This window comes from Salmo salar, chromosome ssa23, assembly GCF_905237065.1.
Source record: "Salmo salar chromosome ssa23, Ssal_v3.1, whole genome shotgun sequence".
In the NCBI taxonomy this organism is placed as follows: Eukaryota; Metazoa; Chordata; class Actinopteri; order Salmoniformes; family Salmonidae; genus Salmo; species Salmo salar.
The window spans coordinates 34317664-34389752 of NC_059464.1; the positions used below are offsets into that span (position 1 = coordinate 34317664).

General features: G+C 41.9%; 2 protein-coding genes and 1 pseudogene across 2 annotated transcripts in view; 1 reads left to right on the top strand and 2 right to left on the bottom strand.

Moving 5' to 3' along the window:
- Nucleotides 1-2237: 2237 nt before the first annotated feature.
- LOC106584473 (protein shisa-like-1a) lies at nt 2238-45612 on the top strand. Its single transcript, XM_014169841.2, has 5 exons — nt 2238-2493; nt 24687-24872; nt 27529-27742; nt 31027-31338; nt 41990-45612. Coding segments are annotated over exons 2-5 (594 nt in total). The 5' UTR covers nt 2238-2493; nt 24687-24805; the 3' UTR covers nt 41991-45612.
- Nucleotides 45613-65387: 19775 nt separating this feature from the next.
- On the bottom strand, nt 65388-66772 carry LOC106584455 (beta-parvin-like; annotated as a pseudogene).
- A 4918-nt stretch (nt 66773-71690) lies between these two features.
- Nucleotides 71691-72089, bottom strand: part of LOC106584454 (polyamine deacetylase HDAC10) — an 8886-nt gene continuing 8487 nt past the window's right edge. Inside the window, exons 5-6 of the mRNA XM_045706186.1 lie at nt 72087-72089; nt 71691-71940 (exon numbers count right to left, since the gene is read on the bottom strand). The exon at nt 72087-72089 is cut by the window's right edge and continues 157 nt beyond it. Of these exons, the coding sequence (XP_045562142.1) occupies nt 71888-71940; nt 72087-72089 (56 nt within the window). The 3' untranslated portion in view covers nt 71691-71887. The remainder of the gene's footprint in view (nt 71941-72086) is intronic.

A 72089-nucleotide genomic window follows, 5' to 3' on the forward strand; every position in this document is an offset into this window, starting at 1 on the left:
ATGTCAGTGAAGACACTTGCTAGTTGGTCAGCGCATGCTCGGAGTACATGTCTGATAATCCGTCTGGCCCTGCGTCGTTGTGAATGTTTACCTGTTTAAAGGTCTTACTTACATCGGCTGCGGAGAGCGTGATCACACAGTCGTCCGGAACATGCATGTTTCAGTGTTACTTGCCTCGAAGCGAGCATAGAAGTTATCTAGCTCGTCTGGTAGGCTCTTGTCACTGGGCAGCTCTCGGCTGTGCTTCCCTTTGTAATCTGTAATAGTTTGCAGGCCCTGCCACATCCGATGAGCGTCGGAGCTGGTGTAGTACGATTCGATCTTAGTCCTGTATTGACGCTTTGCCTGTAGTGTCTCGTCTCTCAGTCAGTGTGCAGGTGCCACCCACACGCCAAACCACTTTTATGCACACATCAAGATGATAGCAGTGCCATATGTTCCCATCTTTCCTCTTTAAAAAGTTCCCCCTTCACTTCATCTTCGGGTGCTGTGTGTGTGGCATAGGGGGAATTATGGCACTTTATCAACACACAGTGTATATGTACAGATGTAGGATCTTAATTTGATCACCCTGTTGCAGGAAAACGATCCTGCAATGCCGGACAATTTAAACTTGTAGTGTATTTGAGGTTTAAAAAGGCTTCTGAAGTTTGTCACTTCCACATTTCTGACCCGATTTTCCCTTACAAAAAATGTATCAACCCCTATAAAAATGTCCATTAATTATAATCCTAATAATAATTCACATTTCCTGAAAACTGCAGGATTATTTTCCTTCTGTAGCAAACTGGCTCAAATGAAGATCCTACATCTGTACAACCATGTCTGTTGGGTGGCATCTAAATCACCTTCCACTTGACGTCTAATATGGATGGCAAGGGGCTTTCTGTGCATTCTGTAGCATGGTGCTGTGCATTACATTAACTATCCTGGGAAGAGAAGCACTTACAGCCTCAATTCTGTTACAGGGCACATGTGTCACATCATAAATCAGAGACCTGTAGAGAGATGACAGAGTGCTATTTACAATGCCCATGCCATTCCCCGCCCAGTTAAACAGACAGCAAGGACCTCTCATGGTGGGGTGGGAACAACATCCACTGCTTCTGAGATTCAATCCAAAGCCATCCATTGCATGTGTGTGCAGGTGTGTGTGCATGTGTGACTGCACGTATGTGTGTTGTGTGTGATTCATTTCCATTTGCAACGGAGATTAGATTATAACTCTCTCTGGGATGCAAATGAACTGTGGGGAATCGAGGAGGAGGAGAAGAGAGAGGGAGAGCGAGGGTGCGGGGAGAGAGAGCCAGAGATAAAGAATGAGAGGGGAAAGAGAGAGAGAGAGACAGCTGTGATAGAGAGTGAAATATAGAAACAGATAACTAATTCACACAGGATTCACAGTATGTTGCCTGAAGAAGAAAAAAAAGAAGCTGGGCAATGTTTATATAATCCCCCATTTATTTGTTTATACTTTTACATACTGACAAGGACGATGTCGGACAACAATAGAATGTTCATGATTTAATGTGTGCCAAAGCCGGTAAGATGATTTACATTTTATACTGAGCCGTTGACAGGACTTTAAAACATAATACCGCATTCATGACTACCTCGTTCGGTGGAAATAAAAGTACAGGCTTTGTTACTGGCAATATCTTTCTGATACAAAGAAAAGGCAGTAAAAAGAAGACGGCATGCTAAAGTTGCCGTTTTTTTGTCTTGGTATGAATGGGATAAGAGACAGAGACAGCGGTGACAGCAGCTGACCCTGTGGCTTCTGTTTCAGACAACATGTGAGAAATGCCATAGCTCGCAAAATGAAACACACACACAAAAACAAGGAAACACACACACACGCAACGCAAGACAGAAGCCCTGTTTATACCTGGTGCTAACATGCGTGCCGTGTCTGGAAAATGTCCACATTCGATTTCAATCACATTTTCAGACACGTGTAGACGATTAAAATACGCATTGTGAACTGATTGTGATCCCAATTTCACAAGTGTAAACAGACTAGATCAAGAAAAGATCAGGACGAAGGACGCATGTAAATGTCAGGTATAAACGGGGCTAAAGAGTCACCCTAGTGTGAACACTGCTTGCTACCCTCCTCTCTCTCTTACTCGCTCGCCGCTCGCTCTCTCACTCACTCACTCACGCAGTATCGCTTCATCTCTCTAGCTCTCTCCCTCTCTCCCTCTCTCTCTCTCTCTCTCTCTCTCTCTCTCTCTCTCTCTCTCTCTCTCTCACACACTATCGCTGAGCTCTAACCAGTTGGATACAGTGCAGAGGACTTGAGGAGAGTGCTCTTTTCTTCTTCTTTGGCATTTCCTTCCTGCCTCTCTCCCTCACGCGCTGTTGATTTAGATCAGGTCCTTAGGGTGAGGATGTATTTGTGTCAAGCTGCAACAAAGGAAGAGTAAACAAAGAGTAAACATTGACTGAACGGAGGAACGGGAAAGACCCTCCTTTACAGGCTCAAAAAAGGTGAGTTGAAAAAGCTGGTCTTATAACTAGTAGTTCTCTCTTTCTCTCTTTCTGCTCTGTGTGGACCTCTTTTTTTCACTTTAAAAGTGTGTATTTATATCCTTACATTGTCCTTTCCATAGTCATGCAGGAAGACACACATGAGCTTGTATGGTTTTGTGTGATAGTTTATTATAATATTAATCATTTATTCAGATTTAATAGCACTATTCATTATATAAAGAAATCTCAAAGAACTGTAAAGTAAACAACAACAAAAAGCAAGCAATTTAAAAACAACATCATCATGTTGAGTAGATCTACAGTCAAGAGACTGAAGGATGAGAAAGTTCACACTTACTACGTCAAACGACACACTGTTTTCATCTTTGAGGGATGCCTGCCTCTTTTGTTGTGAGGACTGAGGAGAGAAGTTACATTCTAGGTTGGGTTGTAAACACGGTGTGCTCTCTTCTTTTCTGATATCCAGGTGGAGTGTTTTCTCTCTACCATGGTAGCTGTTTGAGCTCAGTGTAAGAAAGGCGAGGGCAGCGAGTTCTGTCTCTCAGCTCTCCCTTTACATGTGAGGCAATTAAGGCAGATTGGCAGTGGCTGTCGGTGGGTAACTTGGAATCAGGCGTGTGGAGAGGGAGAATCCCTTTGTACATCACATAAAGCCGTCTTCTCACTGACTAATGATTTAGAATTCACACTCTTGTGTGTAAAGAAATTAGTTTAAAAAAACCTATGGGCTTTGTTTCCCATTGGGCATACACTGGTTGAATAGACGTTGTTTCCACGTCATTTTAATGAAATTGCGTTGAGCCAACGTGGAATAGATGTTGAAATGATGTCTGTGCCCAGTGGGTTTTTGTTTGAGTAAACGTGGCCAGAGGCATCTTGTGTGTGCGTGTGTCTGTGCGTGCACGTGTGCATGTCTGTGATTGTGTCTGCGTACACTATGTGGGTGACACAGTGGCCTTTGGAGTATTTTGAGGTAATGTGTCCATTAGGGCTAATGCTAATGCACACAGTGCTGAGCCTTCACTTTTAATGACTGCAAACTGAGAATTGATTCAGGCATAGCACTGAGAACATGTAGCATATTCCCTCTTGTATTTTAGTTGATGGATGCATTTCAGCATGCCTACAGGGTGGCTTTACACAGTAGCTCGCCCGTGGGTCCTTCTCTGAGAACACTGTTCTCTGACGTAGGGAAAGTGATTTAGTGAATGGAAATGTTTAAATTAAATGCTCTGAGGGGGTCTGTGTTATAAGTGATTATGAATTCACTCGTTTTAATTAAACAAGGGAGAGGATATATAGGAACACACATTCGGTTGGAACATGGGGCAGTTTTTCTCAGTGTAAACCAGTGGCGGTCGTTACCGTTTAAGATGAGGGAGAAAGATTCTTTTTTGTTATGAGCTTCGCCTTATTTCTATTACAGCATATTGGGTAACTGTCATTCATATTCCATTCACCCAGTTCAATGTAACATCGATAGGTTTATACTCCTGCATGTTACTCAAATTTTCCCTGTACCCATCATGAGGTTGCTACAACGTAGCCTATGAATTAAAGTTTACATCGCAGGTGCACAGGTCGAGAATTTTGAGTAATCAAGGTGACAGACAGTGACACATTCAATACCACCTTGCAAACTCTTGCCTGCATCTAGCTGATCTAAGGTGTAATAATTAGTCCAACAGTTGCAAATGAGAGTTTCCATTGGACAAATTCAGGTATGTTTATCCCCGTTTCGTTCCGTTTGCTTCCATTTAAGGACAGTCTTTCAACAGAATCTGCAGAATGAATACACCCCTGATCACACACAAACACAGTTCACTTTCATAGCAGCCACATACAAACAGCATGATCCCTTTGCTCCACTTTGCTCACTTTGCTCCTTGCAACTATCTGTGTACTCTCCTCCTCCCACCTTTTCCCTTCGCTTGTGGAACTTCAGTGCACAACACATCAGCTGTCTGTGACCAGGCGAAAAAACCTTTCCAAGCCAAACCATATCATGACTGCTAACCGCTACGCACAGCCTACATTGTTGTCACCTCATAGTCAACATAGCTACTGGTTCTAACACACTAGTAAACCCGCTACAAACATGCAGTACAATGTACAGTCAGAATTAGCAGTTGCACCGGCGGGCCCTGGCGGCAATACATTTATTAAACCAAAAGCTTACCTTGACTTGGAAGAGTTCCAGTGTTGGATAGCAATAGCCAGCTAGCTAACATAACATCCCTCTCTGTTTGAGCCAGGTGTTTGAGTAGGCTAAACTAGCTAACTGCATTCAGCTAGCTAAGTGAATTTGAAAGTTAAAAAAAGACAACCAAATGTAGCTAGCTCTCTCTCTCTTGCTTCTCCTTAATTTTGGAAGAAATATATTTGTTCAAAACTGTTTAACTATTGTCTTTCTCTCTCTTTGAGTCAACTACTCACCACATTTAATGCACTGCAGTGCTAGCCAGCTGTAGCTTATGCTTTCAGTAATAGATTCATTCTCTGATCCTTTGATTGGGTGTACGAATAAAATGGGTCGGTGTGGGGGTCAGTGTGGGACATCTTTGACTGAGATGGTTTTAAAGCCAACCTGACACATAGAGTAGCCTAAATCAGGGGATGGAAGAGAAGAAGAGATGCTGTGGCCAGTTGCTTAGCAGAATCTTTAATTTTGCACAAAAATAATTATGAGTGTGTTCTAATTCTGGGTCAATGACGATGATTAAACTGATGTAAAACAAAATGCAGAATAGGTGGCAGTAGACAGTGCCAGAAGCAGATCCAGCAGATGTACTTCTCAGGCTGAAACATGAAAGAACTGGAGGAAGTAGGTCTGATAAAGGCTAAAAAAAGCTTGGAGTGTCATGACTCTGTTAGTGTCTCACAGGCTGTCACACGTCTAACACTGTCTGTCTGGGCAGCTGTTGAGCCCTACAAAGGGAGGTGTCAATTAAAAGCACTAAACATAGCCTCAATCCAATAGGGCTATATCAACAAATGTTTTTCATTTGACATTTTTGTCATTTAGCAGACGCTCTTGTACAGAGCAACTTACAGTTAGTACATTCATCTTAAGATAGCTAGGTGAGACAACCACTTATCCCCTATCAGCAAAGAAAAGTGAAAGGTTTATTTCATGGCTTTTTATGGTGGGGGGGATAAAAATGAGATGTCTTATTTAAGATAACACAGACAAGTTATCAGCATGCCAAGTCTACAAACGAACCATTTAGATGGTTAGCTAAGAAAAAAACTGTCAATTACTTTTAATAAACATCTGTAGTTGAAATTCGCAGAATACCATATAGAATATCAGTCTTATCAAGTTATCTCTGCATCAAGTTCATACGGAGTTCCCCATTTCTGGGCTGGGTCTATGAGTCTCTCTCTCTGTCTCTCTCTGTGTGACTGACGGAGCCAGGCAGGCGGCCTCAGTTCATATACAGCAGTCGGTTCCTTGACGTTGCCTTTGATGCTCCCCCGTATCCAATTCCACTCAACAGATGATCATCTCTAGCAGGAACCTAGCAGGAATATATGTATAATAGACTCTCATCTCATCTGATCCACTCATCAGCTGTATTGTGTATCCTCTGTGTCTGTGGGCCCGCTGGGCCTGGTATTTAAAACCATTAGACGCCAGACGCAGTAAGCCAGCAGTCTCCCCTGTTACACTGTCAAGTGTAATATCTGATACTAGGAATAGAGAACTCTATGCATTCAGACCCCGTTTACTGCTGTGTATTACCGTGTCTGCTCAATGGATAAAACAATGCACATTAAAAGCTTGTCGTTGTTGTTTACTCCATATAAAACCACATTCCATTAATCCATTAAATGCATTCATTAAACTGAAATGTCAATAGTGTTGATTTGTTTGTAGTCACCCTTCACTACAATGTCATTCCATCAGTATACACATTAACATTATTTGTGGGTGGTTGCTTTGTCACCCAACACGAGGGTAGAGTTCTCTCTCTCTCTCTCTCTCTCTCATTGTGTATCTAAGCCTTACTGAAATGAGAAGCAGGAATAATAAAATAAAGAACATGATGTTGAAATTCAGAGACATTTTCACCCACTGGCAGTTTTGAATACTAATATGCTGTGTGCTTCTGTGTTAATGCTCTGTGTACAGAAGTGCATCTTTGGGTCAACAGAACATGCATCACATTTTTAAATCCTACACTACCTGGCTATGGAAGTATTGACCTATTGATAAACAAGATTTAGAATTACAATAATGGCTGCACTTTGCTAAATGGCGCATATAAACTGTGCTAATATTGGTACTATTGAAGCCTTCTCTGCATTATAACACAATCAGACCGAGAAAGCAATTAATCTGTGACGCCATGGAATCAGCATGCCACTCATCATGCTCCTCTCCTACCATTGGCAAAATGTCTTGATCCATACTACAAACAATTTTATGGATCCACAGGAACAGGAACTCAATGTTCTGAAAAGCCCGATGTCTGAATCATACTGTAATGAATGGCTCAGCTCCCCGTCGTCAATACTCATTACTTGCTCTACCTGCCTGTGACCAATTGCTGGACTAGTGGATCTGACCTTTGACAGACCAGTGTCACAGTGCACCCTATACATGTATTAGAAAACAGATAATGACAGACCAGTAAGGAGGGGAGAGTGGGGAGGCAGGGGTGTGACTGTCCATATAATAGACTTAAGGTTCACTGACCTATGCTCAGCCAGTAGGTGTATACAGAGGGGAATGCCACCAGATCGAATTAAAAGTGAATGAGGGAGGAATGTCAATGTCTTACACCTGCTGTTCGTGATTACAGGTGAATGTGTTAGCATTACGGCATGAAGTCCCCCTAGCTGCCTCTTTGTCTCAACTTGACCAAGCGTCAGGACAGGATGAACTTTTCACCCCAGATAAAAGGATAATGTGAAAGCTGTGACCCTGATGCCTCTCTAGCGTCTGTCCACATGCAGTGTGGCAGCCAGGTGACCGAAGGGAATATGTGACCTCACCTCACGTCCATTATGAAAGGTGCCAGCTCATTCCCAAGAATATCATTATATATATTGGAGAAAATGGACTGACCTCTAAGTCAACATCACTCAGAACACGAGTAGTAATATCCAAGGTTTGGGTTTAAACAAACCATGAGAGAGTGGATGCAAATATCACCCATAACTCACTGTCCTTGCTCAGAGGGACAACATTTCTCTCATTGTTTGTTCATTGATGTTCAGTGGGTAACATCATCTTTTTACCCAAGCTGTTCATATCTGCAGTTTAGATTCCAATGCATGAGGCATATTCAGGACTTCCTGCTATTCCCTCTAAGTGTCCGTTGACTGGCGGCAGAGTGACACACCGGAGCAGTGGGACTGGAACTATAGATTAGTATATAGTTCTCAGGGTTAGAAGTGGAGCAAGGTGTACTTTCCTTCTTTGACAATGTTCACATCTCTCTAGCTTCACACCAGACCTGGTGTGAACGTACACTGACAGACAGGATGGCACAGGGACAGAGGGAACCACAGATGAAAAAGGTACCTCCATAAGAGAGTCGATTTTTGTCTCTTTCTGATCCAGATCCACTGATGTAGCTGGCAGCTGCTTTTCATAATCAAATGATATTCATGGCAAAATGCATAAAATGACACTGAGATGTCTGTGCATTAAACAGAACATGTGATATTTCTGCTGTAGTAATGTCTGTAGTAATGACTGTAGTTGTGTGTATTGGCCTTGTTGTCTGGGATAATGATCGAGGGAATGTGATTCATTATAAGATCTGTTATTTATGACTCCTGATATCTGGAACAGACAGTATTATAATGAGCCATCTTCCCCACAGTTAATAATAGTAATATGAATAATAATATGAATAATTTTTGGTGGGTGCTTATATTTGTCCTATTTCGCACATTTACAAGTGTGAATTAATATGCATGTGTGAATTGGAAATGTGTTTATTGCATATCCCAACTCCCCCTGATACACCTTCGGAGCGTTATCATCCATAATTGTTGCAGAATCCAGTTAGTTTTACACTGAAGTAAAGAAGAACTTTAATTGTTCTTAAAGAAAGTTGAAGCTCATTTACTGCATTTCTATACAATTTAAAAACTCCAAAATACTGTCGGAGAACAGCAAAAAAAATAAAAAATTGCCACAAACACTTAGCATATTAGCTAAACAGTTAACCGCTACACAGTAAGTCACATTAACGCAGCACTGGGATCACAAACTATAATTGTATACGAACAGATGGATCTGTTAGCAGAAAAAATATTTATAATAACACTTTTTTTTTTTACAGTTTTAAAAGTACATCCTGCAATTCTACACATTTTGCCATGACTTATGCTATTTTAATATGATATCTGAGTGAGAGTAACTAACAACATCAGTGGGGGCCCCTTGGTGGTCAGGGCCCCTGAGCATGTGCCCTGCATGCCCAGGTCAGTAATTCAGCCATGATTACTAGAAGTTTAGATCGCTGTCTAGACTCATTTACCAATCAAAAATAGTTTTACTGACATGGGGCTAATTGAGTGACTGTCAGTGTGTGACATATGACAAGAGGAAAACTGCTGATGCACAACCAAGTTTCGAAATTGCACCTCATGTATTCTACTATTTCAATCAGCCATATTCACAAAATGTTAATGTAATGAGATTTCAGGTTTTACCTCACAACGATGAGATCTCACACCCATTTTGTATGAAATCCTGCAAAAAGTAATCACAATGGAATTCAGCTACTATCTAAGTGCCTTGTGCAGGGCTCTCCAACCATATTCATGGAGAGCTACCATCCTGTAGCTTTTCACTCCAACCCCAGTTGTAACTAACCTGATTCAGCTTATCAACTAGTTAAATATTCAAATCAGGTACGCTAGATTACGGTTGGAGCAAAAACCTAGAGGACAGTAGCTCTCCAGGAACAGGGTTGGAGAGCCAAGTGTATATTTCAAATAATATTTTGAGAAGGGACAGAATTTTAGTTATAATGAGATAGATTTTATTTTTTAGAGAGCATGCCAGAATGGAATGGGTCAGTGTGCTTCATCACTGTAGTATGATGAAATACAGTATCTATAATGCTCTGTAAGTATATCCGGTTTATCTTACTAAATACGTTCATAAAGCTAACACTATGTTGTCCCATCTTCTTATTAATATATGGTGTCAGAAGTTTTTAAAAAATCACAATACGTTCATTTTCTATGAAGTTCCATCAGCTCACCTTGACTGAGAAGGTGAACTACAGTGTCACAGGCGTCGTAGTGAACAGACCAAGGCACGTTGTGAGTGCTCATCTTTTATTTTAGAATGAAAAAGCACTTCACAAAGAAAAAACAAACGACAGCCAAACAGTTCTGTCAGGTATCCTAACATACTAAACAGAAAGCAAAGACCCACAAAACCCAAAGGAAAACAGGCTGCCTAAGTATGGCTTCCAATCAGAGACAACAAAAGACACCTGTCTCTGATTGGAAACCATACTCGGCCACACATGGAAAATGAAACATAGAAATAGAAAACTAGAACAAATTCCCCTAGAAACAAACCAACCCCAAAACACACAAAACAACCCCCCTGCCACGCCCTGACCATACTACTATGGCAAAATGACCCTTTTCACTGGTCAGGATGTGACATACAGTGCCTTCAGAAAGTTATCACATCCCTTGACTTTTTCCACATTTTGTTGTCTTACAGCCTGATTTTGAAATTGATTAAATTTATATTTTTGGTCATTTGCCTATGCACAGTACCCCATGTCAAAGTGGAATTATGTTTTTCAATGTATTTATTTTTTCAAATTAATAAAAAATGGAAAGCTGAAATGTCTTCAGTCAATAAGTATTCAACCCCTTTGTTATGGCAAGCCTAACTAGGTTCAGGAGACAACATTTGTTTAACAAGTCACATAAGTTGCATGGAATCACTGTCTGCAATAATAGAGTTTAACATGATTTTTGAATGACTACCTCATCTCTGTACCCCACACATACAATTATCTGTAAGGTTCCTCAGCTGAGCAGTGAATTTCAAACACAGATTCAACCACAAAGACCAGGGAGGTCTTCCAATGCCTCACAAAGAAGGGCACCTATTGGAAGATGGGTAAAAAACAAACATTGAATATCCCTTTGAGTATGGTGAAGTTATTAATTACACTTGGATGGTGTAATCAGTCACTACAAAGAAACAGGCGTCCTTTCTAACTCAGTTGCCAGAGAGGAAGGAAACTGCCCAGGGATTTCACCATGAGGCCAATGGTGACTAAAACAGTTACAGAATTTAATGGCTGTGATTGGAAAAAACTGGAGATGGATCAACAACATTGTAGTCACTGCACAACACTAACCTAAATGACAGAGTGAAAAGAAGGAAGCCTGTACAGAATAAAAAATATTCCAAAACATCCATCTTGTTTGCAACAATACTGCAAAAAATGTGGCAAAGCAATAAACTTTTTGTCCTGAACACAAAGTGTTATGTTTGGGGCAAATCCAGTACAACACATTACTGAGTACCACTCTCCATATTTTCAAGCATAGTGTTAGCTGCATCATGCTATGGGTATGCTTGTAATCGTTAAGGACTGGGGCGTTTTTCAGGATAAAAAATAAACAGAATGGAGCTAAGAACAGGAAAAATCCTAGAGCAAAACCTGGTTCAGCCTGCTTTCCACCAGACACTGGGAGATGAGATCACCTTTCAGCAGGACAATAACCTAAAACAGAAGGCCAAACCTACAGTACACTGGAGTTGCTTACCGAGAAGACAGTGAATGTTCCTGGGTGGCTGAGTTACAGTTTTGACTTATATCTGCTTGAAAATCTATGGCAAGACTTGAAAATGGTTGTCTAGCAATTATCAACAACCAATTTGACAGAGCTTGAAAAATTTTGAAAAGAATAATGGGAAAATATTGTACAATCCAGGTAAGCAAAGCTCTTAGAGACTTACCCATAAGACTCACAGCTGTAATCGCTGCCAAAGGGTATTCTAACATGTGTTAACTCAGGGGTGTGTAAGTGAGATATTTCTGTATTTCACTTGCAATAAATTTGGAAACATTTAAAAAAACATGTTTTAACTTTGTTATTGTGGGGTATTGTGTTAGATGGGTGAGAAAATATATTCAAAATATATTCAATCCATTTTGAATTCAGTCTGTAACACAACAAAATGTTGAATAAGTCAAAGGGTATGAATACTTTCTGAAGGCACTGTGGCTGTGTCTCTGGTCATTAACCCTCCTGCTGTGTTCCGGTCGAATTGGACCGATTTATAAGTTCTTTCTCTGAAAAAGGTAGTTAATGTAATCTGATTGTTCCATGACTTTGTCCACACAGGGCATCTGAACACAAAATACATTTAGATGATGTTCATTACATTTTGGGGGCTTTATTTAACTTTTGTACACCTGTGGTGTTCCCGGTCAAAAATTACCGGTCATTAGAAATTAATGGGTAAGTCTACAATTAGTGTATAAAATTGAGTTTAGGCACATGCCCATTCATCAGATGGACACACTCCCTCTCCCAGACCCCACATGCATGTGTGTTTGAGCACACAGACACACACACACCTCACTCCCCTTCTTGGCTTCCATGGCAACCCCCACGGGAACCTTTCCCCAATATAATTTTTTCCCCCATGGGAACCACACCTGTTGACATTCTCACAAACAATTGCAACATTGTTTCAATAATATAGAGAACTTTTCTCGCAGTTCTGGTATATAAAGCTTTTTTGAGGCCTTGCTCACTATTCATTCTGTGGCAGCACAATAACCAAACGATATACTGTATGTGAGGCTCTTGATCATATCTTTGATCATGACACTGGTGAGGAGGAGAGTCATTGTTAAACTTTGACACAAAGTAGTCTGTTATAAATAGCACAATATGTTTCATCTGAGTATTTGTTATAGTCAAAATAATCCATACATTATGCATACTTATCCATACTTTTTTTTACTCAAAAACGAGTTGTATGAGCTCAGGTCAATGGCCATGAAATAGCAAATACAAGTTCAAAACGTGTAATGTTCACAAGAACTTAAGTTGATAAAAAGATCTAACACAACATTAGGTGATAAGATATGTATTATTATTGGATTTATAATCAGCTATAATGGGGCGGTCATTTTGGACCAGGAACACAGAATTAATTAACATGAAACGTACGCAACAGGGTTAAGAGGACAGACAGGCTGTCATGTCCTGACCAGTAAAGGGGTTATTTGTTATATTAGTTTGGTCAGGACGTGGCAGGGGGTATTTGTTTAGAGTGTTTTGGGGTTTGTTAGTATATGCGTTTATGTAGAGGGGTGTTTGGTTAGAGTATTCCAGGGTTTTTGGGTTATGTTCTATATTTCGTCTTTCTATGCTCTGTCTATGTTGTGTATTTCTTTGTTGGCCTGGTATGGCTCTCAATCAGGAACAGCTGTACATCGTTGTTGCTGATTGAGAGTGATACTTAGGTAGCCTGTTTTCACCTGTCCCTTTGTGGGAAGTTGTTGTTGCATAGCTGTGTGTTTAGCCTGCAATCCTGTTCGTTCGATTGTTTTCTTGTTTTGTTTGTTCAGTGTTAAATAAAGTCACCATGAGCACTCAACCCGCTGCGCCTTGGTCCACTACGTACGACGACCGTTACACAGGCTCAGTAACGAGGTGGGATTCCTCAGTAAAGGCCCAGCCACCCAACACTTCACATGACAATCTCTGGAAACAAGCTCTAGCTGGAAGAGCTCTCCTCAACTCTCCACTTTTTGGTGTTTAACAGTCCATATAAACCACCTGCCAAAACACCATTGGTGTTTGAAACCCAGAGTAGAGTGATAGAAAGTGGATATTACATTCTCTCAGAGCAAGAGTGATTCCCAGTGTGTGAAGCATGTGTGTGACCTTTGCCCAGTGACCTCTGTGACCTGGTGGAGTCTCAGCTCTCTGGGTGTATATCTTCTGCGGTGTCTCTGTATCTTGGTTTAAGGAGGGTTATCTGCTGTGCCAAACCCAACACTCCTCTACATACACTTCTGATAACAGGATGTAGTACCCTTTTTGGGCTTGTTAGGGACTTGATACTCTTAAGCTTTCTGCCCATATAAGACATGTCTATGTCCTGGTAAGTTTGCTGTTATTTACAACTGTCATGCTAATCACATTAGCGCATGTTAGCTCAACCGTCCCGGGATAGGGACACCGATCCTGTAGATTAAGGGAGATTGATGTCAAGTCATTCATCTCAGTCAATATGTTTATTGTTAAATTCAGTTACAGTATTTATAGTTTGGGAAAGTAGTCTGACAACCACAACAGCAGGACTAAGGCTATGGGTACCCAGAAAAATGTCCTCCAGAGAGATGTCCTATCCCTGTATGTGATCTTTGATATGGGCAGACAAGACAGTATCTCCCAGACACAACCAGACTGTTTGTTTGGATTCTCTGACACTGTGCTTTGGGCTGAACTAATTTCTCTTGGACTGCCACCACATCATCCTCTGACCCTAGCCTCTAAATATACTCCTACCCCAATAACCTCATGGACAAAATAGCCAGATAGGAATTTCAAATATGGAATGCAACATCATAGAGACATTAATGCAACATTAATGAAAATAAGAATCATCCATAACGACTGGATGATCTTAATCATTCCCTAGTGATTTATTACATCAACACTCTCAATGAACACATCAGTAGACAACAATGCTGTTATGAGAATGGCTTAGTGTGAGTACATCTAGTCTACAACACATTTTGGTGCTCAGTGAAATCTTTCATTTTAACGAGACATAATTCTAACAAGATACACACTTTTCATATCTGCCCTTGAGGATTCTGACGAGAGAAGAATGAGCAGTGTGTGGGATGGGGGAGGGGCAGCGTTTTCTCCCCACAGACATATCTCAACAGGCCTCCAGCTGAATTGAGTTTGATTACAGTGCTGCTTCCTCTGATTTTGTCAACTTAAAACTGTAATTCTTAATTGAAACAATAATGGAGCGGACACCCTGCCTGTGTTTTAGTGAATAGCTGAGGGATGGGCCTGGAGAAATGTAAGGTATCCATGATATCAAAATTATAGTTCACTTTGTTTACATATATTGTTTACATATATTTGGGGTTCTGATGTGGTGGGACAGTTAAACTAAGCTCATGAGGCATTTATAAGTTATATTCTTCAAGAGTCAATTAGTATATATAATTAATGTATAAGTCCAAAAAATGTATGTAGCAACTAAGGATTCTAGCTTTAATTAACAAAGTGTTACAAGCCAAAAACAAGTCTCCCATGCAGGCAGGCACATAATACAGCAGCCCATTAAAGTAGCATGGGCCACACTCATCACAAACACAACACGCTCCCTGGCATGGTAACCCTGCCATGTTGTTTTATTTTTTTTACATTTCCTGTTCACTACCACAGATGCTAATTACTCACTAGATAGAGCAATAACCACTCTTCCCCCCGTCTCTTTTGTGAGGTTTCCCAGGCAACCTCAAGCCGCAAGTCCACTTGCATTTGCACCCTACTACCTTATGTTTATTTTGAGGATTTTAATCTTTTTAGAAAAAGGACAGAACTACATGATCTTCAGAGGCGTCACTACGGGAACAGCAGGTATGATGTACACAAGGCACCTCGAATTTTGGGGGGGAATTTAGACTGAACAACAAAATACACTCAAGCTAAAGGAAGGATATACTTAATCAAATAATGCCCCCGCTACAAAGGAAAGAGTCTTATACGTTTCTACACACACACACGAATATATGCATGCACACACACACACAAAGACCAGAGCATGAAAGCACAGCACCGGACGGTCCCCGTTAAGATATTTGATCATGATCTGCTGTCGAGGCTTGTGTGTCAATTACAGTCATTAGATTCCAGCGTTACTACAGCTATCAAATGTTGGCTCATAACGGACCACAGCACAGTCTCTAGCTGAAACTCTAAAGTCATAAAACTGGAATAAAATCCAATTCATTCGGATATAAATTCATAAAGAGCATCAATCAGACCATCAATGAGACCAGGAATGGGACCTGATGCCTGGAGACGATAGCTGACCGGAATGCTCAATCTCCTGTGTGCGGACAGCTAATCTTATTTCCCCACAAACTCGGGGGACAGATTGGCACAGAAGTATTGTACATTAGGATAGATGGACAACCAAAAAGGCTATTTGTATGGCTATAAGAAATGAGGAGACATCAAGGCTAGCGCTCCATGCAGGTATTTCAAAGAGACAAATACAGATGAAAAGTCAGTGATGCCCTACATGCTGCAATTCCTAGGCTGACAATATGGTAAATGGGTCAAAGGGGTTGAAGCCATTGCCTTGAATGTAACAGCTGAACAGCCAATCAACAATAAATCAAATAGAAATCTATATCCAGAAGGGAATATTCTGTCTAGCCCCGCAAAAGATGCAAACTCATTAGATGAACAATACTCAAGAGCAAACAAAACAGCATTTTTAGGAAGCAAAATGTGTTACTGGCTGGAAGCAAATGTTGGATTAAAAACAAGACAGCGTAAGAATGCAATAAGAGTGTGTCTTTCTCTCTATCTCGTCGGAATTTGCAAACAGACCGAAACCTTCAGTAGTTTCTTATCAACCGACTGACAGATCTGGTTCTCCTGTCTGGTAGTAATGCAGACTTCATAGTGCATGTGTGACATGGTGAGGTTGGACCCAGGTGCAGAGAAGAGATCAGATGAGGAATCAGCGGTTAAGGATAAACATAATACTTCACTGAGAAATGGTAACAGAAGGATCACAGTAACACTGGGAAAAACAAACACTAAGTCTCGAAAACTCACTCAGGAGACAAACGCACCCGGCACATAAATCAAGCTACAGCAAAGGACTACAGAAAACACACGTCTTTTAACAGGGAAATCATAATGAGTAAATAGGACACACCTGAGTGTTGTTAATGTCTCAAGGGCAGTCTCTGCCGCCCTCTGATGACAGGTGGAAGCATGACAGTATCCTCCCTTCTAGGAGTGGATCCAGCCGCGGAGCAAGGGCGACCACCACATAGTTGGTTGAAGTCCCGAACGAGTCCCGGATCCAGGATGTCCCGGGCAGGTACCCACGCCCGCTCCTCGGGGCTGTAGCCCTCTCAGGCCACCAGTTACGAGCTTCCATGAGTCCACCTTTAATGAACTGGGGCCCACAATCCGAGACAATGTCCTGGGGAAGTCTGTGTAGTCAAAAGACAAGGGTAATCATGAGATCAGCGGTCTCCTTCACTGAGGGCAACTTGGGTAAGGCAATGAAATGGGCTGCCTTGGAGAATCGATCAATGACCACTAGGATAGTGGTAAGACCTTGGGATGGAGGTAACCCTGTGATAAAGTCTACGGACAGGTGGGATCAGGACTGGCTGGGGATGGGCAGAGGTTGGAGCTGTCATGACTTGCTTTGGGCACAGGTGGAACAGGCCGCAACAAAGGATCTCACATCCTCAATCATGTTGGGCCACCAGAATCTTCGCCTCAGGAACTCCAGTGTCTGATTAACCCCTGGATGCCCAGTTAATTTAGAGGAGTGTTTCCATTGTAGCACTCGAGAATGGGCTGATTGCAGATCATAAAGTCTGTTAGTGGGACCCCACCAGCGTCAGGTTCTTGGGTCTGGGCTTGTCATAACACAGGAGCCACAATGCGGGAGCTGGGGATGACGGGCTCGGAGTCCCCTCTCCTCATTAGAGACATCGTGTTGGCAGGACAGGGCATCTGCTTTCTGATTCTTGGATCCTGGGAGATAGGCTAGAGTGAAGTTGAACCTGTTAAAAAACAGAGCCCACCTAGCCTCGCAAGCGTTCAACCTCCTGGCTTCTTGAATGGAGACCAAGTTCTTATGGTCTGTCCAGATCATGAAAGGATGAGGTGCTCCCTCTAACCAGTGTCTCCACCCCTCAAGACCCCACTTGACTGCCAAGAGCTCCTGGTTGCCTACATCATAGTTGTGTTCCGCTGGCGAGAACCTCTTGGAAAGAAAGGCACATGGGTGCATTCTCTTGTCCCCGTCGATCCGCTGTGAAAGGACCGCCTCTGCTCCGGTGTCCGAGGCGTACACCTCTACTACAAAGGGATGAGTAGCATCAGGATCGATACCTTGTTGAGGTAAACAAAAACTAACCGATTCAACATATCCCTAAGAGTGTCATTGACCAATGCTTGGAAGACTGCCGGTGAATTTGATAATCCGAATGGCATGACTAAATACTCGTAGTGGCCACTAGGTGCATTAAAGGCAGTTTTCCATTCATCTCCCTCCCTGATTTTCACTAGATTGTAAACTTTGTGGAGGTCCAGTTTGGTAAAGAATTGGGCCCCCTGGGCCAGCTCCAAGGTGGGCACATCAGGGGTAGGGGGTAACGGTTCTTAATCATGATCCTGTTCTGCCCTCCTCCATAGCCTATGCAGGGACCCAGACCTCCATCCTTCTTTCCCACCAAGAAGAAACCTGCACCAGCTGGGGATGTTGAGGAGCAAACGAAACCTGCCACCAGCGACTCCCGGATGTAACTGTCAATTACTGCAGCTTCAGGAATTGAGGGGGAGTAAAGACAGCCCTGGGGAGGGTTGGAGCCGGGTAGGAGTTCTATGGTGCAGTCATATGGATGATGAGGAGAGAGGGTGGCGGTTTGCCTCTTACCGAAGACCTCCCAGAGGTCGAAGTATTCGGGAGGGAGAGCGGAGAAGTCCTGGTCTTCAATGTATGCAGGGGGACACAGCGAGGTTCTAGGTGGGGCTCTTAGACATTTAGTCTGGCAGTTTTTACCCCAGTCTAGTAGGTGTCCCGTGGACTAGGAAAGTAGTGGGTTATGTAGCGCAAGCCAGGGGTACCCTAGGATAAGGGGGTTCTCGGGAGCCATGATCAAAAGAGAACTAAGAGTGATTCACCCCTACCTTCAGTAGAATGGGCTTGGTCTGATATTCCACCTGGCCGGAGCCTATCGGGAATCCATCGAGGGCTTGAATCTGCAGAGTGATGGGACATTTCACGCAGGGGATTTGAAATTCTCTGGCGAAGTCTTGATCAATGAAATTATCTGCGGCCTCGGACTCCACAAAAGCTTGAATCTGGTGCTGACGGTTGTCCCAGTGGAGGGTTGCGGGTAGTGACAGACAGTGACTGGGTAGCCAGGGGTAACTGCACAGCTCGCCAGGGTCTCCCCTTGTCCTGGCAAGCCCTGGCGTTTCCCGTTAGTTCTGGACATGTAGCATGGAGATGGCCGAGACCGCCGCAGTAGAGTCAGCAGCTTGCGCCTGTCACGCTCCTGTGGGCTCAGACATGTGCGTCCCAGCTGCATGGGCTCCTCAATGCTGGGTTCGGGGGGCTTGGGGTGCTCCGGAAACCAGGATAGTGTCAAAAAAGCGCTGTCTCACACGTTCTCAAAGGTGGTTGTTGATCCTGATTCCCAGCGTTATCAGGGACTCGAGGTCCTCTCCCAGTTCCCGAGAGGCCAGTTCATCCTTGATGGAGTTAGACAACCCCTGGTGGAAAGCGGTGACCAGTGCCTGGCGGCAAGGGTGCGGAACTCAATGGCGAAGTCATACACTGGTCTGGCCCTTTGGCGGATGTTGAACAGTCGGCTGGCCGCTTCTCGTCCTCCGACTGGGTGGTCGAAGCTCTGCAGTGAAAGCTAATATGGAGCTGCAGGATGGTGGCTGCTGTTCCCACACCGCCGTTGCCCATGCCAGGGCCTTGCCTGAGAGTAGAGCGATTATGTAGGCATTCATGGCCCGATTGGTGTGGAACGAGGATGACTGTAGCTCGAACACCAGAGAGCACTGGGTAAGGACCCCCTTGCATTCTCCCGGGTGGCCATCATACTGCTCGGGGGCTGGGATCTTGGGTTCCCGGTGCAGGTTCCCTGGCGGAACTACGGTGACGCCTGTAGCACTGGGTGATGAGACTTGGGCATTGGCTCCTCCTGGGTTGGGTTGGACTGTGGTTGGAGGGAGTTGGTAAGCGCCCGGAGGGTTTCTGATATCTGGAGGAATTGTTCTTGCTGCCGCCCCAGTAGTGCTTCTTGGTGGTTTACAACATTCTTGATCTGGGTGATCTCTGCTGGTTCTGTGTTGTGGGCTGAAGCTTGCTGTGACATGGTGAGGTTGGACCCAGGTGCAGAGAAGAGACCAGGCAAGGAATCAGTGATTAACCTGTCTGGGAACCTGGGACGCTTGCGTCCCACCCTAGTCAACAGCCAGTGGAATCGCGTCGCACGAAATACAAATACCTCATAAATGCTATAACTTCAATTTCTCAAACATATGACTATTTTACACCATTTTACAGATACACCTCTCCTGAATCGAACCACGTTGTCCGATTTCAAAAAGGCTTTACAGCAAAAGCAAAACATTAGATTATGTTAGGAGAGTACCCAGCCCAAAATAATCACACTGCCATTTTCAAAGCAACTAGCATGCATCACAAATACCCAAAACACAGCTAAATGCAGCACTAACCTTTAACAATCTTCATCAGATGACACTCCTGGGACATCATGTTACACAATACATGCATTTTTTGTTCGATAAAGTTCATATTTATATAAAAAAACTGCATTTTACATCGGCGCGTGACGTTCAGAAAATATTTTCCCTCAAATGCTTCCGGTGAATCAGCGCTACAATTTACAAAATTACTATTCGAAAACATTGTTAAAATGTAATATTGTCATTCAAAGAATTATAGATTAACATCTCGTGAATGCAACCGCATTGCCAGATTTAAAAATAACTTTACTGGGAAATCACACTTTGCAATAAACGAGGTGCTATGCTCAGAAAAATAGGCTAGGCGATACAGGTTAGCGCCATCTTGGAACCATCTAAAATGAAATATACTATTGTAAATATTCCCTTACCTTTGATTATCTTCATCAGAAGGCACTTCCAGGGATCCCAGGTCCACAACAAATGTAGTTTTGTTCGAAAATGTTAATAATTTATGTCCCAATAGCTCCTTCTTGTTAGCGCGTTCCGAAGGCTACTCATAATGTACTGAAGCGCGTGGGACTTGTCGTCACGAATGTGCAAAAAATATATATTTACTTTCATTCAAACATGTCAAACGTTGTAGAACATAAATCTTTAGGGCCTTTTTCAATCAGAGCTTCAATAATATTCAAGGCGGACGATTGCATTGTCTTACTAAACGTTTCGGAACGAAAGGGTACCCATGGGCTCCTGCATCATAGTAGTAATGGCCCTCCCCCTATAACCAACTTTCCAGGCCTCTCGTTCGGTCAGTTTTTACCGGAGAAGACTCAAACCACTTTGTGTTTCATAGGCAAAGTGTTGAAGGTGATTCCACAAATCAGATTTCCACTTCCTGCATGGAATCTTCTCAGGTTTTGGCCTGCCATATGAGTTCTGTTATACTCACAGACACCATTCAAACAGTTATAGAAACTTTAGAGTGTTTTCTATCCAAATCTACTATATGCATATTCTAGTTACTGGGCAGGAGTAGTAACCAGATTAAATTGGGTACGTTTTTTATCCGGTCGTGCAAATACTGCCCCCTAGCCCCAACAGGTTGGATAAACATAATACTTTACTGAGAAATGGTAATGGAAGGATCACTGGGAAAACAACAAACACTAAGTCTTGAATAAACTCACTCAAGAGACAAACGAACCCGGCACATAATACAAGCTAATACAAAGGACAACAGAAAGCACACCTCTAAATAGGACACAGCTGAGTGTCGTTAATGTCTCTAGAATGGTCTCTGTCGCCCTCTGGTGACAGGTGGAACCATGACAGCATGCAGGAGTAATTGGTAACATTTCCTGCTCCTGTTTGATTCTCTGTCCAGCCCAGAAAAAAATGCAATTTGTGCATAATACTGTAATAGATTGAATATGGTGTGCTGCCTTAATTTGTGCTTCACCTTAGAAAATTATGCTTACATTGCATAATATTTGTTAAGTTTTTGTTGTTGTTTTTAGAAAGAATGGCTAGAATATTCTGTCACTTTGTGTTACATCTTAGGACAGTCTTTAACATGCTGCAAACAGCCTGCTGCCCATTCATCTGTGTAACATGTCTGTTCACATGTGCAGTACATGTGTTCAACTCCGGAGATTATATTCTGTGTGTGTGTTGGGAATAGGGGTTCTGCTTCACTTACAGTGGGGGAAAAAAGTATTTGATCCCCTGCTGATTTTGTACGTTTGCCCACTTACAAAGAAATTATCAGTCTATAATTGTAATGGTAGGTTTATTTGAACAGTGAGAGACAGAATAACAACAAAAATCCAGAAAAACGCAACAAAAAACGCAACAAAAATGTTATAAAATGATTTGCATTTTAATGAGGGAAATAAGTATTTGACCCCTCTGCAAAACATGACTTAGTACTTGGTGGCAAAACCCTTGTTGGCAATCACAGAGGTCAGATGTTTCTTGCAGTTGGCCACCAGGTTTGCACACATCTCAGGAGGGATTTTGTCCCACTCCTCTTTGCAGATATTCTCCAAGTCATTAAGGTTTCGAGGCTGACGTTTGGCAACTCGAACCTTCAGCTCTCTCCACAGATTTTCTATGGGATTAAGGTCTGGAGACTGGCTAGGCCACTCCAGGACCTTAATGTGCTTCTTCTTGAGCCACTCCTTTGTTGCCTTGGCCGTGCGTTTTGGGTCATTGTGATACTGGAATACCCATCCACGACCCATTTTCAATGCCCTGGCTGAGGGAAGCAGGTTCTCACCCAAGATTTGACGGTACATGGCCCCGTCCATCATCCCTTTGATGCAGTGTCCTGTCCCCTTAGCAGAAAAACACCCCCAAAGCATAATGTTTCCACCTCCATGTTTGACGGTGGAGATGGTGTTCTTGGGGTCATAGACAGCATTCCTCCTCCTCCAAACACGCCGAGTTGAGTTGATGCCAAAGAGCTCCATTTTGGTCTCATCTGACCACAACACTTTCACCAGTTGTCCTCTGAATCATTCAGATGTTCATTGGCAAACTTCAGATGGGCATGTATATGTATTCTTGAGCAGGGGGACCTTGCGGGCGCTGCAGGATTTCAGTCCTTCACGGCGTAGTGTGTTACCAATTGTTTTCTTGGTGACTATGGTCCCAGCTGCCTTGAGATCATTGACAAGATCCTCCCGTGTAGTTCTGGGCTGATTCCTCACCGTTCTCATGATCATTGCAACCCCACGAGGTGAGATCTTGCATGGAGCCCCAGCCCGAGGGATATTGACAGTTCTTTTGTGTTTCTTCCATTTGCGAATAATCGCACCAAATGTTGTCACCTTCTCACCAAGCTGCTTGGTGATGGTCTTGTAGCCCATTCCAGCCTTGTGTAGGTCTACAATCTTGTCCCTGACATCCTTGGAGAGCTCTTTGGTCTTGGCCATGGTGGAGAGTTTGTAATCTGATTGATTGATTGCTTCTGTGGACAGGTGTCTTTTTTACAGGTAACAAGCTGCGGTTAGGAGCACTCCCTTTAACAGTGTGCTCCTAATCTCAGCTCGTTACCTGTATAAAAGACACCTGGGAGCCAGAAATCTTTCTGATTGAGAGGGGGGTCAAATACTTATTTCCCTCATTAAAATGCAAATCAATTTATAACATTTTTGATGCATTTTTCTGGATATTTTTGTTGTTATTCTGTCTCTCACTGTTCAAATAAACCTACCATTAAAATTATAGACTGATCCTTTCTTTATCAGTGGGCAAACGTACAAAATCAGCAGGGGATCAAATTATTTTTTTCCCCCACTGTACATTAAGCTCATTATGTAAACTTTCTGTCTCCACATCAGATTCTTTGTTTATCAGAATAAATGTCTGTTTACACCATGTAGACTTAAATAGGACAGCCGATGACAAAAAGGGGAGATTCCACATTTTAAAAAAAGATTCAAAAGGCAGAATTCATGTAAAACCATGTGAAAGACAGCCTGGGGAGGAGGAAGGAGGTTCTTTCACAGGATGGGAATCCCTGGACACGATACCTTCATCCTCTCTCTCACTCTCTCTCTCTCTCTCTCTCTCTCTCTCTCTCTCTCCACACTGCACTATACAGTATGGCGGCCATCTGGTTTTGGTTGTGTTCCAACAGTACCTATTGACCCTTTCTTGTCAGGGACATACAGGCCAGGGCTAGATATACTGCACCAAACAGGACCAGGTATGGGTAGATTGACAGAAATCACACAGAGGGATAGAGACCAACAGCCTCAGCAGACAGACATCCACATTTTCTGCATCGTCAATGTTATGAAGCAGGAACCAGCCTCACCAGGCTTTCTCCTCTTCCCCCTGGGAGATGTAGGATTCCTCCTAGCTCTGACAGATGTAGCAACACTGCTGATTAGTGTTTCTGTATCTGTATCTCAGATGAGCAAGAGGAGATTGTCACACTAACTTTTGCATAAACTAAAACCCTTCATGGTTATTCAGAGTGTTTGATGACAAAGTCTGTGGCGCACACTACAATGAACATACATTTTAAATTTCACAATCTCAGATTAACATCAAATCCACAGGAACACACAGTTACCAATTGCACTTCATCCTTAATTTAAGCATAAACAAGAGGCTAAAACTTGTCCAAGAGCAGAAACAGTCCTCAACCCTCACTAAGATTAAAAAAAAGTGTGCCTCCTAAGCCATTTATCTCACTAAGCCACAGTGTGCGGATGTTGGACAGGTTTGATAGAGTGGTACGATGCTAATGGCAGCCACGACACAGGCCTCGCAGGGACACTCAGTATTTAAACGAGAGATTTCCTCCATGAACTGCTGTGATGCATCACTACAAGCAGACTCATCGAGAACACCTCTGTAGCCAGACAGGGTCCTCTTCTCACTTTGTATGATTTATCACTAGGTGAGAGAGTCCCAGATTTAACAACACAAGCACTCCTATTGATCACAACTTTTAGAAGGGTGAGAAACACTTTTTCAAATCGTTTTGGTCCATGGTGAATGCTGCAAGGCGCAATTGTCCAATCAGAGAAAATAACCTGTGATTACATTTATGTTATTTGATCCAAAGCTTCTATACTCTTAGTTTCTGTAGCCCTTTTTTCGACAGCTGTTGATATAGTTCTTCCACAACAGGCTTTATAACATACATTTCATCTAATTAAGTGATTCATTGGTTGTCTTGTTGCATCCAGGTGGCTCACCGGACAGCAGCAGCAATGTGATTGTTTGGGTCAAAGAGCAGATGATGTCCTGGTACAGCTAAAGCAGAGAATCTCCCCTCCTGTCCTCTGTCCTATATGAGGACCCGAAGATGACTGTCACCAGCCGGCAGTCCTTCAATGTCCTGACGGTCATCTTCCTCCTGCTGTCCACCGCAGGTCAGTGCGGTTTAATACACTTCTTTGTGTGTGTGTGTGTGTGTGTGTGTGTGTGTGTGTGTGTGTGTGTGTGTGTGTGTGTGTGTGTGTGTGTGTGTGTGTGTGTGTGTGTGTGTGTGTGTGTGTGTGTGTGTGTGTGTGTGTGTGTGTGTGTGTGTGAATGCATTTTATTCCATTCAATGTATCTTCACTTTCACCTGTTTTAAATGTGTGATTTTGTTACTTGTGTGCTAATTGGGCCCAAAACAGACATTAATCAAGCCATGACATATTTCTACATTTAACATCAACTTCATCCTCAACATTTCAGTAGTTTGCCTTGTCAATTTCAGTGTTTTCAGGTGTGTTGGTTTGTGTCTTGAAAGGTGGTCTGTTTGAACAGTGGGGAAAGAATTATTGGAAGAGGTAGACTTGCTATATTCTCTGCAGGAAAAGTTTTGTTTTAAGAACCTTTTAGCATGGTCTGGGTTTTAACCTCTTTAAAAACATCTGTTTTATATCCTAATAAATATTTATTGAATTCTGACCGTTTTTATCAGTTCAGTTATTATTTGAACCTCTTGATGTGCACAGGGTATGGCCAGCTCCGTCACAGTGTTTGTGTTTAAGTGTGTACTCTTTTCCCATAGTTGCCTGTGAGTCTGGCAAGCGAGACTGGTGTATGACTGTCTCAGGAACAGTATTCTGCATGGTAAAACATCAATGTTGATTACTGCATTTGTGAAACTCTGTCGGTAACCTACAAACTTTATCTTGTTTTTTTGTTTTTCAGCTCACAGGTTGAGGTTGTAAACGTAACAATTGAGCCAAACTGCTTACTGTAGTATGCTAAAATTGTAAAGGTGTTAATGTAATTAACAACATGGCAACGTTTACGATGATTCCCTAACCAGATCCAGATGTTTTCCCTCTAATAAGACTGAAACTGCCTTCCCCCTGTTCTGCCTCTCCTCTCCCTAACTCTTTAAGTCTTGCATCATTAGAGGACTTTATGGTCCACTTCTGATCCCGAGCTGCTCTGCTTCCTTATTGCCAATTCACCCTGCTATTACCGCTGACCCTTCCTTTATATCCTGTCAATTATGAGATTAGCTATAGGATCAGAATACCAGAGGCGGAGTTAGATGGGAATATTTTTGAATAAATAAAGCTGTCTTTCCAATGTCAGTTTGGGATTGATATTTGACCTTTTAGAAGTCACTGGTTTGATTTATATATCATCTTCACATTTACCTTTACATTGCAGTATACAGTTACAGGTCTGTACATGTTTGAGAAATTGTCCCTGAAAATGTACACATATGACATTTCTATATTTTTCTGTGACATCTGCCAGCTCCTCTTTTCTATCAGTTCAGTACAGTATATGAATTCCTGATTTGAGTGCTGACAAAAATTGTATTTCAGAAGCTTAAGTGGCTTATATCTATTTGTGAGAGGTTATTTCACAGATAAAGAAGGGTAATGAGATAGAAGACAATGTACTGCTGTGAGTGTGTTTGAGTGCACACACTTTTGTGAGAGTCTGCATACTATTAAACCTCAAGATGAAGTTTTGCTATTCTCATCAAATACAATCAAATCTTTCTTATTTCCTAGCAAAGATACAAGGTAGAATAAAGAGCCAATTTCTGTCTCTCAAATCAATCTCTGACTTTAAACCTCTGGAGTAAGGCTTCATTACAGCTTCCTCACTCCTCATTCTACTTCCCTGTTCAGCATGGACGCAAAAGCCTGACAATTAGAGAGAGTCGGAGGGAAGTCAATTCTAGCTATCCAGCCAGCCAGTCAGTCAGCCATTCAGTCAGCCGGCCTGGAGTGAGGCAATAAGCCAAGCTCATTAGATCTGAGTGTTCTCCCCTTTCAAATGACCAATCTGTTCCTGCTTGGCCTGCATAGGATTAGATAATACCTTTACCATCAGCAGCAGAAATATATAATTCCCCCCCCCCCCATCATTAAGAGGAAGATACAAAGACATGACCTTGTTACAGTTCTCGTCCTCTGTCATTGCTACTGCAGGCAGCACTCATTCCCTAATGCTAGAAGGGCTTTCCCCAGCTATGCTATGGGGGACGCTTTTACCTGTTATTATATTATGTGTTATTAATGGTAATAAAATATGAAAAGATGCCAAATTGTCAATCCTGATTGGTTGTGATGGTGTCTGTCTAACACGTGGTTTTGTCTTGGTACACAATGACATATGATACAGCCTTGATCATTATCTCTGGTCTGTTACAATGACAGATTGGTAATTGGTGATTGTCTACATGAGTCCAGGCTGCCAAATTATGTTTCCATGACTCCCATCAAAGAGAAACACCTCTCTGGTTGACTCAATCCTTCACATTTATTATCCTTCTACAGAGATTAGTAAATGTCTGTTGATTTCTGCATGGTTTTCCATCATTTACAACGTAATTGAAATCACAACAAGCTGAATCATGATGTTCCCAATCATTATAATCCATTTATCAGATTTGTAAAACAATTCTGAAAAATATTTTACCTCACAAAGTGTAAGTGCTTTCCAAGAAGACTACAGTATTAAACTCTCTCTCTCTCTCTCTCTCTCTCTCTCTCTCTCTCTCTCTCGCTCTCTCGCTCTCTCTCTCTGTCTTGCTCTCACTCTCTGTCTCTCTCTCTTCCACAGCTCTATCAGCTAATTTCAGAGTGTGTGAACCATATTCCGACCACAAGGGGCGCTACCACTTTGGTTTCCACTGCCCTCGTCTCTCTGACAACAAGACCTACATGTTCTGCTGTCACCACAACAACACTGCCTTCAAGTACTGCTGTAAGGAGACTGAGTTCCAGACGGTCATGCAGGTCAACCTCACCACCACCACAGACGGCTTCAAACACAAGTGAGTCCAATTCAGGTTTTCGCAGTGCATATATGGAGTGGTGCTGTTCTTTGTCTGTTAGTAGGCTAATTATTGTGATTCTATTATACAGTGTACTGTTATTATAAAATGCTAGGCTACTTACATTAGGTTGAGCGGATACCTTAAGAACATAGAAAAAGTTATCTGCAAGGAAACAGCCATTAGCTTCTCACTCACAATTGAGACATTTCCACAGAGAAAAAAGCCCTGGCCTTTAAATGTTAGTGATTGATAAGCTGTTAGCTCCCTTGACAATATCCCACTCATTGACACCATTTGACTGGTGCTCAAAGGGCACATTGACATTGATCTACACCTACAGAGAGAATCAGAACCACAGCAGTGAAGAGCTGAGGCTTTGTTACTGAGTGAGTGGGTGGGCTGCCTGCGGATGCCATCGCTCAGCAAAGTTTAATAAAGTGCTTTAGTGTACTGTATCTTACTATACTGTACTATAGTGTAATATTCTATAGTATACTATAATACTGCACTACACTACAAATGTCGGTAAGACCAAGAAGCTGATTGTGGACTACAGGAGAAAGAGCAGAGACCATGCCTCCATCCACATCGAACAGGGCTGTAGTGGAGCGGGTCGAGGGCTTCAAGTTCATTGATGTCCACATCACTAAGGACTTAACATGGTCCACACACACCTGCACAGTCGTGAAAAATTGCTCCAGCCACCCAAGCCATAGACTGTTCACTCTGCTACCGTCCGGCAAACAGTACCAGAGCATTGGCTCTCGGACCAACAGACTCCGAGACGGCATCTATCCCCAAGCCATAAGACTGCTAAATAGCCATACGAATGCTAAATAGTTAATTACATGGTTAGCCGGACTATCTGCACTGACTCTATGCACACTCACAAGACTATATACATTACACACACTATACACACGCTCACTCACACACACAAACACATACTTACATACTTTTACACTGATCATATGCTGCAGTTGCTACTCTGTTCTTTATTTTACTCTTATTATAATCTATCCTGATGCCTAGGTACTTTACCCTGCCTTCAAGTACATATCTACCTCAAATACTTCATACCCCTGCACATTGATCTGGTACTGGTGCTCCCTGAACATAGCTTCATTATTGTGTATTTTATTCCTCTTGTGTTACTATTTTTCTTTTTATTATTATTTTTAACTGCATTGTTGGGAAGGGCTCGTAAGCAAGCGTTTCACAGTGAAGTCTACACCCGTTGTATTTGGCGCATGTGACAAATTAAATTTGATTTGACTACACTGCAATGCACTACACTACTACACTGCACTACACTATACTACACAGTACTATGACAGACTTAAATAGAAATCTTTCTCTATGTAGCCAACAGCTCCGTCTGCAGCAACCGGGTAGAGATCAGTAAGAGAACAGACAGGGAGGAATGACCTCCCAGAGTGTGAAGGAGCTCAGTGAGAGAACAGTCAGGGAGGAATGACCTCCCAGACTGTGAAGGAGCTCAGTGAGAGAACAGACAGGGAGGAATGACCTCCCAGAGTGTGAAGGAGCTCAGTAAGAGAACAGACAGGGAGGAATGACCTCCCAGACTGTGAAGGAGCTCAGTAAGAGAACAGACAGGGAGGAATGACCTCCCAGAGTGTGAAGGAGCTCAGTGAGAGAACAGTCAGGGAGGAATGACCTCCCAGACTGTGAAGGAGCTCAGTGAGAGAACAGACAGGGAGGAATGACCTCCCAGAGTGTGAAGGAGCTCAGTGAGAGAACAGACAGGGAGGAATGACCTCCCAGACTGTGAAGGAGCTCAGTAAGAGAACAGACAGGGAGGAATGACCTCCCAGAGTGTGAAGAAGCTCAGTGACAAACAGAAACATAGAGTGCTCTCTCTCGCGCACTCTCTCTTTCTCTCTCTACCCTCTCCTCTAATACCCTCTCAGCGTGTGCTCTCTATGGCCAGTTACACAGCCCCTCTGGCAGGTCAGGATATTACATCTAGTGGCTGATAACATAATGGGAGGCCATTTCATCCTCCTCCGCTCTGGACTACACAGCTGAAGTGGTGATATTTACCACTGGCCCCAGGTTAAACTGGCAATAGCACTGGGTCTGAGACTCTGAGCGTTCTGTCTACTGTTAGGAGCATGAGCTAGTCTATTATTGTAGCTTATGATTGCACCATGTACTGGTATTAGCAGGTGATGACTTCATGTGTATGCATTAGGAAATTTGCCTTGTTTAACGTTATCTAACATTTGTTGTTGCTGTGTGGTGAGTCTGATCTCATCAATCTCTCCACACAGACAGCTGTCCAAACAGTCCCCTTTGCTTACTCTAGGTTCACTTAAATACACTCCTGAATGGCCCCGCTGGCCTTAAACAGACAGATTTACACATCACCATAGACTGCTAAGCTATGCAAACAGTCAGCTATATGTCACACAGGCCCGGCGAGGGAAGTGAGACAAGGTAAACAGGGGTTTTATTTGGGTTTGTTTGAGTGCAGTTGCAAAGCTTAGTGACCATGGTGGGGTTATTATTCCTGGTGTTGTGAAATATCTACAACGCCATCCAAGGAGCTATTTGGTCAGCATGTTATGTATTAGACCAGGGTTTCCCAAACTCGGACTTCGGGACCCCAAGGGTTGCACGTTTTGGTTTTACCCTAGCAATACACAGCTGATAATAATCAACTAATCATCAAGCTTTGGTGTTCCCTCCATATGATAAACCTCACTTTGGCCGTAACATCCTCTGTCTCATCTGTCTTTCTTGGTCAGAATGATCATTTTAAGTCGACTTTGGGGTTTTGCATTCTAATAGGAATGGGTAGTATCTTCCTGGGTAGTCCCTTTTGTAATGCACAGCTCTGCTCCGTAAGATCATCATCTTACTAACATCCTCGAGACATTTATTACAAGACTCATTCATAATGCTGTCCGTGGAGGTAGAGTGTAATTGGAAACTATTTGCACTCATTTTTACCTTGCAGCGATTTATGGGTTGGAGAGTGAATCCCGCAAATGGTTTAATGCACCACATAAATCCTTATGGCATGTGAAATACATTAAATGTGTTGGTGTTGAATACTGGGACAAAATATTGAAGAGTGATGAAGTTATTAAAATGGATAGGCTATGAGAGTCCCCTTTACATCTCAGTAAAGTACTTCCTTTATCGTAATATCAAATTACAAAAAAATATGCTTGAAATGCAACATAAAAATATTTTGAATTATATTTCATGCCATTCTCACTCCGTCTCTCTCTTCACCTATCTGTTCTCTACAGTAACTACACAGCCCTGGTAGGAGTGTGGATCTATGGCTTCTTCGTCATGGTGCTGCTAGCCCTGGACTTCCTCTACTACTCTGCCATGAACTATGAGCTGTGTCGGGTTTACCTGGAGAAGTGGGGTCTTGGAGGACGCTGGCTGAAGAAGGCTAGGAGCCAGTGGCACCGGCCGGTCCCAGGAGAGGAGAGTGAGACCCAGAACCAGGCCCAGGGTCACCCCATGGCCCTCAGCCACCACCACCCCAGACACAGCCTCAGAGGCGAGGGCCAGAGCCCCACGCTCCTCCCCTACCACACACCCACCGTCTGGTGAGTCACCCCGTCACACAGTGGATGTCCATTCAGACTCATTGTGCATTATACAGTATGGACTTGTATAGAGTTGTCAGGATCAGGAAAGTAACACTTTTCAAATGCCATTTGGTGCTCATGATTTAATTATATACAGCAGAAAGCACAAGGGAGCCTAGCATATTCTCCCTCAGGGTTCATCACCTCATGTTGTCTTGCTCTCTGTCTCGTTGAATGTTACAATGTTGCTAAGTGAAAGTTACCATAGCAAACCATCAGCACAATATTTCTCCCTAAGAAGAGATTTGGCATCTCCAGCATAGACCAAGTTTCAATACCGGGAATAATTCAGATTTATACCTAGAGTCCCGGGATACATTTGAAGCATTTAAAACACAGAGAGCGCTCCAGGACACACAAAACGTTGTCGAATCATACAAACTTTGTAACTGTATAACAAAAGCCAAATGACCAAAGTTGCTAAGCTTGCTAGATAACCTCCTTCAACGAATGACAGAATATCTCCCATCTCCTTTTCAGATAGCAGATAAGATAATGAATAACGGGGAGTGGAAATAGTTTAAATACCAACTCAGTTTTAAAAACTCTCATACCATTTGTTGATCACACATTCTTTACTGAAGCTCTAAGCAAGTATGAGCCCGCGCAGAGTAGCGGGGAAATGTTATAGAGGTATCTTGTCATGCATAGGCGAGAGAGGTGTTTTTATAATGCAACCTATGGATTACAGAATAAAGTTAGGAATGTTCATGTGGGACAGGAGTCAGGATTTTGGTTATAAGTGGGATTGGATAGGAAAATAGCCTAGGCTGTAGGACAGGAGAAGGTAGAATTTTCCCCTCATGCCTCTTGGAATTGTTAACAAACTTCATGTTTGTAACCAGGTTTCCATCTAACCGTTTTATGCAAGTAAAGTAGCCTCCATGTTGGATAAAACAATTCCCAACAGGCCTGATGGGAACAGCTAATTTGTCTGTAAACTTTCCATATGTTGACAAAACTAAATACGCTAGACAAGAAATGTTGGTGGTCCAAAATGACACAAAACATTATTTACCATTTCATTACTGTTACAGTGCTATTTGGTTGTTAATTGGATTCATACTGACATTTCTTGATTTGTAGAATTTGTTATTATTGCGTACAGTTTACATTTTACTGCATTGTTTAGCGCTAGTAACATAAGCATTTTGCTGCACCCTCTACAACATCTGCTAAACTGTGTAAGCGACCAATAAACTTTGATTTGATTGCCACCAAACACTTCGTAGGATGATGGGAATCAGAAACACTGAGCCTCGCCACACTCTCATGCCCTCACCTGTTCTAACCTTACACACACACACACACATACTCACTTGTGTCACATCTTCCCACACACACATGCAGTCACCTACTCAATACCATATCATGTCTCAACATGCTCCTTCAGTCACTCGCACCACTTAGAGGAGGAAAGTGAGAGACAACCAATGGTATCTTGGAGAGACACATCCAGCCTCGACCCACATATACACTGCATTTTGAAAGTATTCAGACCCTTTTACTTTTTCCACAATTTGTTATGTTACAGCCTTATTCTAAAATGGATAAAAATAATAATAAGTCCTCATCACAATACCCCATAATGATAAAGCAATAGCAGGTTTTTAGAAATGTTTGCAAATTGATTAAAATTTTAAAACGGAAATATAACATTTACATAACTATTCAGACCCTTTACTCAGTACTTTGTTGAAGCACCTTTGCCAGCGATTAGAGCTTTGAGTCTTCTTGGGTATGACACTACAAGCTTGACAAATCTGTATTTGGGGAGTTTCTCCTATTCTTCTCTGCAGATTCTCTCAAGCTCTGTCGGGTTGGAAGGGGAGTGTCGCTGCACAGCTATTTTCAGGTCTCTCCAGATATTAGGTCGATTTAAAGTCCGGGGTCTGTCTTGCCACTCAATAACATTCAGAGACTTGTCCTGAAGCTACTCCTGCGTTGTCTTGACTGTGTGCTTAGGGTCATTGTCCTGTTGGAAGGTGAACCTTCGCCCCACTCAGAGGTCCTGAGCGCTCTGGAGCAGGTTTTCATCAGGATCTCTCAGTACTTTGCTCCGTTCATCTTTCCCTTGATCCTGACTAGTCTCCCTGTCCCTGCCGCTGAACAACATCCCCACAGCATGATGCTGCCACCACCATGCTTCACCGTAGGGGTGGTGCAAGGGTTTCTCCAGACGTGATGCTTGGCATTCAGGCCAAAGAGTTCAATCTTGGTTTCATCAGACCAGAGAATCTTGTTTCTCATGGTCTGAGAGTCGTTTAGGTACATTTGACAAACTCCATGTGCCTTTTACTGAGGAGTGGCATCTGTCTGGACACTATCATAAAGACCTGATGGTGGAATGCTGAAGAGATGGTTGTTCTACTGGAAGGTTCTCCCTTCTCCACAGAGGAACTCTGGAGCTCTGTCAGAGTGACCATCATGTTCTTGGTCACCTCCCTGACCAAGGCCCTTCTCCCCCGATTGCTCAGTTTGGCTTGGCGGTCAGCTCTAGGAAGAGTCTTGGTGGCTCCAATGCTGCAGGAATGTTTTGGTAACCTTGTGCCTCAACACAATTGGAGCACTACGAACAATTCCTTCGACCTCATGGCTTGGTTTTTGTTCTGAAATGCACTGTCATCTGTGGGACCTTATATAGACAGGTGTGTGCCTTTCCAAATCATGTCCAATCAATTGAATTTACCACAGGTGGACTCCAATCAAGTTATAGAAACATCTCAAGGATGATCAATGGAAGAAGGATGTGCCTGAGCTCAATTTCAAATCTCATAGCAAAGGGTCTGAATTCTTATTTAAATAAGGTATTTCTATTTTATATATATATATATATAAATTAGCAAAAATGTCTAAACACCTGTTTTCACTTTGTCATTATGGGATATTGTGTGTAGATTCATGAAGGAAAAAAATATTTGATCAATTTTAGAATAAGGCTGTTACATAACAACATGTTTAAAAAGTCAAGGGGTATGAATACTTTTCGAATGCACTGTATATCTGTCTTCAAGGAATTCAAAGAACAACTGGAAGAATAACCTCAATCAAAAAAAAAGTTATGTCAATCAGAACAAACTCAATCTTCATCAAAGGATTGGATCAACACAGTCAGAATAACCTCAATCTTCATCAAAGGATTGGATCAATCTCTGCCTCAGACATTCTCTTGGTGTCGAGGAGCTGGCTTGTACTCAAAACACAGAGCTCTCACTACGAGCCAGACAGCCAGAACGGCAGACAGACAGACATCAGTCCTTTGGCCAAGCCATCTCTCTGACTGTCTATGATAAGTTAATGAGAGCAGAGATATGACAAATGGGTTTGTTGGCCGTGCCAGACCGTCAGAGTCAGGGTTTTGAGCTGAGACAGAATCTGTGCTAGCGGTGAACACATTCCTAGTAACTACCAGTGGGACATGTTCACAGAAACACCTGTCCATAGACCCTGTCCTATTGATGAATATATGCGTAATTATACTGAACAAAATATAAATGCAACATGTAAAGTGTTGGTCCCATGTTTCATGAGCTGAAATAAAAGATACCAGAAATGTTTCATACGCACAAAAAGCTTATTTCTCTCAAATTGTGTGCACAAATGTGTTTTTGTTAGTGAGCAAACAGTGGCCCTGTTAGTGAGCATTTCTCATTTGCCAAGATAATCCATCCACCTGACAGGTGTGGCATATCAAGAAGATTAAACAGCATGATCATTACACAGGTGCACCTTGTGCTGGGGACCATAAAAGGCCACTGTAATAAGTGCCACACAACACAATGCCACAAATATATCAAGTTTTGAGGGAGCGTGCAATTGGCATGCTGACTGCAGGAATGTCCACAAGAGCTGTTGCCAGATAATTTAATGTTCATTTCTGTACCACTCTTATTTTCTTAGAATAAGATTAGCTTAATTATTTACATAAATTCCCTGAAAACCTGCACTAGCACATGGTTATATTAACAGTATTGCATGTAGCCTAATTTTGGCCAGCTAAAAGGCTAAGCACCGATCATGCAACAATATTGACTAAATGTTCAAATCCTGTTGCTGCATGACTATTTTGCTGTGACAATACTGGTCAAATCATTATAAAGATCCTACACCTGTGCCACCAGACATGTCCACAGAGGCACCTTGTTAGAGAGAGCAGTCAGTTCAGTCTGAGAGGCCTCATCAGTCTCAGTCAGGGATGCTTGACTCCTACTGGAAACAGGCCAGCTTCACACAGAACATAGGGTCTTTGAAAATGGATTAGGTTTGGGTCAGGATTCACATTGTGGATAAAAGACAAAGTAGGCCTATAGGAAGGTAGCATCCATAGGCTACTTGATGGTAATACATACTGTTGTAATAGATGATTGGTAGTGAAGACTGCATTATGACTCCGTAAGGTTGTTATGGATGTGTTAGCAACAGTATGATCTTGTTCTGAAAATAAAGATGTAATATTTGACAAAACATTTTATTGTTTTGAGTAAGCTGAGTTTGGCTTAGGAAGTTCAAAGCGAGTGCTTTCAGTAAGCATTCATTTGTTATGACATTTTCATAATCTGTACAAGTTCCAAATGATACAAACGTTGAGATGATACCATCTCAAAGACTGAGGCTAAAGACTCTGTCCAATCACAAGCTGTTTTTCTGGTACGAGATGAAAATCACATTGTTATTGTCTTACACTGCAAATTCTGTAGTCGGTTGTGACTGAATAGGATCCAAAGTTTGTTGTCCAAATATATACACAAACAATGCGTCATCATCAGATGGTCTTGAGTTAAGTTGCAAGTGACAGAGCCGTAACCCCAGGAACAGGGAGGATGATGGGTAATGGCTGAGAATTAGATTCATACTTAGAGGAACATCTGTTTGTTAGTCGGATGTAAACCAACAGAAATAGGGGTCAAAGGTCACCAAACTGGAGCATAATCTACAACATTTTTTTTAAAAACCTTTATTTAACTAGGCAGGTCAGTTAAAAGCAAATTCTTATTTTCAATGACGAACACTGCCTTGTTCAGTGGCAGAACGACAGATTTTTACCTTGTCAGCTCAGGGATTCAATCTTGCAACCTTCCAGTTACTAGTTCAACGCTCTAACCACTAGGCTACCTGCCACAACAATACTTCAGCAAAAGTATCAGATCATTTCTCTGCATCTATTTCTTTGTGGGGAGGAATTGCAGCATGGCAAGTTAATGTGTGGGAACACTGTTTACCATAATCCCAGCTAGCACATAACGTTGTGAGAACCATATATTTCTTAGAGCTTGGTGAGAGCATGGTGGTCGTACGGTTATCTTGCATACAACCTTCCCACAACGTTATGGGAATGGTGCAGGATACCCAGCTAGCACATAACTTTCTGAGATCCATGTTTCTTAGGTGGGAATTTCAGTACATAACGTAACATACATCATTTACATCATTTTCTACAGGTTTCCCCATGGTTCTATTTAAAGTCATGATCTCAGAACATTTAGAGAGTATTAAGAAACAATGTTCTGTGGGAATTTCAGTACTTCAGCATAATGGTTTTCTACAGGTTTTCTCATGGTTCTATTTAAAGTCAAGTTTTCAGAAAATTAAGAAAACGTTCCACAAAAACCACAAGAAAACATTAGTAATGTTCAAATAACGTTCTAAGAATGTTATTTAAAAACATATACATTCCATTCGCAGTGTCAACAAAACTATCTCTATCCTCTATCTTGTTAAGTGTGTGATCTTATTGAGTGCTTGTTTCCTTTGAAATGGGGTCTGCTTGAATAGACAAAAATTAACAGCTTTGTATGAGTTAAAAAAAACATGGCATGCTAGCTCCATCCTGGGGGCTCAGTGGACTAATTCCATGGATAGAGAACAGAAGAGCAGTGGTTTGAATCTCACTGACACCATGCCACAATAAAAAAATAAATGTGTTTGCATGATTAAAGATTAAGCAGATAAAATTCCATGTGTCCTTTCTGTGATTGTAGTTCAACACAAACTAAGTTAACAGTTTTACTAAAAGTCTTTCTGAAACATGTTCTGAGAACGTTATTTAATTACCTTCAAATACCCTATAATTTCCATTCTCAGAACGTTAATAAAACATCCCAGGAACACTTTCAGGGAACCATAGTAAAACGTTCTCAGAACCTCCCTGCAACCTAAAGATTAACGTTACCAGAACAGGCAAAATGTTCACTTCGGTTCTCAGAAAGTTTAAAAACGTTCAGTCAGGAAACGTATGGCTCCATTCCCAGAATCAATGGGAAACCAAAAATGTACGTTCCTACAACTTCGAAGGAACCACATTTTCTAGCTGGGATTCTACTTGAGAAGGCTGTTATGTGTGCACAGACTTAAATCTGTTATTGGCTCAGCGTAGGCGGTCTGGGAATCTGATATTACTTTCTCTCCGTGGATAGATTTATAAAAATTCTGCTGTTCAGGTATTGAAGTCTGCCTTAACAAATACAGAATGTTTAACCAGGTACTGTATGTTCTAGCTAAAAGGAAGAGTCACAATCAGTTATTCATGCACAGCCATGTATTTACAGGAACCGATGAGTTCAACAGACAACAAGTCCCTGTTGGTTAAGTGGAACAAATAATATGCACAGTGGGATCATGACAGTATCAAGTATGCCATGATTGATAAGAAGCTGTGGACTATATTGGCTCATAACAGAAAAAGATCCAAGGCTTTAGTATGCTTTCTTTGACAATTTGTGCATGGAGAACACATGAGCACATGGCCACATAACTGATATATTTTTGACATTGTGGTCCACTGGGGCCCTGTAGCAAGCCTTTACACAGCAGTAAACACACACAGCTGTTCCTGGAAGCTCCCAGCACAGCGCAAATAAAAAACACTCAGAGCTCAATAATGAAACGGGATCTCCTCCTGACAGTTACAGATGTAGGATCTTAATTTGATCACCCTGTTGCAGGATAACTTTCAGGAAATTTGAAAACTTGCAGTGTATTTTAGGTTTAAAAAGGCTTCTGACGTTTGTAATTTCCATTTAGAAATGTAACTTGATTTCCCCTTACAAAAAATGTATCAACCCCTACAAAAATCATTCATTATAATGCACATAATAATTCACATTTTCTGTTGCTGTAGGATTATTTTCCTGCTACAGCAAACTGTCTTTAATTAAGATCCTACATCTGTACAAAGTCTCAGATCTGGTTAGAATGTCTGGTCATATTAAGGCCAAGCACCACAGGCTGAAATTACATTTTTGCATCTACCTGTCAGTATTTATATTTGTTGGTATTTTGGGCCATTAATATTAGTATTTTCAAAAAGTAAACATAAAAATGTCAAAAACGTGAAAAAAATGTATATCTTCTTTAGTTTATCATACTACCGTCATTGAACATTTTAATGCATTTGAATCACTTTAAAATTAACATACACCAATCATTTCAAAGCTCACTACATTAAAGGGTCAATCAGCAGTTGAAACAATAATAAAGCGTTTTCTCTGCCCCGGTTTTTATAAAAAGCTAAGGGATGGGGCTGGAGAAATTGAACCACTTTCAAATTCATAGAGAGTGCTAAGGACTGACGGTCCATGATATAAAATGTATAGTTTTAACCATGTTTTGATGCTATATAATGTTTGTTTACATTTACCTTGTTTACAAACATTGTAGTAAAACACGCTTATAATTTCATTTATGATAGGGAATTAAGCTCATGAGGCATTTATAAGTTATATTCTTCAAGAATCAATGGGTACATATAAAAAATGTATACAAAATTCAACTGGGAAAAGTTGATTGTGGTATGATTAAGGGGGAAAAATTACCCTATGAGGGTGTGGTGCCTGGCCTCAAGGCCAGTTGTCTCTGCCCAGGGGTGGGGTGATAACCCTTAACTCTCTTGATACCATTGAATTGCACATGTCTGATGGACCCCGTACCAGAGAGAGGTCCTGGATTCAGTTTTGGGATGTTGGCAGATTGAGCCTTCCCTTCTCTATGATTAGTGCTGCTCTTTGGATTCCTCGTGTTCCCATACTGATACTAACTTAGTATGATGCCTCAGAGCATCATAAAAAATAGCTGAACTGCAATATCATTTAGGTCAGATACTAGGTTTTAGGCTTTATAATACAGTATGTGAGCAACAATCAAGCTGCTCAGGGCTTGGTGTGCACAGATGTAGGATCTTAATTTGATCACTCTTTAGTTGCTGAGAATTTTCCTGTACGGCAGGAAATGCAAACTACTGTAGCATCGACAGTGTGAAAACTGAATAGGCAGCCAGCAGCATTTCATATCATATTAATGCATGTTAACCATAGCGAGAGATGAAGCTCTATCTCCATGGTGATTATCACCAGAACATTTGGTATCGGATCACAGCAACCAGGCCCGGTGCCATATGGACCACCCACCTCCTGGGTGATGCCTGCCTGCATGCCAGGCTGCCTCACCAGGCCAGCTAGGGTCATCTATAGCAGAGTCGACCAAACGAGGTAGCATCTGCCTCCACAGTCATAGGCCCTGACTCAGAGCTGAGCCGTCTGCCTGACCGTCACCTGACAGCCATTTCCAGTCAGGCCTCTGTGGCTAAGATACACAAAAGTATGTGGACACCCCTAAAAAATAGGTGGATTTGGCTATTTCAGCCACACCCATTGCTGACAGGTTTATAAAATCAAGCACACAGTTATGCATTCTCCATAGACAAACATTGGCAGTAGAATGGCCTTACTGAAGAGCTCAGTGACTTTCAACGTGGCACTGTCATAGGGTGCCATCTTTCCAACAAGTCATTTCATCAAATTTCTGCCCTGCTAGAGTTGCCCCAGTCAACTGTAAGTGCTGTTACTGTGAAGTGGAAACATCTAGGAGCAACAACGGCTCAGTCGCGAAGTGGAAGGCCTCACAAGCTCACAGTCGGCTGTCCTCGGTTGCAAAACTCACTACTGAGTTCCAAACTGTCTCTGGAAGCAACGTCAGCACAAGAACTGTTCATCAGGAGCTTCATGAAATGGGTTTCCATGGCCGAGCAGCCACACACAAGCCTAAGATCATCATGCGTAATGCCAAGTCAGTGGAGTGGTGTAAATTTAGCAGCCATTGGGCTCTGGAGCATTGGAAATGTGTTCTCTGGAATGATGAATTACGCTTCACCATCTGGCAGGCCGATAAATCTGGGTTTGGCAGATGCCAGGAGATTGCTACCTGCCCGAATGCATAGTGCCATCCGTAACATTTGGTGGAGGAGGAATAATGGTCTGGGGCTGTTTTTCATGGTTCGGGCTAGGCCCCTTATTTCCAGTGATTGGAAATCTTAACGCTACAGCATACAATTATATTCTAGACAATTCTGTGCTTTCAACTTTGTTGCAACAGTTTTGAGTAGGCCCTTTCCTGTTTCAACATGACAATGCCCCCGTGCACAAAGTGAGGTCCATACAGAAAAGTTTTGTAGAGTTTGGCGTGGAAGAACTTGACTGGCCTGCACAGAGCTCTGACCTCAACCCCATCGAACACCTTTGGGTTGAATTGGAACGCCGACTGCGAGCCAGGCCTAATCGCCCAACATCAGTGTTCGACCTCACTAATGCTCTTGTGGCTGAATGGAAGCAAGTCACCGCAGCAATGTTCCAACATCTAGTGGAAAGCCTTCCCAGAGGAGTGGATGCTGTTATATCATCAAAGGGGGGAACCAACTCCATATTAATGCCCATGTTTCTGGAATTAGATATTTGACAGGCAGGTGTCCACATACTTTTGTCATGTAGTGTATCATATCAGCAAGTCTATCGCCTGGCAGTCTGGTTTCTGATTCATCAGATGGTCAATGTATGGTAGGTGCACTGCTTTGACCAAACTTGACCATACAGCAACATACACACTAAAAGCAGTCATCTGCCTGCCAGTCTACCTGAGCAGTGTGACACAATAATCTGATAAAGATACCACTTACTAATGCCAGATTCTCTCCAGAAATAAGCTTGGGTGCTTCAAATAGCTTTCATGTCATTTCTTTTGTCTCCAAAGCGTGTCTATTTCCTGCATATTCACATGGTATCTTTCAACCCCAACTGCAGCTGAATGGGTTTGCGTGGTAACGTTTGGGTGGTAAATAAATTCAATCAAGTGAAGTCTGCCTTGTGTGTGTGTGTGTGTGTGTGTGTGTGTGTGTGTGTGTGTGTGTGTGTGTGTGTGTGTGTGTGTGTGTGTGTGTGTGTGTGTGTGTGTGTGTGTGTGTGTGTGTGTGTGTGTGTGTGTGTGTGTGTGTGGAGCAGCATGTCTGGGGGTGAAGCCGCCCGATGATTGTTAAATTGTAACAAATGTTAATAAATATATTATAAAAAAACTAAAGACAGCCGGGTAGAGAGGAAGCACCATGGAGAGGAATGGTTGTTGCTTTTATTGTTCACTCCATTGCAATTGAAAAAAAGATAACAACAATAATGATGAATTGCCTTTCCCCCGCTGGCCTTGTTCAATGCAAACATACAACAGAGCAGAACGCTGAAACTAGAGTATACAGCGTATGTCTAATTCATTTAGCTGGGCATTGGTTGTACTGTCAATACCATCGTTGTAAGAGTTTTAATAGTGTATCACTGTCTTTTTTTCCATTCAGAGTGAAGCTGCAAGAGGATGAATGAGTAGAAGAGTAGAGAGCAGCGACGCCGGGCAGAGGATAGCACGGCTCAGACACCTGTCTCTGTCTGGCTGGATTATTGACACAGTACCGTACCACAGGGTGGCTGGCCCTACGGACGCTAGCGGCTAGCTAGCAGTTCCTGCTCACCTCCATTCCTCTGAGCTCCTACACACAGGGCTATGGAGGATAGAGTATGACGAGACGTCTAGACTACGACAGAAGGCCCAGGTGGATGGAGCTGCTGCTACCCAAACACTGCTAAGGAACAGGCCACAGGCACTGAAACTGACCATGTATACCCCTGCATGGGCTGGGACTGTTCTAATAAGAAACCAATGGAGACTTGAAGTGAACTGGATAAAATGTGGTTGCAAACGAGGAGGCTTTGTTTGATTTGTGTGTTTGAGTGTTGATTGCACTTGGTTGCTGTGTGGGGTTAAATTCAGTAGTAGTCAGAAGAAGTTGTGGGAGTACTGTATCTATTGGGGATTTATTTAAAGTAAACTAGTCAGGGACTCTCTATGAGTGGTAAACATCCTACGCGATTCACCATGGAGGTTGACGCTGAGCATCTTGAAGACGGACTGCACTATTTTGCTTCAGCGACAAGTGACTCACCTGAATCGAGAGATATCTATATTCTACAGTGTCACCCTGTCTTCAGAAAAGGCCTTTGTGTGTATTTTGTGATCTTATTATTTTTCTAATTAAACATAAGTTGGTGAAGTTTCCTCTACTACAACCTTCACAAATTGATGTCCAGTCCTTTTCCTGTCCAGGCTTTAGTTAAAGAGACCCATTAGGAATAATGATAAAAATGTATATTAATTTGGTTCACTTAAATTATAAGCACCAATGTACCATACCGGTAATAGCCAATCTTATCAGCAATAATGTACAGCATTGAGAGACCTGACCTAAATGAGAACATAGACCATCTCACACACAGAGCAATCACTGAAATGAATCTGAGGCTCTGCATCCCAAATGGCATCCTATTCCCTATATAGTGCACTACATTTGGTAGGGCTCAGGTCAAAAGTAATGCACTATATAGGGAATAGGGTGCCATTTGGGATGCAAACCCAGGCTCTCTCTGCAGGATAGATTTAATCGCAAGGTGAAGTCTATGGAAAAGACATATGTCAACATAATAAAACCTTACTGAACACAGTGGTCTTCCCCTTCAAGCAACCTTGTCAGCTTAGCAATGAGCAAGAGTGGAGTGCAGACAAAATAATCACTTCAGTGAAAAAGAAAGGTGTTAGCATCCGCACAGGGATGGAATAAAGCTGTGCTCAGCGCTTAACTAATTGCTGACATATACTGTACTTTCTGATTGATACATAAAGTACAGCCTTGTTGTGTTGGGAGGGGGGAGAGAGAATAAAGCATATGTTTGTGTCAGCAGGCTGGGAGGGGGAAGGATTGTGATGGAGGAAGACCAGGAGGCCCGCTCGTAGAGAAAAGGGTTCCAAAAGGGTTCTGCAGCTGTCTCCATAGGAGAACCCTTTTTGGTTCCAGGAGGAACACTTTTGGGTTCCATGTAGAACCCTCTGTGGAAAGGGTTCTACATCGAACCCAAAACGGTTGTACCTGGAATAGAAAGGATTCTACCTGGAACCAAAAGGGGTTCTTCAAGGGTTCTCCGATGGAGACAGCCGAAGAACCCTTTTTGGTTCTAGATATCACTTTTTTCTAAGAGCGTATACAGTGTAGTACAGGGGTGTGTCTCTCTTCACTCTTCCCCGATTCTGCAGCTGTAACCTGGCTATCTGGCAGCTGCACAGCCAGTACATTACGTACAGAGAATTCCTGGACCGTACCAACCATGCAGCAGGCAGTACACTGCAGTGTCCTTGGTAGGAGCCAATAAAAAGGGCAGAACTATACACACTTCTGTTTGGGAGTTACTGGAATTTCCACCAACACTCCTGACCAGCCAGTAGGCAGGAGGAGCAGCACAGCTATCCCCCAAATTCTAAAAGAGCAATACTGAAAAAATAGTTTGGTCATTATCTGGATTCATATGTTCACTGAAGTCTGCAGGCCCCAAAAAATGCATTGGATTTGTACAACCATTTTACACATTTCTGTTTTAAGAATGACCCTTGCTGACATTATAATCTGTTGTAATCAGCAATAAAGTTCAGATTTGGTCAGTTTGAGTTAACTTGTACCCTGTGCTGACATGTTTAAAGTTTCAACGTTTATTCGCCATGTGCACAGGATACAACAGTACAGAGACATTCTTACTTAAGAGCTCTTTCCCAACAGTGCAGTACTAATAATATAGATAATCATAGAAATATATCATTTTTAAAACACAAGAAGTGCGATATAAGTTGACTTGTACCTAGTGCTGAGATAAGATGTGACCAACTGAAATAATTGGGTTGGACTGGACTGGCACTCTCTCTTTTTCTCTTCCTCCCCCTCTCTTTCCTTCCTTCATTTCTTCCCTCACTCTCTCTCTCTCATCTCTCTCTCTCTCTTTCTGTCACTACCTCTCTCTTTCTGTCACTCCCTCTCCTATCTCTCTCTCCCTCCCCCTCCCCCTTTCCCTCTCTCCCACTCTCTCCCCCTCTCTCTCTTCTCTCTCCCCCGCTCCTTTCTTCCATCCGCCTCCTTCCCTACCTCCCTCCCTCCTGCAGAAAGTGAGAGAGAGCAGTGGCAGCAGCTAGGAAACTGGGAGGAGCAGGAATTTTAAACAGCTGCTGCAATACAAAGGGGATTTAATTGGGCTCAAAGCAGGGGAAATGGCAGAGATCAGATATGCTAGGGAACACACGTCTCCTCTGGAGCCATAGTGCTGTGCTGCTGTAACAAAGCAAAGCTACTGTGAGCAGGGAGTTCCTTTTCCATCAACAATATGTAGTCGTGATAAATAGGGAAATGCCCCTTTCCCTAGCAACCCACTGGGCACAGACTTCAGTTAAACGTCTAGTAAACAGCAGCTGTGGACTAACAGTGAAATGCATACTTATGGTCCCTTCCCAACAGTGCAGAGAGAAAGAAAATAGAGAAATAATACAAATGTAAAACACGTAATATTAAAAGTAATAATAGATACATAATGAGTAACAATAACTTGACTATATACAAGGAGTACCAGTACTGAGTTAATGTGTAGGGGTACGAGGTAATTGAGGTAGATATGTACATATAACTAGGAATAAAGTGACATAGTGAACAGTAGCAGCAACGTATGTAATGAGTCAAAACAGTGAGTGCAAAAAGGGTCAATGCAGATAGTTAATAAGTAGTTAACCAAATAGCTACCAGGACTAACTGTTTAGCAGTCTTACGGCTTGGTGGTAGAAGCTGTTCAGGGTGCTGTTGGTTCCACACTTGGTGTATCGGTAGCGCTTGCTTGAGGTTGCCGTAGAGTAAATCTCCACCTGTACAAAGAAGCTTTGTAGTGATTTGTCGGTACCTCACTGTGGGTGTGGTGGTGGTGATGATGATAACGTGCACCACATTCTGTCCTTGTAATCCACTACAATGTAGAGTTATGAGTTGAATTGTTTCTGCACTTGTTAACTTTGTATTGTTCCACCAGGGAGAAATAAAGTTGTATCTTTTCCAGTGTGTTTAAACATTTCTGTGTGTATGCTGCTCCTTTCTAAACTCAGAATCTCAAAGCCCAAAACATAAAAGTTGAATAAAGTTTGTTTCAGACGTTGTGTTTGGCCAGAGCATTCTGTCTGAGTCAATGCAGTGGCCTGTAGCTGCCACCCATAGCCTGGTGAATCACACGACCCAGGCAGCCAGACTAGGACCTGAGACATCATTAAGGCCAGGAGATGACAGACCAGACAGAAGCAGACAGACGGAGACACAGACAGTCATGTCACGCCTAAATACCTTGTTCTAAATTAGAATCCTGTCTGCCACAGCTGAAGGAGGGTCTCAGATGCCAGAGTATCCAAGGAGATGTCAAGGTTTGTTAGCAAGAAGTCTATTCAGCTTTTTCATTAATCAGCTTTCTCTCTCTCCAAAATTCTCACTTTTTTACCTCCGACTCTGTTCAATACGCCTTTTCTCTTCTCTCCTCATCCCACCAGTCTGTCCTTCACTCTCTTCCTTTCTTCCTTTTCTTCTCCTAAACACATCCATCTGCCTTGCTCCTCATCACTTCCACATTTTCCCAGACCTTCCTCCCTCTCTGTTTCATTGCTATGATAGAATTATTGTGGAAAAAGACCAGAGGGACAAAGACTTTATAATAAACAGTGTAAGCTAGTTAATCCCATTCATCACTATGAAAAACAAAACATTTCTTAGATCTCCCACTGTTCCAGAGGAGCAGGGAAAAGCATCACTCTGGCTGCTGGCATGATGGCATCCATCTATCAAAACCCCATTAGACCGTCCCATCACTAGCATCTACCACCCTGCCCACTCAGCCCTCTCTGAGGCAGGCAGAGAGCCCTTCTGTGGCGCAGAGCCCACGTTAAGTGGATCTTAATGTTGCCATTTCATGCCATTTGTCTAAATGTAATGTGATAAAGCCCATTTGGATGGCCCTATCCGGCCCACTGTTATCAGATTATCATTACAGTGCCATTGGTGATCAGATGTCACTCAAAGAGAGAGACACCCACAGGGGTGGAGAATAGAGAAGAGAGGGGGAGAGGGGAGAGGAAGGGGAGAAGAGCAGAAGAGAGGAGAGCTGAAGTAGCCAATTGTGAATTTCGGTAAACTAGTCAAATTGTCTCCCTTACTCAGATAACTTTCATGTGTAGATGAATATCTTTATAATAGCACCAAGCATAAACAATAAATATTGTAGCTATCTTTGCACTGCCTCCACAGTCAGCCCCATTTTCCACAGTTTGACGTTTATTATCATGAATCTTGCCCTGGAGGCAGAACTGAGCGATTTCTGCTAGATGGGCCAGCTGAAAAGTCCAAATTGGCTATATTATACGAAATGTCACTTTTGGTCTTATTTTAAGGTTAGAGTTAGGCATTAAGGTTAGCAGTGTGGTTATGGTTAGGGCTAGGTTTAAAAATAGATTTTTTGACTTAGTGGCTGTGCCTACTAGTGACCACTCTGCCTAGCTGCCTCCAGGTCAGCCAAATGCCAAACTACCTTTTTTCCTGCCAACTGAACTCAGCCTTAAACAAGACTGACAGCCCTTATTCACTATTCCATTTATTGTAATTTCAGACCTTTGTATCTACCACTAAGTGCTGAGAATCCTCAAGGATCTGACCTCTGATCAGATAATCCATTTGCTATGCCTGTCTTAAATGTTTTGAATGTCCACAATTTTCATCAGGCAAATCTAACTGCCAATCCCCTGAGATGGGGGAGTTCAAGGGCAGTACATTGGAAGGCTGGCCCAAAAACATTGAGTGAAGAGAAACCATTCTGGTGACCTGACAGCACACTTAAACTGTCTGCTGAAACGGGATATTTACATGATGAAGAGGGGGAACTCAAACCAGGCCAGGACCACTCTCTCTCTGTCTGCCCTCTGAGAAGTGTGACATTGAGCTGTAATGAACGTGTGCCTGAGCATCAGTCTCAGAATCTTACAACACAATAGGATACTCACTCACTCAAACACTCACACATACGTTCACTATTTCAGTCCAGCTAGCTACAATACTACAGGAATTCATAACTTTATTGAAACTATAACTTTATTGAAACAGTTCACAAGGCTTTATATAGAAAATAATTCAGATAAAAAAGATGTATATCTTTATTTTGGCCAAGTAAGAAAAGAGCTGAGACAAAGGACTTCCCATGTTTTCACCTTGTTACATCCTCCTCCACATTCTGATCTGCTCTTAAACAGAGCATATTGGACCTCCTATATATCTAGGAGAGATGCAGTCAGTGACACATGAAGTGATTAGAGTCATTGATTTATGCTTTGACAGCACCTACAACCACTAGAACATTGATAATGGGGGTCAGGTGGGTGCAATTAGCGACATTGGCACAAAAAGTCAAATGCAGCATCATACCAGTTGTATTTCTGTATTTTGAAAGTTACACATCTTGAAAACTTGATCGCTGACATGCAAAACATTTTGGGACTATATCAACAATGGACTAACGAAACAAATACCAAAATATAGTTTTTCACTGGAGTTTTCCTTTAAAAGTGGGTCACAAAATTTAACCACAAACAACATTAGATAAAATCTAACCAAAGATATCCCTCTTCCCTCTGTGGTAATTATTCAGTAGATATAAATGCACAATAATTAAATGAATGCAGTATGAAGATGGACTCAAGCTCCTGCTAACCTAATTAATGCACACACTGGTGTGTACCTGTAGACCTGGAGCAGTGGGATTCCGTTTTCCATTACAGAGATTAGCCCATAATTAAAAGGATGCTAAAAAACTAATTAAATCAGCCATTTATTCCTGGGTTGAATGAATTGTGCCAGTCCAACCATTTACAGTTATCAACTCAAAGCTTTACTTTTAAATGACAGGTTATGCTGCCAAGCAAATTAACCAGCTTATTGTATTATTACAAAGAAAGTAAACGCTCAGAGCTTCTTTATTTACATTTTTTCCAGAAGCAAAATCAAGAAAAAACTCTATATATTTCTCTCTCTCTCTCTCTCTCTCTCTCTCTCTCTCTCTCTCTCTCGTAACAATGAACATATTGCCAAAGCTTACTTTGGAAATTTACAATATTAATATAAATAAAAGAATAATGATCAATATTGTCAACGGGACAACAGTAACAACATTAATCAAGGGTCAAAATAACCATACATTGAACAATAACAATAAGCATGAGGGACATGTGCAGGTCGGTTGGTCTGTCAGACACTGTCTCTCATTTTGTGGCAGACAGCAATGTGTGCGCTGCCAACCCACAGCTCTCTGTGTCCTCCCCCAACAGGACGGGTCGCCTATTCTCATCAGAGAGGTCTTTGAAATCTTGAATAAGGATTTCAAATTTGGGGAAATGACACTCTCTAATTGTTTTATATTTGTCTCTCTCTCACTCCCTTCCAGTGATGGCATAGTTCCAGTAGCCTGGCTCGAAGTATCAATATCTTGATTAGCTCTCTCTCTCTCTCTCTCTCTCTCTCTCTCTCTCTCTCTCTCTCTCTCTCTCTCTCTCTCTCTCTCTCTCTCTCTCTCTCTCTCTCTCTCTCTCTCTCTCTCTCTCTCTCTCTCTCTCTCTCTCTCTCTCTCTCTCTCTCTCTCTCTCTCTCTCTCTCTCTCTCTCTCAATTCAATTTGCTTTATTGGCATGATGTAACAATGTACATATTGCCAAAACTTACTTTGGAGATGTACAATATTAATATAAATAAAATAATAATGATCAATATTGTCAACGGGACAACAGTAACAACATTAATCAAGGGTCAAAATAACCAGACATTGAACAATAACAATAAGCATGAGGGACATGTGCAGGTCGGTTGGTCTGTCAGACACTGTCTCTCATTTTGTGGCAGGCAGCAATGTAGTGTGCTGCCAACCCACAGCTCTATGCGTCCTCCCCCATCAGGACGGGTCGCCTATACTCATCAGAGAGGTCTGACACTCTTTAATTGTATTATTTTTTTTTAACATTTTGCCAGGAAATGCGGCTCTGTCTCAGGTTCTGCTGTGGTGCAGTGGTTGCACAGCCTTTCTTCTACAGGGAGCCAGGTTTTCCTGTGTCTACCCTTCTCAATGGCAAGACTGTGCTCACTGAGCCTGTACTTTGTAAGGATTTTTCAAAGGTTTTGATCAGTAACCATGTTCAAATAGTTTGCCACGGTGTGCTGTCGATTTAGGGCCAGATAGCACTGCATTTTGCTTTGTGCTTGTGTTTCCCAATAGGTAATGTAGTTTGGTTTTGACTGTGTTGTAATTTGGTTAATTCGGATTGATTGGATGTTCTGGTCCTGAGGCTTCAGTGTGATAGTAGAACAGGTTTGTGAACTCAGCCTCTATCTATCTTTCTTCCACTATTTCCCTTTCTCTATCTTTCTCTCTTTCTTAATCCTCTCAACTCAATTCAAATAGCTTTATTGGCATGACATAACAATGTACATATTGCCAAAGCTTACTTTGGACATTTAATATATGAACATAATTAATAATCAATATTGTCAACAGGACAACAGTAACTCTCTCTCTCTCGGCATTGCAGTGTATGGTGGAGAAAGGTTAACTCCCAGTGTCTAGCAACAGCCAACAGATAGAGTGACATTCTCCCTTTGAGGTTTCAAGCCTGAGAGAGCCTCGATATGAATGATTATGACCTCAGAGTGGGTCTCAGTCCCAAATGGCACCTTACTCCCTATGTAGTGTACTACTTTTAATCAGGGCCCACATGGCTCTGGACTAAAGTAGTGCAGTATATAGGGAATAGGGTGCCATTTTGGACAAACCCTTTAGCCAATCATCCAGAGCAATAATCATCATATTCATTCATATTCCAACGGAATCCCAGCTCTCCCTCAGAACACTACTCATATCACCATGCATACACACTAAGAAAAGAGGGGTCCTTAAGGGTTCTTTGGGAATCAAAGAACCATTTGAGCCCTGCAATGGTTCTTTGCCGTTCACAAAGGGGTTCTTTGCTCTTTTAGTGACAATTCAAAGGTACAGTAAATATAATGGCACCGAAGGAGATGGAAGGGCTGTCACGTCCTGACCAGTATAAGGGTTATTTGTTATTGTAGTTTGGTCAGGACGTGGCAGAGGGTATTTGTTTTATGTGGTTCGGGGTGGTGGTTTATTTAGTAGGGCGTTTGATTTATTGTTTTTGGGTAATGTTCTATGTTTGTATTTCTATGTGGTCTCTGGTCTTTTGTATTTCTATGTCTGGTTTATTGGGGTTGGGCTCAATTGGAGGCAGGTGTTTTCTCGTTGCCTCTGATTGAGAGTCCTATATATGGGTATGTGTTTGGTTTAGTGTTTGTGGGAGATTGTTTCTTGTTTTGCCTGTGTGAGCCTTACAAGACTGTTTGGTTGTTCGTTCGTTCTCGTTTTGTTATTTTGGTGTCCACTTTATTTAAAATAAAATACAAGATGAGCATCCACATACCTGCAACGCTTTGGTCCTCCATTCCCAACGACAACCGTTACAGGGGCGGCGGTTCATTCAAATATTTTGGGGAGTGGTTTGCGCACAGTTCTTTTTGTGTAAGCGTGAGTGAGAGTGTCAATCCAGATTATTCTATCTGTTGTTTAATGCCATTACATGTTGTATATGACTATGAGTAGTGTCTTGTGAAAAACACATATGGCCTTGAGAACAGTTGTCTAAATCAGTGATTTCTCAATTCTCTCCTCAGCAACCCCCAGCTTTTCCAGAGCTTTCATACCTGATTCAACTTGTCAATTAACACAATAATAACACCTAAGGAATTTTAACAATATAATATGGCTAACCAGAATTAAAAACCTATAATGTTCTTGAAAAGGATATACAAAGAAGCTTGAGATTGAGAAAGGTTCTTTATAGAAGCATTCCCCATAAAAAAGGGTTCTATATAGCCCCCAAAAGGGTTCTTTATTGAACCTTAGAAAAGGGTTCTTTATAGCACCATACAGGTTTCATTTAGAACCTTATGAGCATTGTTCTTTATAGAACCTTAAAAAAAGGTTTTATATAGCACCATGGTTACAAGCCAAATAAGGCTTATTTGGCACTACATAGAACTATTTGTTTTTAGTGTGTAGTGATGGGGCTTAATTTAAACTATCAGTACTTATTTTGGCTTCAACTTGCCATATGAACAGTCTGTGGCATATCACTATCGTCCTTGATAAATGCCTTTGATTCAGGAAATCTTCTGAATTAGTTTGACATTACTGTCTCACAGCGCCATTTCTGTGCTGTGGAAATTACAGCCCTGAGCAATCTTGGTCAAATTCCTATTTCAAAGATATATCAACTTAGAGTACATGTGGCTGTGGTATTTTTGTTATTCTCCTTAGGCTCCTACTGTAAGTACACTGTCACAAGACCAATTTTGCTCCAAGTTGGTGTGAGGATATATGTAGGTCAACTATGGGTGCCACAGAATATGAACACACTTACTGTACCTTCGGGGTCAACATTGGGCATGGGTAGCTCAATGTCATTCAGGAGGTCCAGATTGTGCAGCTAAACCACAGAGAGGGATAATCATACACCATTTAGCTGACGCTTTTTCCCAAAGTGAGTAATGCGTTCATACATTTTCCACATGGGTGGCACCCAGTGGGAATGGAAACCACGATCCCGGCATTGCAAGCGTCATTCTCTACCATCTGAGCCACATAATGACATGAGTGGCACAGCACACCATGACATATTCAGATGACTGACACCTGGGCAATGTAAATGCACTCATGTGTAGCTTCTCAATCTCACAATTGAGTAAAATCAATAACCTGATGCATACTATAGGGCAGAGCCATGTATTCCTCTGTATGGATTTGAGATGATTAACAAATTGGATCTCAAGTCATTGTTCTACTGCTGTCATCTTCAATAGAGTAAAGGTGTAGAGCATTATTGTAGGACCAAATGGGATATTTGTTCCATTCACTGTATCATATGTCAGCTCTGCCCTTACCATTGAGTCAAACAATCACATAAATACTTCCTTTGAAGCACAAGCTGCCTCCAGATTCATCCCCTAAAAATGTCATTCTGCCTCTGAGTCCGAGAACATGTATGAGATCCTATCCATCTCATTGTTACAGACTGGGGTGAGGTTGACGTCATGGAGTGGAACAAAGAACTGCTCCAACTGTCCAATCAGCAGGAGGAGAATCACACCGTCTGCAAACTACATTGATAAAGAAAGAACACCATTTGTTGATCTTACCCAAGTGGGTGTGGTGTTACACAACAGAAAGGAAATGTATTGATTCCTTTTTAATTCACGCCATTGGTAGTGATCAATACCCATCCAAACAGAATGGCCAAAGCCTTTCCACAGTAAACATACCTGTTTCTCCACGTCTGTCACCTGTAGTCCCAGGGTTGACATTACCTTGTTGACAAAGTGCATGATGGCCTAAAATAGAAAGATCTAATATTACAGACATATCTCATTAGAAATATGTTGGCATTTAACCATAACAACAACATTCAAAGTCACTATTTTGACAGACTCTAATGAGAACATATTGAAGTTGTGCAATGCTCAGTCAGTCAGACACGGTAAGAGTGATAAGGGGCATTTATATGTATTATTCATGCTGTCACATCTCATCTACATAGCACCCTTGCACACAAATCAGCCTCGCCCTGAATCAGAACCAGTATAGAAATAAAATGAAATAAAATGTATTTTTCACATGCTTCGTAACAACAGGTGTAGACTAACAGTGAAATGCTTACTTACCGTTTTCAACAATGCAAAGTTAAAGATAAAACATTTAAATAAAGTAGAAATAGTGACACAAGAAATAAATTCACAGTGAATAACGAATAACTATGATGAGTAAAAATAATGTGGTTATATACAGGGAGTACCAGTACCGAATCGATGTGCTGAGGTAAGAGGTCATTAAGGTAGCTATGTACATGTACTGTAGGGAGGGTTAAAGTGACTAGGCAACAGGATAGATAACAGACAGTAGCAGCAGCAGGTAGCCTTTAGATAAGCTATTTAGCAGTCTGGTTTAGCAGTCTTATGGCTTGGGGGTAGAAGCTGTTATGGGTCCTGTTGGTTCCAGACTTGGTGCACTGGTACTGCTTGCTGTGCGGTAGCAGAGAGAACAGTCTATGACTAGGGTGGCTGGAGTCTTCGACAATTGTCTGGACCTTTCTCTGACACCACCTGGTATAGAGGTCCTGGATAGCCGGGACCTCGGCCCCAGTGATATACTGGGCCGTACTCGCCAACCTCTGTAGCCCCTTTCGGACGGGTGCCTTGCAGTTGCCGTACCAAGCGGTGATGCAGCCAATCAAGATGCTCTCGATGGTGCAGCTGTAGAATTTTTTGAGGATCTGAGGGCCCATGCCAAATCTAGACAATATACGATTGTCCTATAATCAATCCTAACGCTGTCTAATAATGCAGTGGTCCACCTTACACAACAGATCAGCAGGAATGGAGGACCCATCTTTTCTCTCTATTACCTGCTTAACTGTGTTAACCTTGTGGGAGTCCAGCTTCAGCAGCTGCTCAACGGAATCCTCAACTGGATGAAGAGACAGGGAGAAGAGCGTTTATCTGTGCAATGTTCTGGATAAAACCCAGTACAGTACTTCAACGATGACCGTGAATATCTTACTCACTGTCTGAACTGCTCAGCCAGTCTGTAGTTGAATCACTGTTGAAATAAAGAGCAAAGTATGTGAACATTCAATATTCTGAAACAGAATACATTTTCTGAAGAACATGCACACATCATAATCAGAAATTATTTACCAACCTTTCATCTGTAAGAATCTCAATTTCTTTTTCTGATTTTATTCCATTTCTGTTGACCTAAAAGTTCGGGGTCACTTAGAAATGTCCTTTTTGAAAGAAAAGCAAATTTTTTGTCCATTAAAATAACATCAAATTGATCAGAAATACAGTGTAGACATTGTTAATTTTGTAAATGACTATTGTAGCTGGAAACGGCAGATTTTTTATGGAAAATCTACATAAGCGTACAGAGAACCATTATCAGCAACCATCACTCCTGTGTTCCAATGGCAACCCTGATAATCCAAGTTTAACATTTTAAAAGGCTAATTGATCGTCAGACAACCTTTTGCAATTATGTTAGCACAGCTGAAAACTGTTGTTCTGATTAAAGAAGCAATAAAACTGGCCTTCTTTAGACTAGTTGAGTATCTGGAGCATCAGCATTTGTGGGTTCGATTACAGGCTCAAAATGGCTAGAAACAAATAACTTTTTTCTGAAACTCGTCAGTCTATTCTTATTCTGAGAAATGAAGGCTATTCCATGTGAGAAATTGCCAAGAAACTGAAGATCTCGTACAACGCCGTGTACTATTCCCGTCACAGAACAGCGCAAACTGGCCCTAACCAGAATAGAAAGAGGAGTGGGAGGCCCCGGTGCACAACTCAGTAAGAGGACAAGTACATTAGAGTGTCTAGTTTGAGAAATAGACGCCTCACAAGTCCTCAACTGGCAGCTTCATGAATCGTTCCCGCAAAACACCAGTCTCAACGTCAACAACGAAGAGGCGACTCCGGGTAGTTAGTTAGTGTGTGTGTGTGTGTGTGTGTGTGTGTGTGTGTGTGTGTGTGTGTGTGTGTGTGTGTGTGTGTCTTTTCAATGCGATATTTGTATTCTGATAGTAGAAGTTGCGTGTAAGTGTCAAGCATAGACGGCCTGTCACGGTTGTCGTAGGAAGGAGCGGACCAAAGTGCAGCGTGTGTGTCATCCACATTTTATTTTCACTGTGAAACTTTGCAATACATACAAAATAAACTGAATGAACAAAACAAACCGTGACGCAGAGTAGAAACAAACCGGACCGTGGATCATCGTCAGAGTAACCGGACCGCAGATCATCACCGGAGGCTCTGGGCCGCAGACCGCCGCCGGAGGCTCTGGGCCGCAGGCCGCCGCCGGAGGCTCTGGGCCGCAGGCCGCCGCCGGAGGTTCTGGGCCGCAGGCCATCGCCGGAAGCTCTGGACTGGGAACCGTCGCCGGAAGCTCTGGACTGGGAACCGTCGCCGGAACCTCTGGACTGGGAACCGTCGCCGGAACCTCTGGACTGGGAATGCGCACTGGAGGCCTGATGCGTGGGGCTGGCACAGGTGGCGCTAGACTGGTAACACGCACCTCAGGGCGAGTGCGGGGAGCAGGAACAGGACACCCCGGACTGGGCAGGCGCACTGGAGGCCTGATGCGTGGGGCTGGCACAGGTGGCGCCAGACTGGTAACACGCACCTCAGGGCGAGTGCGGGGAGCAGGAACAGGACACCCCCGGACTGGGCAGGCGCACTGGAGGCCTGATGTGTGGGGCTGGCACAGGTGGCGCCAGACTGGTGACACGCACCTCAGGGCGAGTGCGGGGAGCAGGAACAGGACACCTTGGACTGGGCAGGCGCACTGGAGGCCTGATGCGTGGGGCTGGCACAGGTGGCGCCAGACTGGTGACACGCACCTCAGGGCGAGTGCGGGGAGCACGAACAGGACACCCCGGACTGGGCAGGCGCACTGGAGGCCTGATGCGTGGGGCTGGCACAGGTGGTGCCAGACTGGTAACACGCACCTCAGGGCGAGTGCGGGGAGCAGGAACAGGGCTCAGTTGGCTCAGGTCTCCACCCTGACTCTGCCAATCTCCCCGTGTGCCCCCCCAAAAAATAATATGGGGGTGCCTCTTGTGATTCCGTCGTTGCTGTGCTAGTTCCTCGTAACGTTGCAGTTCCTCCCTCGCTGTCTCCACCTGCTTCCATGGCAGGGTCTTGTCCCCTGCCATTACCTCCTCCCAGGTCCAGGACGTCCTCCACTCTTTCCTCTACCGGGCCCAGGATCCCTGCTCCTCGTGGGCACGCTGCTTGGTCCTTTTGTGGTGGGAGATTCTGTCATGGTTGTCGTAGGAAGGAGCGGACCAAAGTACAGCGTGTGTGTCGTTCCATATTTTATTTTCACTGTGAAACGTTGCAATACATACACAATAAACTGAACGAACAAAACAACAAACCGTGACGCAGAGTAGAAACATACACTAACTCAGAAACAATCTCCCACAAACCCAGGTGGAAAAAACCCTAATTAAGTATGATCTCCAATTAGAGACAACAAGGGCCAGCTGCCTCTAATTGGAGATCATCCCAAACAAAACCCAACATAGAAATACAAAACTAGTACCGGACAACATAGAAAACTAAACTAGAAAACCCCCCGTCACGCCCTGACCTACTCTACCATAGAAAATAACAGCTTTCTAAGGTCAGGACGTGACACGGCCATAGAATTTGCAGGGGTGTTTTTGTTTTCCATACCTTCTGTGTTTACAGAGGCAGATTTTGACCAATCAGATCAGCTCAGGAAAAGATTTGATGTGAAAAGATCTTATGTGATAGGTCAAAAGACCGATTAGTGGAAAAAAATATCCGAATTTAGCTGCCTGTGTAAACACAGCCATTTAGGCCTATACTGTGTCATACTTATCTAATGGATAAACACAGCAATAATTTGATTTTACTTTAATTTATTCCAGAAATATATTTTCTATTTCAAATCCTCTTTGAGGGTCTAGGGAGAATGTTTGCATCCACAACTACTGCCTTGCCCTAGCAATGACTTTCTGATCTGTCCACCATCCTCTCTGATACTTTCATTATTCTTTTATTTGTAAGGTATTTTCTGTGTAGCAATTATCTTCTGCCCATATCACCCAAAAGTATCATGGTCCTACAGAATAGTAGTATAATAATGTGTTATCATTGGTATCATTGGTATAGTATAGTATAGAAGCATAATAATGTGTTATCATTGGTATAGTAGTATTATAATGTGGTATCATTGGTATTATAGTATAATAATGTGCTATCATTAGTATAGTAGTATAATATTGTGTTATCATTGGTATAGTAGTATTATAATGTGGTATCATTGGTATAGTAATATAATGTGCTATCATTGGTAAAGTAGTATAATAATGTGCTATCATTAGTATAGTAGTATAATAATGTGCTATCATTAGTATAGTAGTATAATAATGTGCTATCATTAGTATAGTAGTATAATATTGTGTTATCATTGGTATAGTAGTATAATAATGTGCTATCATTGGTATAGTAGTATAATAATGTGTTATCATTGGTATAGTAGTATAATAATGTGTTATCATTGGTATAGTAGTATAATAATGTGCTATCATTGGTATAGTAGAGTAGTATAATAATGTGTTATCATTGGTATAGTAGAGTAGTATAATAATGTGTTATCATTGGTAGAGTAGTATAATAATGTGTTATCATTGGTATAGTAGTATAATAATGTGTTATCATTGGTATAGTAGTATAATAATGTGTTATCATTGGTATAGTAGAGTAGTATAATAATGTGTTATCATTGGTATAGTAGTATAATAATGTGTTATCATTGGTATAGTAGAGTAGTATAATAATGTGTTATCATTGGTAGAGTAGTATAATAATGTGCTATCATTGGTATAGTAGTATAATAATGTGTTATCATTGGTATAGTAGAGTAGTATAATAATGTGTTATCATTGGTATAGTAGTATAATAATGTGTTATCATTGGTATAGTAGTATAATAATGTGTTATCATTGGTATAGTAGAGTAGTATAATAATGTGTTATCATTGGTATAGTAGAGTAGTATAATAATGTGTTATCATTGGTATAGTAGAGAAGTATAATAATGTGTTATCATTGGTATAGTAGTATAATAATGTGTTATCATTGGTATAGTAGAGTAGTATAATAATGTGTTATCATTGGTATAGTAGAGTAGTATAATAATGTGTTATCATTGGTATAGTAGAGTAGTATAATAATGTGTTATCATTGGTATAGTAGAGAAGTATAATAATGTGTTATCATTGGTATAGTAGTATAATAATGTGTTATCATTGGTATAGTAGAGTAGTATAATAATGTGTTATCATTGGTATAGTAGAGTAGTATAATAATGTGCTATCATTGGTATAGTAGAGTAGTATAATAATGTGTTATCATTGGTATAGTAGAGTAGTATAATAATGTGTTATCATTGGTATAGTAGAGAAGTATAATAATGTGTTATCATTGGTATAGTAGATAAATATAATAATGTGTTATCATTGGTAGAGTAGTATAATAATGTGCTATCATTGGTATAGTAGTATAATAATGTGTTATCATTGGTATAGTAGAGTAGTATAATAATGTGTTATCATTGGTATAGTAGAGTAGTATAATAATGTGTTATCATTGGTATAGTAGGGTAGTATAATAATGTGTTATCATTGGTATAGTAGATAAATATAATAATGTGTTATCATTGGTATAGTAGTATAATAATGTGTTATCATTGGTATAGTAGAGTAGTATAATAATGTGTTATCATTGGTATAGTAGAGTAGTATAATAATGTGTTATCATTGGTATAGTAGTATAATAATGTGTTATCATTGGTATAGTAGTATAATAATGTGTTATCATTGGTATAGTAGAGTAGTATAATAATGTGTTATCATTGGTATAGTAGAGTAGTATAATAATAATATAATAATATGATCATTTGAGGATAATAACTAGGCTGGTGGTGGGAAGTGAAATGTAAAACAAGGGTCAATCTTATCACTTTCAACTTCTCAAGTTTGGGATCTTTCAAAGATGTTGGCTGAACAATGTTCTTCCACTCACCTGTTTCAACACATACGTTTTAAGTTGAAAAGCCCACTACTTGACAACCATTTTGGAGGGAAAATATGATATCCAGAAGATGACCTGAGCTGGAATACAGTTGAATGTAGACTTACCCTAGAAAGATTCAACATCCTCAGGGTCTTTGCCCTTCTGCATATCAGGAAAATCCTTCATATCCCCTCTTCTGAGCCAGATATCAAGTGACTGTACCTGGTATCAGTGTAGCTTACGCTTTCAGTAATAGTTCAAATTCAAATATATTCAATTAATGTGAGGGACCACTTCAAACTTCAGTATTTGATCTCTTCCTTCTCTGTGAGTGCACTTCTGCATTAGCTGAGCACACACAAACAGCATGAATAGAGCAAAATGGCTATAACCCCATAACATCATGTCCCTCTGAATGCTTTTTGGGGATTCTGGGCCCCAAAACAACACGCAACAACAACAAACTCAGAGGAATGCATTCCGACTCTAAACTAACCTGACTGGGATTTAATGTGACCAACAATATGTCAAAGTGTCTGCCTGAGACTAGAGTGTAGCTTCGCTGTACCATATCTGTCTTTGTGATGTACTCTTCTCTGTATGAGGTTGACAACAAAAGGCAAATTGAATAATCATACCTTCAGAGCAGTAGCAGCAAACAGATAGAATAAGGAAACAACGCTGTTGTACTCTGCTTCCTGACTAACGTCAACACTGAATCAATCAAAATAGCATTGCGACAGAGAAAAATACACCCAATCTGACAAGCACTTCTCCAGAAACGTGTTACACACAGTGTGTTCTGAGGAGAGACCATGTATATGAAGCCAAGTGGTCCAGACTTATAGTTTAGAGCATTTGGATAGAGACAACTGCTTAGAGGTGAAAGTGAGGTCACTTCACCTAATAGAAGTGGCAACCACACCACAGGAGGTCAAAACAAACATCCCACTGGGCACACACTGGTTGAATCAACATTGTTTACACATCATTTCAATGAAATTACATTGAAACAACGTGGAATAGACGTTGAATTGACGTCTGTGCCCAGTGGCTGTATCATGTGTGATGTCTGTCCTCCAGCACTCCCCAATCATATACAGAGAGAGAAGAGACAACACACTGCATGTGCACCATCTCTACGTCAGAGGAGCAGAGGAAACACGCACACTCCATCAACCTGAAGAGGAAAGGGCAAAAAGGGAAAAGGAGAAGTAGTCATGGTTACCATAGACAAGAAAATAAAGACAGTCCTAAAATAAACCCCATCATTCCTTTGGCTAAACCAAAACCAGAAGGCTTGTGTTGTGAGTTCCAATCTCCGCCACACTTCTGATTCACTTGTGAAGACAAAGAAAGCACAGGAGGTTGGTGGCACCTTAATTGGGGAGGACGGGCTTGTGGTAATGACTGGAGTGGAATCAGTGGAACGGTATCATATACATGGTTCCCATATGTAAAATGCCATTCCATTCACTCCGTTCCAGCCATTATTATGAGCCGTCCTCCCCTCAGCAGCCTCCACTGGTGTGAAGTGTATAATTAAACACATTCACCAGCTTTCTGAATTCAAACATTTATTTCTTGATAGACAGACACGTCCAGGCAGATACATACAAGAAGGGAGGCGAGTTGTTTCCATTGAACAGCCTGTCTCTTGGCGATCCAGACTTGACCACTTAATAATTTACCCATGGTCTAAAATGCATGAGTGGACTCCTGTACATTCAGCTCTCTCTCTCATCTGAAGGGCAGGTCAACACAATGATGCTCTGTGGTACAGAAGGAGAATAAATAATATTGCGCTTAAGGTGAAAGGCAACAGGGTCGGCATCAAGAAATATGGCTTGAACCTGTCCATATAGTCAGTCAGAGAATACTAAAATAGCACTGTTACAATTAATTAATCTTTTAAAATTGATTTTTTTATTTTTTTATTTCACCTTTAGTTAACCAGGTAGGCCAGTTGAGAACAAGTTCTCATCTACAACTGCGACCTGGCCAAGATAAAGCAAAGCAGTGCGACAAAAACAACAACACAGAGTTACAGGAAAATTAAACGTACAGTCAAAAACACAATAGAAAAATCTATGTACAGTCTGTGCAAATGTAGTAAGGTTAGGGAGGTAAGTCAATAAATAGGCCAATGTGGCGAAATAATTACAATTTAGCATTAACACTGGAGTGATAGATGTGCAGATGATGATGTGCAAGTAGTGATACTGGGGTGCAAAAGAGCAAAAGAATAAATAACAATATGGGGATGAGGTAGTTGGGTGTGCTAATCACAGATGGGCTGTGTACAGGTACAGTGATCGGTAAGCTGCTCTGACAGCTGATGCTTAAAGTTAGAGAGGGAGATATAAGTCTCCAGCTTCAGTGATTTTTGCAATTCATTCCAGTCATTGGCAGGATAGATACAATAGAACAATAGAAGTACATCAATAATAATATACTGTATAAAGCTTTATGAGATAGAATATACAGCATTTTCCTCACACATAAATATCTTCTTATAAAGCAGTAGAGGCTTTTTGCATAAAATACACACCCACACAGCAAATTCTCCAGTGTAAAAAACAAACAAAATGAACACAGAGTGTTAAATCAACATTGAAAGTGTTGAGTCTGTGTACCCATATAGACATTGGAACAGTGTTAAATTAACACATTGCGTGAGTTTCAGGCCATTGTATTACTTTGATTTGTTCCTAAAGGGGTACAAACACTTGCAACTGTAATGGTACCCTGTAAAGTAAAAAAAATGCTGGGAAATATGATAATGATGGTTTTGGTTCAAAGTGATTTGTATGAGTTTCTGGCCCGTGGATTAGGGTAAAAATAGGCCCTCAAAATAAGGCCTTGTGTAATACTTATTCTATTTTGTTAAAAAGCTTTTTTTTTATGATACATACTCACTTAGGCTCTCACTTGGTTAAGTTCATTGGACTGAAAATGGATGAATGCAACAACCATGTCTCTGTCACTAACAAATACAGTCATGGGTGGTAACTCAAATTTACTCGAAATGCAAGTAACTCTGGGAAATATTTGAACAAGGTTTTACACAAAACAGTGTGTTAATTTAACACTGTTCCGCTGTCTATATTGGTCCACAGACTCAACACTTTCAGTGTGGATTTAACACTCTCAGTGATATTTTTGTTTTGTTTTTAACGCTGGAGAATTTGCTGTCCATGTTTTCCAATTGCATAATACATTCTCCAGTGTTGACTGAGTATTAACAGCTAAGTGTGCTGGATTATGGGTTGTGGTTAGCATAAAGGAGGAATTAAATACTGACATTGGGGGAGATTAAATACAAACAATCTGTCTCTTCAGGCTAGTCCTCGGGGGGTATCTGTAAGTCCCACGGCACTGATACAAGGGGTGAATTTAGTCTATATTCCGTGGGTTCCATCATTGTTTAGGCTTAAAGTGGGCACAGGCACAGTGCCTTCATTCTCCTCACACTGTAGCTGTGTGTGTGACTGGGTGTGACTGTGTCTGGCAGGCAGACGTCACTCAGAGTTCTTGTATTTGGTGAAAATGTTGTACAACACCTCAAGGTGGACTTCAGGTTCAGGTTCACAATGCCTCGAACCAAACAATGCACCCAAAAGAAGTAATTCATTATTTATAAAAACAAAAATAACAAACTTCTCTCTGAGAGGGAAAATCACAAACACAAAGAAAAGTGCATGCTGCTTGACTGATTCTGGGTGATATTGGTATACAAACATACAAATATGAACACTTTTGTTTCGACAATTCATCCTGTGAGACTTTATATTCAGGAAGACAAAAGCTGTCGGGGTGAGGTTGGGTGTGTTTGGGTCAGATGCTGGCTTAGACGTATATCAATTTTCAAGTATCTAAAGTGAGGCAAGAGCTCCACCTACTGGACACCTAAGGCATTAAAGATACTCAAGCATCATGAGTATTCCGATGATAGTCTACCTTCAGCAAGCTTCCCTCTTCTACTGAATGTTCACTGCCTGCATTCCCCATGTGTTACCGCCCTCCCTGTTCGTCTAATGCAGGGGTTCCCAAACTTTTTTTGTAATTTACAGCCAATGTTTACTTTTTTAATTTGGGCTATGACAGTCTATTACAAATCAGTCTGACAGTACTTTTGACAGTATTTCAATCTGAAGGAAGTATGGTTTGAAGTGACTGAAATGCATTAGGAAGTTATTGGGAAGTTCAGAAGATCATCAGGCAATAATGTTGTATGATATTCTGTGCAGAAAAGAACATCATCATTGCACATTTTCTCTCACAAACCCATTTTAAATCAGGCAAAAACACATGGGGTCGCAACCCCTAGTTTGGGAAACACTGATGTAATATATTGTGTCAGTACTGTACCGTCTGATTTGGCTTTGGGTTTATTCAGGCCTTCGTCCTGCATCAGCTCAAAGGCAAACGCCACATTGTGGACCTGAGGGGAACCAGGGGAGAGAATGAACAAGATGAACCTGCTAGCAGTCGACCAAAGAAACACCACTTCTACAAGTCCACCTCTCACAGAGAAACACCACTTCTACAAGTCCACCTGTCACAGAGAAACACCACTTCTACAAGTCCACCTCTCACAGAGAAACACCACTTCTACAAGTCCACCTCTCACAGAGAAACACCACTTCTACAAGTCCACCTCTCACAGAGAAACACCACTTCTACAAGTCCACCTCTCACAGAGAAACACCACTTCTACAAGTCCACCTCTCACAGAGAAACACCACTTCTACAAGTCCACCTCTCACAGAGAAACACCACTTCTACAAGTCCACCTCTCACAGAGAAACACCACTTCTACAAGTCCACCTCTCACAGAGAAACACCACTTCTACAAGTCCACCTCTCACAGAGAAACACCACTTCTACAAGTCCACCTCTCACAGAGAAACACCACTTCTACAAGTCCACCTCTCACAGAGAAACACCACTTCTACAAGTCCACCTCTCACAGAGAAACACCACTTCTACAAGTCCACCTCTCACAGAGAAACACCACTTCTAAAAGTCCTACCTACCTTCTGCTCAAAGTTCTCCTGTGTGAGGAAGAAGTTGTAGAGGAGGACAAAATAGTCCTCCAGCAGAACCAGATACACACCATCAGCAAACTGGACACAAAGACAAGGGGTTGTCAAACATTGGCAACACATGAGGATATGGAAGAAGCAGTGGCGACCCATCATTCAGAGCCAGTGGGGCAGAGCCCCTCCTGTTATGAACCCCACCGGTTTAGCAAAATAAATATTATAGTAATATTTACTTGCTTGTTATTTTAGCACTAATACGTGTCACATATCAGTTTGCAACAATGTAAAAAAAAAAACGTATTGAGTTAACAAAGCTGCATACAAACATGGTCTATTTTTTGCTTTCTTGAGTGAGGCAGCTCCAAAATGCAGGTGTTTCAGCCTAGCTCAGCGGCCCAGCGGAAAGTACAGAGCGTAGGGGTTGATAATCTTCTGTAGTTGAGCCGTGATTGGCTCAGTGTTCTGTCACTCATGGGGACACTAGGTCACTGCAAAATCTACAGGGAGAGCTAGAAAGTTTAATCTACTTTTTGGAACTAACTTGGTTACCACTTTTTCCATGTGGTTTCTTCCTTCACAGACTCCATGAAATGACGACCGCTTCCTGGTCAAATGATTCATTTTGTGTGTGGTTTCCTAGAAACAAGGTTGGCTTATCTTAGCCCTACGGCTCAACTTAAGCCGCGAATCCCTAAAGTGTAAAGGAACGCACTTTTAAATCTCTCTTGAAATATTTGACCTCCTTCATAACATTGAGCTTGTCAGGTATGTGATCTCCAGGAGTGTGTCAAATGCATCCCTTTCAGAGATACAGTAAAAAAAATATTTTAAAAAATCAAGATCATAACAAAACTCTGCATTAATCACATTTTACAACAGGCCTCAATGTTCAACCAACATCTACTCACCAAATCTACCTATCATCATTCTAGAAAAAATAATAGAAAACAGAAATGTTATTGTTATACCTATGTATACAATAAGGATTCCCCCCCTCTCCCCCCAAAAAAGAAACCTAACAAAAAGTGAACAATAGTACTTACTCTGTAGTGCTCGTCAGCTCCTTGGTTACGTGACATGTCTGCAGTATGCCCTCCTTTTCTAAAACAAACTAAACAATCTATTCAGGTCAGTGGAAGAATCTGAATCGCGTCCTCTCTCCACGTCTCCTTCTCAAAACCCATTGGATGAGAAAGCCAGAGGTCCCTCCCAAGCGAGGATGTGAGGATGAATGCAATTGAGATTCTCCCAATGAGTGATCATAATTTTTTCTTTTATTTCATCTTTATTTAACCAGGTAGGCCAGTTGAGAACAAGTTCTCATTTACAATCATGATGTGCAACAGATAATAGATATGTGCTGTGTCTCCTTACCTTGACCATCACCACCTGTACAGACATGTGTTCAAGCAATCTGATGAGGGACAGATAGTGCATGGCCAGAGCCACCAGCAGGTACAGTATGGCCACCAGGTTCTTAGTATAGATAGCTGTGGATGGAGGAGGGGACCAGCATTGGGAGCTGTCAGCATTCACCAGGTTTAAATTGGGACTACTAAGGTAAAATGTTGTTTAATGCAGTGCTTTCTAGAGGTAAATTTACACTTCAATGGTAAAATTAGGATTTATATTAAATACTTTGTTAGCATGATATCAAAGATAACTGATCACAATACAGAATATATTATTAAGTGTGTTAAATGTTGTGTTAGCCACTCGGACTGGCAATTGAATGGCACCTATCAATGTTTGGTCTTAGACTGTAAAATACAACTCACAGTCAACGCTCTACTCATTGGACCAGCCGTGAGGCCTGAGCAGCTGGTTGACAGACTCCAGTACAGTTTGGAGCATCTGCTTCTGTCCTCTCTCTGATTGGGTCACCTCAGCCACATTTAGCTTCCAACCCGACAGCTTCTCTGTCACCAGCAGAGAAGAGACAGACAGGGACTTATAAAGCAGTCGCTCAGAGCATCATAATAAACACAAACACACATACACACAGCAAATGCATTATAAACACTCACCCTAAACTGTTACACAAATTTATCAGAATCAAAGAAACTGTGAAAACAGTGATGTTGATAGCATCAAAAATATTATATAGTTCATCAGAAAAACACCAAGCTCAGCCACAGACACTACACAGAGTCCAAACTAATTATTCCTTACCAGATAACTTCTAGAGCACCTGTCCATCATAGCAATCCTCCTCCAAGTCTTTGAAGATGATCCTGTCCTCCTCCAGCTCATTGTTGATCCAGTCTATTAACACCTGGACACAACAGCATCTATTAGCATCAGTGTTTGTTCTTCAAAATAAAGGGATACACACTACTGAGAGATCAGTCACCTACTCTCTGAAGATCTTTCAATGTAGTATTCTCTGGGAGTTGGGTTCAGCATGTTCCTCTCAGCATTCTCTTCTAAGAAAGACATTGGAAGAATACACTCAATGGCAAAGCCAGAGGGCTACAACTGATACACATAGAAGTAGTACATATCATCTTCTACATTCGAAGAGTGCTATACTCTACACAAACATCCCACACACACAGAGTACACTTCTCCTGTGTACTACTATACTAGTGTATACTCATCTTGGATCGTAAGAATGATTCAGACAATGAGTGGAACTAAGACACAGGGTGTTGTACTCTGCACGTTGCTCTTTCATTTCCTCATCCACCAAAGGTCACTCACAGTCACAGTTAGTCCCCCAGAAGTCACCCTTAATGAGCTTTCGTAACCCCCAGTTGTAACCCCCAGTCACTGGGAATCACCCCAGTCAGAAAGAGGCAAAGACAAGTACAATCGTCCCCGAAGGTCAGAAGTGTCATCAAGTCAACCAACAGTTTGAGTTGCTGTTACCCAGCAACAGAGGCATATTGTACAATGCATTCGGAAAGTTTTCAGACCCCTTGACTTTTTTCACATTTTGTTACGTTACAGCCTTATTCTAAAATGGATTAAATGCATTTTTCCCAGCATCAATCTACACACAATACCCCATAATGACAAAGCGAAAATAGGTTTTTAGAAATGTTTGAAAATGTATTAAAAATAAAAAACAGAAATACCATATTTACATAGGAATTCAGACCCTTTGCTATGAGACTCGATTGGAGTTCACCCGTGGTAAATTCAAATGATTGGACATGATTTAGAAAGGCACACACCTGTCTATATAAGGTCCCACAGTTGACAGTCCATGTCAGAGCAAAAACCAAGCCATGAGGTCGAAGGAATTGTCTGTTGAGCTACGAGACAGGATTGTGTCAAGGCACAGATCTGGAGAAGGGTACCAAACCATTTCTGTGGCATTGAAGGTCCCCAAGAACACAGCGGCCTCGATCATTCTTAAATGGAAGAAGTTTGGAACCACCAAGACTCTTCCTAGAGCTGGCTGCCCGGCCAAACTGAGCAATTGGGAGAGAAGGGCCTTGGTCGGGGAGGTGACCAAGAACCCGATGTTCATTCTGACAGAGCTCCAGAGTTCCTCTGTGGAGATGGGAGAACCTTCCAGAAGGACAACCATCTCTGCAGTACTCCACCAATCAGGCCTTTATGGTAGAGTGGCCAGACGGAAGCCACTCCTTAGTAAAAGGCACGACAGCCCCATTGGTGTTTGCCCAAAGGCACCTAAAGGACTCTCAGACCATGAGAAACAAGATTCTCTGGTCTGATGAAGCTAAGATTGAACTCTTTGGCCTGAATGCCAAGCGTCAGGTCTGGAGGAAACCTGGCACCATCCCTACGGTGAAGCATGGTGGCAGCATCTTGCTGTGGGGATGTTTTTCAGCGGCAGGGACTGGGTGATTAGTCAGGATCGAGGGAAAGATGAGCGGAGCAAAGTACAGAGAGATCCATGATGAAAACCTGCTCCAAAGCGCTCAGGGCCTCAGATTGGGGTGAAAGTTCACCTTCCAACAGGACAACAACCCTAAGCACACAGCCAGGACAATGCAGGAGTGGCTTCGGGACAAGTCGCTGAATATCCATATGGCCGAGCTAGAGCCTGGACTTGAACCCAATCGAACATCTCTGGAGAGACCTGAAAATATCTGTGCAGCGACGCTCAGCATCCAACCTGACAGAGCTTGAGAGGATCTACAGAGAAGAATGGGAGAAACTGCCCAAATACAGGTGTGCCAAGCTTGTAGCGTCATAGCCAAAAATAATCAAGGCTGTCATCGCTGCCAAAGGTGCTTCAACAAAGTACTGAGTAAAGGGTCTGAATACTTATGTAAATGTTATATTTCAGTTTTATTTATTAATATTTTTTATAAATTTGCAAAAATTAAAACAAAAATATAACTGTTTTTATTTTGTCATTATGGGGTATTGTGTGTAGATTTATGAGGGATTTAAAAAAAAATCTATTTTAGAATAAGGCTGAAATGTCACAAAATGTGGAAAAAGTCAAGGGGTCTGAATACTTTCCGAATGCACTGTACAGTACCTGGTTCTGATATTAGGATGTAAACAACTAACAAGATGAAGCCAAGTCCCTCTGTTGCTGTGCTGAGCTTCGATTCCCTTTCACTGACAACACACACTGACTATACCTCTGGGATTTGATGGCTAGGGTCTACATTTAGGCTAACCCTAATGGCAACATTCCTTTTATCTTCCAGCGCACTAAATGGCAGCAGACAGTACATTTAAGGTATGCAGAAAAGGGATGTTGTTGATGTTGGAGAGAGGAGGAGTCCTCTGTATTCTGTATAGATGTCCTATCTGATATTCCCTGGTGTAGAGCTCAACCACAAACCATAGCCATCAGGGTACAGTATGCCTCCTCTGCTGCCCACATCGCACACCAGATCAGCATTTCCTTCATAATTACAGTCCTGCGTTTCATCATAATTGTGCTATTTAGTCTGGGTACCAGTCTTTTTAGCTAACATTCCAATACTTGCTACTCCTGTCTTTAGCAAATGACAGGAGTGGCACGGAGTGGAACGTAATAGCTGAACAGAGGTTAACAATCAGGCTGAACAATCTGGCTAATATTTCCTCCCTCTGTCCAGTACATCTTTCTTCACATGACTCTGTGCTACAATTCAATGAGTGAAATATAGTGTTAAGGATTTTGCGACAATTAAGGCAAAGCCCTCCCAAACAATAATATAGCCCAATAATCCTGCCGTAGAGATGTAATATGTGTCAATAGATCATAACCAACGCTAAATCTGGATAAGTCCCCAGTTAGTCCTGAAACACTAGAGACAAAATCCAGCATACGTTTCTCATATCACAATACAGACATTAACAGGTTCCTAAACAGCAACACACAAGCAGAACTCACAACACAGTAGGCCTACCAAAAATGTACATATGGTACCGTGCAAGCGTTCATAAATCAGAGTTCCTTAAAGCCCGCCACAAGCAAACCTCCCAACCAATCCCTGCATTTCAAATATAACTACCTTGTTTCTTCCTCTTAATTACCCCTAGGATCCCAGAGCTGAGTAGCAGGTAGTGAAGGTAGAAAGGTAGAGAGTGTGTGTGATGTGCCACCGGTGTGGCTGAGGGCAGTGGGAGAGGCGTCATCACGTGTTTATATCTGTCAACCCCCCCACGGTCCAGTTAAGGAAGTGTGAGTGGTGTGGAGGGGGTTGCAGGACAGGACGAGGACTCCAGCCATAGTAGCAGAACCCCATCTAACTACCCCTAGTACTCTACAGGGACAACACTGGCCAGCAGTGGACAGGACTTGAAGGAGAGCATGGATTCTCCTAACTACTGCACTGACAGGTACCATGTTGTGTTTGTGTACCCAATCTAGCAACATCAGTATTGCATAAGATGCATGGAAACACAATATGATCAAACTATTATACTGTATAAGAGAACAGTCTATTGCTGAATACATTGACAGCAATGTGATGTTCCAGTTTTTTGTTGACATGATAATCAGAGGTAGGCTACATACGAAACCTACAGTAAATGGCTATCATTCTAGGTTAGACATGTTTATCATAGTACTATGTGGTGTACCACTTCATCCTTATGCTATAAACATTGCTTTCAGCTCTTAATCTGTTCTGATGCATTGAACAATGAATCCTGCAGTAAATGTATTTCTCTTAATCTACAGTGCCATGAAAAGATATTTGCCCCCTTTCTGATTTTCTCTATTTGTGATTTTTTTCAGATCTTCAACCAAAACCTAACATTAGATAAAGGGAACACTGAGTGAACAAATAACAAAAAAAGTTATACTTATTTGATTTAATAAACAATTTATGCAACACCCAATGCTCCTGTGTGAAAAGTTATTTCCCCCTTACAGACAACAACTGGTTGTGCTACCTTTAGCCGCAGGGACTGCAACCAAACACATCCTGTAGATGTTCACCTGGCTCTAACATCAATGTGGATGAACGTTGGCCCACTCTTCCATGCAGGACTGCTTTAATCAGTGACATGTGAGTTTTCGAGCATGAACTTCTTGTTTCAGGTCCTGCCACAACGTCTCAATTGGGTTTAGGTCTGGACTTTGACTAGGCCATTCCAAAACCTTAAATATTTTACTTTTCGGCCATTCTAATTTAGATTTGCTTGTGTGTTTTGAATCATTGTCTTGTTCCCTGACCAAGCTGCGCTTCAGCTCACAGACAGATGGCCTGACATTCTCTTGTAGAATTCTATGATACAGAGCAGAATTCAATGATGGCAAAGTCGTAGGAGTCTTGATGATCCTCTCGGTGCTTCCAGGTGATTTTTGGTAAACTTGAGTTGACTTTTTGGGCGACATGGGTCCCAACATGTCAGGCGAAAACCAATTGTATTTGTTTTCTGCATTCATCAGTGTTGTCTTGAGACTAGCCTCCATCTCCTGCTTTTACAGAGCCTTAGGCTAGGCTGGGAGGGACACATACACAAAAAAAGACAGGAGCCAAACCTTGCAGCTGTCCATACTAGACAGAGCTAGGAAAGGGGCTTCAACATAGCTTGGTAAAATAAATAAAAAAGTGGAACTGCACAACTAGCGGAGACCAAAGGTTAATCAAAACAAAAGAGAAAGTAAATATTGTATTCCTTATCTTAATAACCTTGCATTCTTGTGATAGAGAATTAGATTTCTATATGTTTATTACATCATGAGAAACACCACTAGCCAGTCTACTTCCTTTGCTCCTTGCTCTAGTTGGCCATAGAAAATAGGTTTTGCTTTAGGCACATTTCTATAACTTCTACAGACATCACAGCTCTATCAGTAGGCTATATATTTTCTGACCAACAGCATCCTCTGTATTAATACTTAATGACCCCATGAGTGTGTTGTGTAAGTTGTGCAACTAGGAAGTTTAGTTGTGCAACCAGGAAGTTCTCTCAACTTCCATCACACATGGAAGGGTTGAAAACAGACAGTAACCATGATAATCATATATGGAGATTACACATTGCTGCAAGTTCCAGACATTTTCAATGAAGAGATAGTGAAATAGCCAACAGATGGTTGAATCGTGGAAGGCTGGGAGATGGATCTTCTCCCCTAGTTACAAGCCCAACTGGTGTGGAGATCACTTCAGTTCCTGGATTACTTCAGTACTGGTTCTGGTTCTGTCCTTTGTTCTTTGCCTCTTTCCCCAGAGCATCTTTAAAATGACAAAAATACATTAACAACCAGTGATCAGTTTCTTCTTAAGGTGTCAATAATAAGGACTATTTCAGTTTTCTACATTTCTATTATCCATTGGAGTCACTGAACAGGTTCCCCTAGAGGGTGTGATCATCTGTTCACCTG

Bases quoted from the DNA above. Each gene is read 5' to 3' on its own strand.
- LOC106584473 (XM_014169841.2), top strand. From the start codon at position 24,806: ATGACTGTCACCAGCCGGCAGTCCTTCAATGTCCTGACGGTCATCTTC. The intron at 24,873-27,528 runs GTCAGTGCGGTT...TCTCTTCCACAG, and splicing joins CCTCCTGCTGTCCACCGCAG to CTCTATCAGCTAATTTCAGA. The intron at 27,743-31,026 runs GTGAGTCCAATT...TGTTCTCTACAG, and splicing joins ACAGACGGCTTCAAACACAA to TAACTACACAGCCCTGGTAG.